The sequence below is a fragment of the Nicotiana tomentosiformis genome, chromosome 3, assembly GCF_000390325.3.
Source record: "Nicotiana tomentosiformis chromosome 3, ASM39032v3, whole genome shotgun sequence".
Lineage (NCBI taxonomy): Eukaryota > Viridiplantae > Streptophyta > Magnoliopsida > Solanales > Solanaceae > Nicotiana > Nicotiana tomentosiformis.
The window spans coordinates 27,885,113-27,957,201 of NC_090814.1; the positions used below are offsets into that span (position 1 = coordinate 27,885,113).

The 72,089-nt window shown below is 39.4% G+C and overlaps 3 protein-coding genes across 7 annotated transcripts in view; 2 read left to right on the plus strand and 1 right to left on the minus strand.

Annotated features, from left to right (window-relative positions):
• Positions 1 to 28,615: 28,615 nt before the first annotated feature.
• Positions 28,616 to 32,401, plus strand: LOC104118640 (endo-1,4-beta-xylanase 5-like). Of its 5 annotated transcripts, none has more exons than XM_009629928.4 (9): positions 28,616 to 28,736; positions 28,844 to 28,934; positions 29,065 to 29,099; positions 29,891 to 30,047; positions 30,182 to 30,351; positions 30,475 to 30,576; positions 30,660 to 30,806; positions 30,957 to 31,592; positions 31,866 to 32,401. In XM_009629928.4, exons 2-9 carry the CDS (start codon positions 28,844 to 28,846, stop codon positions 32,199 to 32,201), a joined length of 1,674 nt encoding a protein of 557 aa, XP_009628223.1. In that variant the 5' UTR covers positions 28,616 to 28,736; the 3' UTR covers positions 32,202 to 32,401. The 5 variants fall into 5 exon arrangements, with proteins under 5 accessions (XP_009628223.1, XP_009628226.1, XP_009628225.1 ...); XM_009629931.4 differs by having other exon boundaries at positions 28,622 to 28,732; XM_009629930.4 differs by lacking the exon at positions 28,616 to 28,736 and having other exon boundaries at positions 28,745 to 28,934.
• Positions 32,402 to 36,711: 4,310 nt separating this feature from the next.
• Positions 36,712 to 37,251, plus strand: LOC138907529 (uncharacterized). The gene has a single exon (XM_070198128.1). The coding sequence runs from the start codon at positions 36,712 to 36,714 to the stop codon at positions 37,249 to 37,251; it is 540 nt and encodes a 179-aa protein (XP_070054229.1).
• Positions 37,252 to 70,347: 33,096 nt separating this feature from the next.
• Positions 70,348 to 72,089, minus strand: part of LOC104118641 (protein CELLULOSE SYNTHASE INTERACTIVE 1-like) — a 2,552-nt gene continuing 810 nt past the window's right edge. The window contains exon 1 of the mRNA XM_009629935.4: positions 70,348 to 72,089. This exon is cut by the window's right edge and continues 810 nt beyond it. Coding sequence (XP_009628230.1) covers positions 70,610 to 72,089 — 1,480 coding nt within the window. The 3' untranslated portion in view covers positions 70,348 to 70,609.

Sequence of the window (72,089 nt, forward strand, 5' to 3'; positions counted from 1 at the left end):
TGGTAAAATTTGAAGTCATTTTGGATTGATTTGCTATGTTTCGGCACGAGTTATTTATTTGAAAGTTCAAAGTTCATATATTTCAATTTGAGGTGTGATTCGTCGTTTCGATGTTGTTATGTGCTATTTGAGGCCTCAATTAGGTCCGTGTTATGTTATTGTACTTCTTGGTATATTCGGGCGGGGTCCCGAGGGGCTCGGGCGTATTTCAGATTGATTTCAGATCATTTCTTCAATGTTTATATTGTTGGTTCTGGTGTGACCGCACCTGCGGCTGGTTTGCACAGGTGCGAGGGTCGCGGAAGCGACGAAGGGGTCGCAGGACCGGAAATTTTACTGGGAGCAGGGTTCTGCAGAAGAGGAGAATGCTTCGCATCAGCGAAGGCGCAGATGCGATGAGTTGAGCGCATAAGCAGATTGGAAGCGCAGAAGCGACAAGTGGGCGCGCACATGTGAGTGTGCAGATGCGGGTATTTTACCGCAGGTGTAAGGAAGACCTCCAGTGCTTCTCTGCAGAACCGTGTTTTTGGTCGCAAATGCGATGCCGTAGAAGCGACTAATGTGCCGCACGTGCGAAAGTGCTGGGCAAAATGATAAATACAAGGGTTCGCGATTTTGGCTTCATCTTAACATTTCCAAGCTCGGATTGAGGCGATTCTTGGAGCAATTTTCATCTTGTGGACTGGGGTAAGTGTTCTCTACTCATTTTTGATCTTATATCACGAATCTACCTTCGTTTTTGGTAATTGGATTTTGAATTTTATAGAGGAAATTGGAGGTTTTGGCCTAATGTTTCATAATATGAATTGTTGAGTTTTGAACATCGAATTGGAGTCGGATTTGAGTGAAACTAGTATGATTAGACTTGTAACTGAATAGGTTGTTGTATTTTGTAAATTTTTTCAGGTTTCGAGGTATGGGCTTGGGTTGGGCTTTTGGCCAATTTTGGGCTTTTGATTCAAGATTTGGTCTTTTGCGATCGTGATTGGTTCCTTTAGCATTGTTTGATTTACATGAGTTGTTTTTTGGTTAGTTTCGAGCCGTTCGGAGGTCGCTACGCGCGTGATGGCATATTTGGAGCATCGCTTGGCTTGCTCGGCATTGGTATTGGCTTGTTCGAGGTAAGTAACTCTTCTAAACTTAGTGCTGAGGGTATGAAACCCCGCATTACGTGTTATGTGATTGGTATTGAGGTGACGCACATGCTAGGTAAAGGGCGTGTGGGCGTGCACCCTGTGAATTGGAACTCTGTTTTTCCCATGGCACTGTATAGTGGCCCTAATTTTGTTGATATTTGTGTTTTCACCATGTGATATAGTAATTGCATTGTCAATCATGTTAGATATCATGTTTAGACTTATGTTGATACTGTTGAGACCCATAGTAGTTGTTTCTTGCTGTCATTTCACTGCTTTCATTGATATTTTGTACTCAGTCATGTTCATGCATTCATATCATATCTCAGTCTTAGTTGTTACTTATTGATACATCATATTCTTGTTGTCGGGCTAGTTTCATGACATTGTGAGCCCGTGAGTGAGACTGGAGAGATTGATGACTGAGTGAGGCTGGGGGGATGGTTATGAGGATATTGATACAATAGCACGTGAGTTGTCCGTGCAGCACGTGGGTTGTCCGTGCGGATCTAGGTAATTATATCATAGCACGTGAATTGTGCCTGCAGCACGTGAGTTGTCCGCGCGGATTATAGCGCTTGGGATGTAGAAGCCCCTCAGGAGTCTGAACACCCCCCAGTGAGCGCAGGTACCTATTGAGCGTGTGTATTGAGCGCTGAGAGTTAAGTGTCGAGTTATTGAGGGTTTGAGTGACAGTGTCTGTGAGGTTTCATATATTTCACTTTGTTGCTGCATTTAGCTGATAATTGTCTGGCTGGAATTGGAAATTATGCAACTGATCTTTTACTCATGTTTACTCTTAACTGTGAAAATTATCAACTGAATTGTTCTGTATAGCTCGTCACTACTTCTCAATTCCTTATTTGCATACACACACGACATACAAGCATAGAGATGTGGGTACAGATAGGTGTGTTGCACTTGTTAATTGGGAAGAAAATGAAACTTCTTACTTATTGTTGAAAGGATTTTGGTGAAAAGCACAGTTTTCAAACTTACCTGTATTTTGGGCATTTTCGGCAAAAGATTTGAGTTTTCACTAAGATATTTGATAAGGCATGCCTATTTTTTGGAACTATGAACGAGTTGAGCATTTTATTTCTGAGGTAACCCTTTTATTACTTATATTATGCTGTTATGAACTGTCATAGAATACCGGTATTGGACGCGACCTAGTGATAGATCGTCACTGCTTTCAACCTAAGGTTAGGTTTGTTACTTACTCATCACATGAGGTCGATTCTACTAATACTACACTTCTGCACATTGCGTGCAGATGTTGGTTGTTGTTGTTGTTATGCTCGATGGTTGCCGGATTTGAAGATGTACTTGTGTTCCTGTTGTGGCTACCTCTTGTTCATGGTAGCCTTAGATTTATAAAAACTTTGTTTATGTACTATTCAAATAGACTATGTATTTATTTCATTTCCGCTTTATAAACTCTATTCTTAGAAGCTCATGATTTGTACTACTACTTCTTGGGGAATGTATAAGATTAAGATATTTCATTACTTAATTGCTTTAAATTGTTATTGGAATTGGTTAGTGGTTAATTGGCTTACCTAGCAGGTTGGGTTAGGTGCCATCACGACTAATCGGATTTTGGGTCGTGACAAGGTGGTATCAGAGCTCTAGGTTCATAGGTTCTACAAGTCATGAGCAAGTGTCTAGTAGAGTCTTGCGGATCGATATGATGACGTCCATACCTATCTTTGAGAGGCTACAAGACATTTAGGATATACTTCCTATCTTTCTTTCTTTATCATGCGGCATTGATTCACCTTAAAGCGTAACTCTTTGAATTCCTTTCACGCATTCGTATGCGCATGTGAGCGCTCGGTATCGGCTGTGTGTCGACGGCTTGTGATTCCATGGTTGAGGTACGAGATATGATTTTGGCACGGTGATGATGGTCCAGTCTGGAGGACTTGAGGCCGGGTTTTGACGGTGACTTGAGCACTCAGGTTTCGGTTGTGTGAGCACGTGTTTTTGGGACTTATATGTCCGATGGTGTCCCTATTAGAGGAATTTGTGATTGGATGACTATGGGGTGAGTATGATGAGACTGTAAAATGTATTCAGATTGTTTGAATATGACGAGAAGAGTTTACTTGAGATGTAGCAAGGACTATGGGGTGTTTGATTTCTGTCTTGATTTGGCGTATGGTCTCGAGTTATGGGTGTGTTGAGTGATCTCTCATGTTGTTTAGTTATGGAGTGAAGTAGATTCTCATGTCTTGTTGATGAGTTCAAAATCAAGAAGATTAAGTGATAGCGTAGTAGTCGTGACTGTGGAAGGGTATACAGAGATGTCAGTTTGAGGCAAAGCAGGTTGGTTATCTCCTACGGGGTGTCCTAAGGTTTGTGTGATCCCTATGTTGTTTTGTAGCGAGTTCTATTTTACCAGTGAATTATATGTGTTGCAATTTGGGTTTGGATCACTTATGAAAGTTGGCTTGACTGTTACAAGGGTGAATGCGAGATTTGCAGATGATATGAGATGTTAGATGGTTTGTGTTACATTAGCTTATAAAGGATTTGGTTGAATTTCAGTGCGGGATTTTGGGTAGCAACAGAGTATGGGTATTATAAATTATCAAATGCTTTATTCCTTGGCTTTGAGCCAAGTGGGGGAGTCTGTTATCGACGGGTTGATTACGCAGTTATGTGTTGTATTGGATTCGGTTTGAGGTATACTTGTGAACTAGTTATGACTTACAGAGGTTGAGATTGAAGAAGACTCGAGTAAAGGAATTTCTTGATACGGGTTGTATCATGTTTGGTAGGTATATGGGAAACATTAAATGATTGAGTTGTTATTCGTAAAGGATGTAGTGCGCACGAAGTAGGGATTCACTCGGTTGCTTAGGAGTGTGGATTACGTCCTTGGTTGTTGTTGTGCTAATGGGGCACAGGTTGTTCGGTCCGCTTGGTCAGTTTAGTTGAAATTTGAGCAGAGTGGAAGACTCCTGAGAATGGTCCTAATGGATTCAAGATTTAATATAGCAATTGGAAATTTTCAAGATTTGTATATGGCTAGGATCTGAGATTTTTCATTGGATAGTGTCGAGACTCGCAATATTTCTATATCATTATGGATTCTACATTCAGTATCAGGAAGGTAAAATAAACAACTTTAAATTCACAGAAGGTCTCTTCAGAGTGGGTATCTCGGTTGTGGTACTTTTGGGGTACTTAAGAGAGCATTCATCGGCTTATGAGCCTTAGGGTGGTGTGGTTTTATGCTAGGGTCTCATGTGGTGAGTTTTGGTTGAGGGTTTTGGTATTATGGCGAGGAGAAGAATCAATTTGAAGGTAATTTAGAAGGAACTTGGAGAAATAGGACAGCTTGGTAATAGGTTGGATCGGCATGGTAATGGGTAAGATCGGTTCTTTGGGTGCTTATGATGTGGTGAGTTTCTACAGGTGTTTCGTGGCAATGCTCTTGGGTTTTGGCAACCTGCGTGGCTGGGTTGAGTTAGAGAGATTCGGTCCAGGTAGCTTGGTTGTGTGCGAATGGGTTTCGAAGAGTTCTCAATGGGTTTACCATGGTTCGAGGGGTATATTTTCTACCGGCGTGAGGAATATGTTGCGTATTGAAATTTTCTCAGGGACGAGATCAATCGAAGATTTCTGACTGATCGGGTATGTATTCTTCTTGTGACTCAGAGTTGATTATGAGATTCGTGTACTCTTCGCATGATGACATGGTATATGTGGTTTGTTGTATGGAATTGAGATTTGCCTGAGCGAGGTCGGAGTTCAGTTTTGAAGGGAAGGTCATAATATTCTTAGGCAGCATGGACGATTTCAGACGACTAGGTAAATGATATTACTATTTGGTATGTCTTGATGAGAGTGTACATTTCAGAAGGGGCAACGTGTTTTGATTTATGGGTACTTCACTGGTATTGCGGCACTCTCCCGGTTGATCGACTGTTGATATTCAACTTTTGCCAGGTGGCACCGAAGAATGTTAAAAGTATTTCTCGTGGGATGATCGTGTATGAGAGAGGTGTTAAGCATTCGGGCGGTGGAGATGGAATCAAATATGATTATTCGCGTGTTCTATGGGTTTGGAGATTGGGAGTTCTCAGGAGAAGATTGTTTCATGGTTGTGGACTATGAAGTTATGGCCGGAGCTAGCCAGATGATAGAATGTGTTATGATAGAGGTTATTTATCTATCTGTGGGTGACTAGAGCTTATTTGGAAGTCCATTGGTAGGCTCAATTAGGATGTGTATTCTACATCGAGCCGGATTGGTTGGCTCCATACTGCTATTGTTGATGGACATGCCATTCAGTTGGTGTGGAGCTTATTTTCTGAAATGATCGGTGAGTTACTATTCTATGCTACGAGGAGTTGTAATTCATTGGTTACATGCACATATGGTGCTGTTCTATTGTGGCCTTATAGTGGAATTTGAGCGAGAAGAGTATTGGGTATTTCTTGGCTGATGGCGTATTGGTTATGTTCTTCGGGTTTTCTGTAACATGGTGTCATTTGCTTCTCCGTGGTTATGGTAATGCACTTTGAGTACTTGATGTCGAATTGCGCATGGTTATTGATTTTAGCAGGGTGGCTTGAGGTGTTTCATATGGACCAGTATTTGAATAGGGTCGCGTATTGCAGCAGAGTTATGTGGAAATATGATCCTTTGTGTTAGATTCGTGTGTTATGATTCTGCGGTGTGTGATGGGTTCTTAGCATTGCGTCGGGGTGGTACCCAACGAGCTTGCGGGACGGTTCTCATGTTTGAGTCATTTTCACGATTGAGTACATTTGGAATGTTGTTATTTGGTGCACAGATTGCACGGGTTGTGGGTATAGATTGTATTGATGTGTCATGTTACTAGAGTGGTCGTGTTGGATGAGACGAGGTCATTAGACCTAGAATGGATGCTATCGGATTTGATTGTGGTATATTTGGGAGGATAATATTGGAAATCGGCTTAGAAATTGGCTATAGTTGTTGTAGAAGGAGCGGGAGCTCCATGACCTGTTGGTCTAATGAACGGTTATGAATTCAGCATGTTTCTTTCATCATCGGCAGTGTACGAAGGTTTTAGAACAAGGTTTTATTTGATATGAGGTTTATTACCGGCATTGGGTTGATTTGAGCCGCTACTGTGATTAGAAATCATTGCTTTTAGCTTTCGAGCTATGTGGTATTTGAATTTGAGTATTTGAGTTATGGTTACGGCTTTAGGTACAGCTTGTTCAGAATTATACAATATGCAGATGCGAAATTTTGATCTTATAAGAAATTTTGGATGTTGGAAATTTGATTCGAAGGCTTGTGGGCTAGGTTCAATTGAGAAATTTCAATTATGTTGTGTTATCGGACCTGTATGGGATAGGTTTGTCACGGCCCAAACTGATGGGCCGCGACGGGCACCCGGTACCTTACTCAACCGAGTACCAACATAACATAACTTTTCGTATCATACTATCATAAAAAATTGAGACGGAAAAGCTGTCGTGAGATAACTAGAATAAAACATGTAATACCAACTTATACATAAGACATACGGCCTATAAGACCAAAATGACCACTCATACACTGAACATAGGCTGACAAGGCTGTACAATCTTTCACGTACACGACATATGTCTATAAGCCTCTAAAGATACATAAATGTCATAAAGGTTGGGACAGAGCCCCACCATACCAATCAACACATGTCCTAATCATACTGGCCAATAGCAACTCCGGAGCAAATGGAGCGCACCAACATCTTCCGCTGAGCTGATAGGCTACTTAGAGGACTCTCGACCTGTCTATCGGGACCTGCGGGCATGAAACGCAGCGTCCCCCGGCAAAGGGATGTCAGTACAAATAATATATCGAGTATGTAAGGAATGAAAATCAGTAAACAATAGACATGAGAGAAACATGGTGTAAACGACTCGACATGTATGTGTGAATAACTTTGTGAATCATTAATATTTACAATGTCATGCATATGCGTATAAATATCATACGATGCATAGGTATATGCATAAATAACATCATCAAGCCTCTGAGGGCATTCCATCATATCATTTCAGCCATTGTGGGCAATTCATCAACGTATACCAGCTGATCAGGTGGTGGTGCGTATATAATGCCATAACCTTTTCCCGTATCCAATATACATATAATATACGCGTATATAACGCTATCTGGTCATGGGTCAATGTACATGTATAAATGATTGAAATGCATAAAAAATACGTTATAAAGATTTCTCAGAATGTCATAAAAATCAATATGCCTTTCGGATAAACTTTATCCAATACATATTTTCTGAGACCCATGAACAGATGATAGAAGAATAAGACACATGGGGAATCAAGAATATAGACACCCCTAGTATTTCTACTAATAGAGTCATTTATAAAAGTTGTGTAATTCGCTCGTTTCATTTGTATTATTTGGATCATGCCAAAAAGAAAGAGGGGATAGCCTTAACATACGTGAGTCGGTTCTCTTAACAATCTTTCTAACACACGACAATAGCGACAAAACACATGACGGCAAGATCAGGTTAGGGAAAAATCCGTATGATATTCTTGAGAAAGATTGTACCGTACTCCCTTAGAATCGCAATTCTCACGTTGCTAAGCATTGTAAGGGATCATATAAATCCTTGAATTCCATCCGTTACTTTGTAGTCTTTTATGAATTTGATGAAGTAACTCACATTACTATTGAAAAATATGATCTTTGCTTGAAGCCTTTCCTCCATTACTTAGCACCATAATCTCTCATTTTAATGTTGTAGGGAGATGTATCATTTTTGAGAAATAAAAGAGATTTTGAAGCCTTGGTGGTGTGAGCCCCACTTTGTAAGATGACTAAGCCACCAATCTCTCTTTATGTGACATCTTACTACATGGAGTAAGAGTCACAATTTGATTTTTGAGCCTTTATCACTTGCTGCCACGTGGGGCTCTTTAAACTTATCCAAAGATCTTGATTAATTAGTTAATCTCCCACTAAAAATTAATAATTAATCAATTACCCACATAATTAAGAATTATCTCAAATTACTTAAAATATGACCCACTTTTAACACACCTTATACCCCTTACTATCACTGACATATGGTATCTCGTATGGTACTAGTCCATAAATACTGGTTATTTTAGCTCGGACTGTATTTTATCCCAAAATATCAAACTTCGACGAAATTTATTTTCTTCGAGTTGCTTACCCTCTCACCTTCACGAATTTACTCGTCACTTGTTTGAAATAGCATAATGCTTATAATCTCAAAATAATCTCATTCCCGAACTTACGTCGATTAACTTACGATGAAACTTTAACGTACAAAAATGCGGGATGTAATATCTCATTTCTGAGCTTTCATCAATTTACTTATGGCGTACTTTTACGTATGAAAATATGGGGTGTAACATCATTCCCCCCTTTGGAATATTCGTCCTCGAATGTTGATTGATGCACTTGTCATTCTCGTAACCCATAGCTCTTGCGAATACTTTAATACTCTTCTTTCCATTTAAGCAACTGTTCTTTGAATAAATCCAAAGGCAAGGCATTCCCCCCTTTAGGCCTCTTTCTCACACCATGGTCTGTGGTCGGAATTTTTCCAATCTCATAACTCTTGCTACCTTCTGTCATGCAGCCTGTATGACTTTTTCCTTGTATATGCGCCTATGCGACTCTTCTCTCCTTTTTCCTCCAGTTTTTAGTCAATCTCTAGGCCTCACTTTGTAATCATATATAGAGCTTGATAAGATATCCCTCTGGTCATCTATAGGTATACTGAAGTTCTTTGCTCGGTACTTTGTTGAACTTACGAATATTACTATATCTTGTTTCATAGACCCGGTTATGTATCCGCATGATTTTACTGCATCTAGGTAGGTCATGCTATACCATAACTCTTACTTCGATTTATCGTTACTGAGGTCTGCTACCAAACTCCAGGTTACTTTCATTGCTTATCCCATATATATACATCTAAGTCCTTTAATGCTTCATCATTACTGTTCATCTTAAGAATGACGGCCTAATCTCATCTCATACTTTGTGACTTTTGTCCATCCATTGTTGATTCACCTCAATATTGATCTACAATATACCACTGATAACTTGAAACTTCTTACGCAATACCTTACCACTATGGCTTACGTTGCATCGTGGAATATTTGAAGTGATTTTTCTGATCCACCTGGGTCGATACAATACTATACTTCCATAATCATATTTCATAGTATCCCAACGTGATTCATCTTATGGGGGGTATTCTAATCCCGTGTCATTCGTAAAATCTTTCCCTTTTTTTTCAAGTCATTACTCAATCGAAGGCCCAAACATCATCCTTTATCTGTCACAATACACCCTCATTCTATTACCAGGGCAACATTCCATCTCTTTTAAATGCTACTAGTCTTAGACTCCTTTGAGGTCATTCAGGCTATACTGAGCTTTCTATAATTTAGAGAAACCATCAGCTCTCTCGATTTCGTGGGCTTAATCCCGAGGACTTATTCATTCTCGTCACCTTCTCACTCATCATTTCTTATCCTTACTCCTGTCTTCCCAAAACCTTATCGCTCTACCATACTTTATCTTGCAATTTACACATATTCATTTATACTACTCGCAACCTTCCTTCAACTTGCTTGCACCATAGATTTACTTATGTTATTCTGGAACATCAAAAGGGACATAACATCGTCCCAAACTCTTCTTTACTCGCTTAACTAGACCTCTTGATACCTAGAAATTATAGGCTGGAAGACATACCACTGGTGACGCCGCTATCATTCCAGGGTACTGAATCCCCGCACTTCTAGCCATTTATCTAAAGTATGGATCATTCACAACCTTCTGTATTTGAGTTTCTCATACGTTGTCCACCTTTACCTTACTTACCTTAAAGTATCGCATCATATATTCTATCCCTTTCATGACTTCCCTTCCACATAGGTATAATTCCCATCCATAATTGGAAGCTCTATTATAATACTTGCACCTCTAGTGCATACACAATCCGGTAGGAGCTTCATACTGACCTCTTATAAGGCTGGTACTGTTCTAACTGGCTTTATTGTAGAGTCTTGATAGAATATGGTTGTTGTACTATCTCTCTTGTACCTATGATATTTAAGAGCGATCCTGCAATGGTCTCAATCACGAAGTCTATAATTTTCTGGGTCCAGTAATCAGACTCCTGATTTACTTAGTTGGTGTAACTCTTTAGTTTCCTCTTCCCTCTGATCAACCTTTATGTAGGCTTAAGCTATCTTTCGATCTGCGCCTCCTGGTATTAGTTATTACTTTAGTCTTTCATAGCCGCTATGGAATATCTGTAATACCATCATCTAACAATTCAATGCCTTGTCTATGACCTGGACTCAATTCTTTCTTTTAACTTATACCAAAGTCTTCTACAGCTATATGATTGTCAACATATATGCTACATGGATAATATTCTGAAATCTAAAGTGCATTCATAACGTAACTCACTCTGGATCACTGATCGAATAATTCTTTTCGTTCCTTCTCAGCTTTCTTAAAATGTAAGCTATTACTTTTCCTGGTCTTTCTGCCTCCTTGTTGCATGCCGGAGTTTTCGTGCAACTCATATGATCTCGAATATTACTTTGGTTTTTACTCCCCGCTCATTAGCCACGATAGGTGTCACTTTCTTATAGAGTGCTTACAATGTTGTTGTGAAACTGTTGTTACAAGACCATTTTCTCTTTCGGTCACTATGCTTAGGTTGAAGCCTTCTTCCTTATTTCCTCAGCTAGTCTTTCATTGTAGTACTTAGGGAGGATCCTCTAATTCTTGTAAAGCTGTGTGCTTATCACATCGTATACCCAATGAAATTTTTGATGTCCTTCCTCGCCTATAATTATCCGTAGTTACTTACCTCCATGCCCTTGTGCTTGTAGGGTTGCTTCTGAACTGATATTTTGACTGTCTTCCCAGTGGGACTCTCTTTTATTTCTGTAACACTCATACAGTACCTTTACTATCCCAACTCCTATCTGAATTTTTTTTTTCAACAATTGGGATCTCGTATCTGCGTGACTGAATTCCTTATGCTGGGGTTCAATACATTTATCTTGCACGGTCTGTTGATTTATTTGTATCCTCTTGTCTAGCCATAACTAGACTCTTCCTGAATCAACTGCTAATTACTCGTTGGTCCATTCTCATATCTATATTCCACGTAATCTTCTTGTGTTATCTCCTTTATCTTAACTTACGACTTGCACATGCCCCTTATCTATCAATAACATCTCGGGAAGGAACCCTTACATCCTCTCCTTGACGTCGTGTTTGCATAATGTTCTGGAATCGTAGCACAACTGTAGGCTTTGGATAATTGCAATCTCATCCCTTTTTCATTTTTTATCGCATTCTTCCTTTACCATTCCATGATTACTAGAACCACTAAATTTTGACTTCATGCCACATCATTCCATATTCCCCCCTTTAGGGGAGTACTAAGAGTTGGAGCTATGATGATCTACCCATAGATGTTTTACCTCTTCATCTTTGGCGTCTTCCCACATCATCGATGACCCTTACTCGCCTTGCGGTAATCCTTCTGTGCCAAGGATAACAGAATTCCTTACTCACGAGGGTGACACTTAGTGTAACTGGCACATATAGTCCCTTAAGTTTAACTTTGCTCACATTGCTTGCTTTAGGGAAGCGTCTTCCTGAATGACCATTCTCTGAATTTCTCATGAATCTTCTTTTATTGTCCATTCTATTATCACCGGAACGAAATCTGAAATTCTCATAATGTCGACCATTATCAAATCATTCAGTCCCTAATTCATGTTTAGTTTATCTTGTTCACCAGCCTACACTGATTTCTATTACTCAAGGGTATAATATTTCCTTCTGGTAATCACGTTAGAGTCATGAACTTATTTCTCAAAATGAAGATATGACTTTATGGCCTATACTTTTTTGTTGTCTCAAGGCATGTCACCTCTCATCTTTTCCTTTCCTTGTCTATAGACTCTGTAATACTGTCATTTTTGTTTATCTACCGTTGCCATCCATGTATCACATCTTACTCATAATGCTTTATTAACTCTCTTCTTATTTCCCGCTAACATTTATGTCTATCACTTTATTCTGAAAACTTCAACAAGACATTCTCTTGCTTTTAGCTCCCCTTACTCCATCCACTAGCTCTTCAAGTTGCCTATCTTTATAAAAACATTTAACACTCTAGTATTCATATCTAGCTATACTGTTCTAGAGTGCACAATCTGGGTGTCTCACAAAGGGATCTATTAGCACATTTGCAATATCCTTCAGAAATGTCAACTAACACAAACAATCCATTCACCATTTTGGGTTACTCTAACCCAAGCCGGATCCTGATATCCCGTCCTTCTCTTAAACTACACCTGTTAGCCCCATAGGGCATAACTAAGATGGATTGTGCCAATTATACATACCTCTGTTACCGTTAAAGGTAACTCAAAATGCTTATATTTTTCTGCCTGAATTGTAAATACCGATAATCTTAATTAACTTGGTACCTCGTACCCTTCTCACCTTACTCCTTTTACTTGTTGAAGCTTGTATCTACCTTCTAAATCTCTCGTTGCTTTTACCATATGGGTGGATAGATATTCATGCCTTAGGGCTCCCTTTCCAGAAGCTCACACGTCTTAGTGTGTATATGATCTACTGGAGACCTTGCATTTACTTATCATAAGCATGATGCAAAATCGAGTTCCTCTGACTCAACTCTTCCACAGCCGCATTCAATCCCTTACAAGCTGTCTTTCTAGATATAGGCATCGTCGTATTATGAATAAGATAGAGTTTAGGAACTTGAGTTCTTACAACTGAGATCTAGCACACGATCTAGAGTAAGAAGAAAGAGTGACAGTCCTAAATGCCCTGTAGCCTCCTTCTTATAAGTGTGGTGCATAACACACCCATAAACAAGACTCTACTAGACACGGCTTGTAGACTCCCTAGGACAGAACTGCTCTGATACAACTTTTGTCACGACCCAAACCGATGGGCCGCGACGGGCACCCGGTACCTTACTCAACCGAGTACCAACATAACATAACTTTTCAAATCATACTATCATATAAAAATGAGATGGAAAGGCTGGCGTGAGATAACTAGAATAAAACATGTAATACCAACTTATACATAAGACATACGGCCTATAAGACCAAAATGATCACTCATACACTGAACATAGGCCGACAAGGCTGTACAATCTTTCACGTACACGACATATGTCTACAAGCCTCTAAGGATACATAAAGGTCATAAATGTTGGGACAGAGCCCCGCCATACCAATCAACACATGTCCTAATCATATTGACCAATAGCAACTCTGGAGCAAATAGAGCGAACCAACATCTTCTGCTGAGCTGATAGCCTACTTGGAGGACTCTCGACCTATCTATCGGGACCTGCGGGCATGAAACGCAGTATCCCCTGGCAAAGGGACATCATTACAAATAATGTACCGAGTATGTAAGGAATGAAAATCAGTGAACAATAGACATGAGAGAAACATGGAGTAAAAGACTCGACATGTATGTCTGAATAACTTTGTAAATCATTAATATTTATAATGTCATGCATATGCGTATAAATATCATACCATGCATAGGTATATGCATACATAACATCATTAAGCCTCTGAGGGCATCACATCATATCATTTCAGCCACTGTGGGCAATTCATCAACGTATACCAGCTGATCAGGTGGTGGTGCATATATAATGCCATAACTTTTTCCCGTATCCCATATACATATAATATACGTGTATATAACGCCATATGGTCATGGGTCAATGTACATGTATAAATGCATGAAATTCATAAGAAATACGTTATAAAGATTTCTTAGAATGTCATAAAAATCAATATGCCTTTCGGATAAACTTTATCCAATACATATTTTCTGAGACCCATGAACAGATGATAGAATAATAAGACACATGGGAAATCAAGAAAATAGACACCCCTAGTATTTCTACGAATAGAGTCATTTATAAAAGTTGCGTATTTCGCTCGTTTTATTTGTATCATTTGGATCATGCCAAAAAGAAAGAAGGGATAGTCTTAACATACCTGAGTCGGTTCTCTTGACAATCTCTCTAACACACGACAGTCGCGACAAAATACGTGACGGCAAGATCGGGGTAGGGAAATATCCGTATAATATTCTTGAGAAAGATTGCACCGTACTCCCTTAGAATCGCAATTCTCACGTTGCTAAGCATTGTAAGGGATCATATAAATCCTTGAATTCCATCCGTTACTTTGTAGTCTTGTATGAATTTGATGAAGTAACTCACGTTACTATTGAAAAATATGATCTTTGCTTGAAGCCTTTCCTCCATTACTTAGCACCATAATCTCTCATTTTAATGATGTGGGGAGATGTATCATTTTTGTGAATTAAAAGAGATTTTTAAGCCTTGGTGGTGTGGGCCTCACTTTGTAAGATGACTAAGCCACCAATCTCTCTTAATGTGCCATCTTATTACATGGAGTAAGAGTCCCAATTTGATTATTGAGCCTTTATCACTTGCTGTCATGTGGGGCTCTTTAAACTTATCCAAAGATCTTGATTAATTAGTTAATCTCCCACTAAAAATTAATAATTAACCATTTACCCACATAATTAAGAATTATCTCAAATTACTAAAAATACTATCCACTTTTAACACACCTTATACCACTTACTATCATGGACATGTGGTACCTTGTATGGTACTAGTCCATAAATACTGGGTATTTTAGCTCGGGTCGTATTTTATCCTAAAATGTCAAACTTCAACGAAATTAATTTTCTTTGATTTGCTTACCCTCTCACCTTCACGAACTTACTCGTCACTTGTTTGAAATAGCATAATGCTTATAATCTCAAAATAATCTCATTCCAGAAATTACGTCGATTAACTTACGACGAAACTTTAACGTACGAAAATACGGGATGTAATATCTCATTTCCGAGCTTTCATCAATTTACTTATGGCGTACTTTTACGTACAAAAATATGGGGTGTAACAAGGGTGACGTGGGATCACCCCCGGGTATGTGCATGGTAAGGCTATACGACGGTTTAATGGCTTTGAGAACAACTCTGGACACGTTCGAGGATGAACGTATATTTAAGTGGAGGAGGATGTAACGACCCGACCGGTCGTTTTGAGCATTTACGCTTTGGTCAGTTGTTTGAGAGCATGAGTAGCTCCGTATGATGTAATATGACTTATGTGAATCGTCGGTTATGATTTTCAGGTTATTCATAATTGATTAGAAAGAATGATTCTCACCTAGAAGCTTTAAATTTGAAAGAGTCAACGAAGTTTGACTTTCTTGTGAATTTAAACTCGGAACGGTATTCTGATTGTTGCATTAGCTCCGTATTGTGATTCCGGGAATTGGAATAGCTTCGTTATATTATGTGGGACTTGTACGCAAAATTTGAAGTCATTCCGGATTGATTTGCTATGTTTCGACACGAGTTATTGAATTTGAAAGTTCAAAGTTCATAGTTTTTGATTTGAGGTGCGATTCATTGCTTCAATGTTGTTATGCGTAATTTGAGGCCTCAAGTAGGTCCGTTTTATGTTATTGGACTTTTTGGTATATTCGGGCGGGGTCCCGAGTGGCTCGGGCATGTTTCGGAATGATTTCGGATCATTTTCTTCAATATTGATATTGTTGGTTCTGGTGTGACCGCACCTGCAGCTGGTTTGCGCAGTTGCGAGGGCCGCAGAAGCGACGAAGGGGTCGCAAGAGCGGAAATTTTGCTGGGAGCAGGGTTCCGCAGAAGCGGAGATTGCTTCGCATCTACGAAGGCGCAGATGCGGTGAGTTAAGCGTAGAAGCGGTGAGTTGAGCGCAGAAGCAGATTAGAAGCGCAAAAGCGACAAGTGGGCGCGCACCTGCGAGTGCGCAGCTGCGGGTATTTTACCACAGGTGTGAAGGCAGACCTCCAGTGCTTCTTCACATAAGCATGTTTTTGGTCGCAAATGTGACGCCGCAGAAGCGGCTAATGTGCCGCAGGTGCGAAAGTGCTGGGCAGAATGATAAATAGAAGGGTTCGCAATTTTGGCTTCATTTTAACATTTCCAAGCTCGGATTGAGGCGATTCTTGGAGCAATTTTTATCTTATGGACTGGGGTAAGTGTTCTCTACTAAATTTTTGATCTTATATCATGAATCTACCTTCGTTTTTGGTAATTGGATTGTTGAAATTTATAGAGGAAATTGGAGGTTTTGTCCTAAAGTTTCATAATATGAATGTTTGAGTTTTGAACATCTAATTGGAGTCGGATTTGAGTGAAACTAGTATGGTTGGACTCATAACTGAATGGGTTGTTGTATTTTGTAAATTTTGTCGGGTTCCGAGGTGCGGGCCCGGGTTGGGCTTTTGGCCGGTTTTTGGCTTTTGATTCAAGATTTGGTCTTTTTCGATCGGGATTGGTTCCTTTAGCATTGTTTGATATACTTGAGTTATTTTTGTTTAGTTTTGAGCCGTTCGGAGGTCGGTAAGAGCACGATGGAATCTTTGGAGCATCGCTTGGCTTGCTCGGCATTGGTATTGGCTTGTTCGAGGTAAGTAACTCTTATAAACTTAGTGCTGAGGGTATGAAACCCCGCATTACGTGTTATGAGATTGGTATTGAGGTGATGCACATGCTAGGTGACGGGCGTGTGGGAGTGCACCCTGTGAATTGGGACTCTATTTTTTCCATGGCACTATATAGTGGCCCTAGTTTTGTTGATATCTGTGTTTTCACCATGTGATATAGTAATTGAGCTGTCAATCATGCTAGATATCATGTTTAGACTTATGCCGATACTATTGAGACCCATAGTGGTCGTTTCTTGATGTCATTTCACTGATTTTATTGATATTTTGTACTCAGTCATGTTCATGCATCCATATCATATCTCAGTCTCAGTTGTTACTTATGGATACATCATATTCTTGTTGTCGGGCTAGTTTCATGACATTGTGAGCCCGTGAGTGAGACTAGAGAGATTGATGACTGAGTGAGGCCGGGGGCCTAGTTTTGAGGATATTGATACCACAGCACGTGAGTTGTCCGTGCAGATCCAAGTATTGATATCATAGCACGTGAGTTGTCCGTGCAGCACGTGAATTATCCGTGCGGATCCAGATATTATTATAGCTCGTGAGTTGTCCGTGCGGATTATAGCGCTTGGGTTGTAGGAGCCCCTCAGGAGTCTGAATACCCCCCCAGTGAGCGCAGATACCTATTGAGCGTATGTATTGAGGGCTGAGAGTTGAGTGTCGAGGTATTGAGGGTTTGAGTGACAGTGTCTGTGAGGTTTCATCTATTTCACTTTGTTGCTGCATTTAGCTGATAATTGTATGGCTGGAATTGGTAATTATGCAACTGTTCATTTACTCATATTTACTCTTAACTGTGAAAATTATCAATTGAATTGTTCTGTATAGCTCATCACTACTTCTTAATTCCTTATTTACATACACACAGGCATAGAGATGCATTTTTTCTCATGCTATATAGTATCACGTCATTAATGACTTTTACATATATTAACATAAGGGTACAGATAGGTGTTTTGCACCTGTTAATTGGGAAGAAAGTGAAACTTCTTACTTATTGTTGAAAGGATTTTGGGAAAAATCACATTTTTTAAACTTACCTGTATTTTGGGCATTTTCGGCAAAAGATTTGAGTTTTCACTAAGATATTTGAAAAGGCATGCCTATCTTCTAGAACTGTGAACGAGTTGAGCATTTTATTTCTGAGGTACCCCTTTTATTACTTGTATTATGCTGTCATGAACTGTCGTAGAAAACCGGTATTAGACCCGACCTTGTGATTGCTCGTCACTACTTTCAACCTAAGGTTAGGTTTGTTACTTACTTAGTATATGGGGTCAGTTGTAATAATACTACACTTATGCACATTGCGTGCAGATGTTGGCTGCTGTTGTTGCTGTGCTCGATGGTTGCCGGATTGGAAGATGTACCTACGTTCCTGTTGTAGCTGCCTCCTGTTCATGGTAGCCTTAGATTTATAAAAACTCTGTTTATGTACTATTCAAACAGATTATGTATTTATTTCATTTCCGCTTTGTAAACTCTATTCTTAGAAACTCATGATTTGTACTACTACTTCTTGGGGAATGTATAAGATTAAGATATTTCATTACTTAATTGCTTTAAATTGTTATTGGAATTGGTTAATGGTTAATTGGCTTACCTAGTGGGTTGGGTTAGGTGCCATCACGACTAGTCGGATTTTGGGTCGTGACAAGAGGTCACCCTCATGTATCTTAGAATATAACCTCTTAAAATACCCTTCTCGGCACGTTGATGTTTTCTTGAATAATTCCAGCCCAATCTCGAACCTCGTTGTTCCTATTTATAGTAACCTATGGGGGTTGAAGGTTCAAACATTTCAAAGAAGAAGTATCATCCCGTGATCAAATATATGGTATAGGAAGTTTTATGGTCATATTCAAGCTAGCACACCTTAGAGTAATTGTTGGAAGTCGCCAAAGGTTTAGTTTGGGTGTTCGGCGTAGGGATTTATAGTTGAATAAAGTGAACGGGTTATTCTCAAGATTTTCTCTATGAATATATTGGGTGAATTGTTAAGGAAGGTAAAGTATGTGTAGTCACATTAGGCCTTATGAAATCTGGAAGGAGATATGCCGAACTATGAGTATGATAATTTCCCATTATTGTTCTCCGTGTACCCGGTGTTTCATGTGTCTATGTCTAAGGAAGTAATTGAAAATCCTTTGTATATCATTCCGGTGGAAGTTATTTAAGGTGAAGTTAATGGATAGTTAGCTTATGAGAGGTACCTAATTGTCATCCTTGTTAGATAAGTCCAAAAGTTGGGATTGCCTACGTTAATGTGTTATGGCGAAGTCAGTAAGTCGAGAAGGTCACCTTGAAGGTCGAAAGTGTTGTGGAAAGAAAATAATTTTACTTGATTGTATAGCAATTGGTTTTGATTTGAAAGGTACTTTCTAGGTCTTATGATTTAAAAATGTACAGCTCATGTCTAGATATCACTCTTCATAATATAATGCCTGTAATGTTGACATTAGTGTTGTTGATATACATTGTGATTCTTTATGGAGTTGTGGATGTGTTGATAGGATGATTTTGGTGATTCTCTGGAAGGTGGATAGGCCCAGTTACAGGGGAAACTCTGTCGAAATTTTTAAAAATTTGTAAAGATAGCCGAATTTTAAGGGCCATAAGTAAGTTTAGATTTTAGAAAGGAAGTATGAGACCGAAGTAGTCATAAGTACCTATGTATAATGGTTGGAGGTAAAATGATGGAAAATCTATCCTTAGAAGTGACTTGTAAAACATTCGAGGACGAATGTTCTTAAGTGGGGGAGAATGTAACACCCCAAAAAATTTCGAAGTACTTGAGCGCTAGTAAGAAAGTTGATGTGCGCTCATTATATTATTTTGTGTGCAGACAAGGACTACTAATATAATGGATATCAATTGGATATGATAATAAATCTACGGGGCATATTATAAGTGATGTGGGGTCTAAGGAGATCCCTAAGTCCAAGTCAAGTTGGAAATTTCATGATAGACTAAAGTTTCGAATGGGTACGCAGAAGACCAAACTTTGGACGATCATATCCACATACATGTAAGGGGTTATATGATGGATGACCTATAAAATTAAATATCTTCGATTCTAGTTTCTAACGCTTCAAACCGTTCATCATTTGGACACTCCTACAAGATGTTATGACTAAATTACCAAAGGCTGGCAGAAGGTGATTCTGCGGCCAATTCTGCGATTGCAAAAGTGATTATGCGATCGTAAAGTGGTTATGCGACCGCAAAACTGGTTGCAGAATGGACCAGTGCAGCCCAGTTTTGGGCACCAGTTTCGCGGTCAATTGTGCGACCCGCATACCCATTCTGCGGTTCATTATGCGACCGCAGACCTGATTTCGGAGGGTTAATTTTTCTATTTTCATAACCCGATCCCATTTTGATAAATAGGCTTTGGGGCTTATTTTGGGGCAATTATCTAAGGATTTTTTAGAGAGAAGTGAGAGTGTTCAAGAGAGAGAAAGTAGATTAAGTGTTTTGTTCATCAAGATCTTGCCCAAGCTTTGAAATTCAACAAGGAAATCTCACAAGATCGTCATCTAAGAGGTAAGATTCAAACCCCTAGTCTTCAATTCCAAGTTTGGGGTAAAAGATTGGTGATTGGGAGTATGATTCTTGGGTGTAAGAGTATTATGTATATATACTTGTACCAATAAGGTTTGTGGGAAGATTGTTGAGCTCAAATAAGTAAAGATTGGGTTGTAGAATGAAGGAAATCTTGTAGAAGAACCTTATAGCCAAAATTGCACACCTAGTGTTTGATAAAATGTCAAATGAGCTGAAACCATGAATACCTTCCTAATTTGTGTTCAATTTTGTTATGTCTCAAAATAGATTGGGATTGCTAGAATTTCCGGAATGTTGTAGTAATTTAAAGAAAGCTCAAAGCGAGGTATGTTGGCTAAACTACTCTCTTAGAACTGAATTCAATGATGTTCTCATAAGTTTCAAGTATGGTTGTCTCAAGTTCCTTATTCTATATTCCGAGTTGTTCCCAATAAATTCGATTGTCCCGGATAAGCAAAGTGTCGAGAATTATGTATTCAAAACGTGTTCCGAATGTTCCTATCATATTATGTTATCTTTTGGGAATGTGTTCAAGAATAATATGTGTATTAAAATGCTATATCTTTGAGTTGTATTTCAAATAAAGGTTATGATGCCAAATTGTGTGAGAAAACTCAATATGCTTAAGACTCTTAATTTCTCATATATGTACCTAAAGTTTTGATTGGAAATGTCTTATTGTTGATAACCTATAAAGATGGTTGGAAGTGACATAAGTGAATTGGGGATATAAAGTGTGGCCAACGTGCCAAGAGTGAAAGTTATACTTGTGGCCAATGGTGCCAATGAAATGAAATGATGTGAGAAATATTATAAAATGAGCATTGATTCAACTATTCCAAAATTGACTTCGATAATAGAATTTCCTAAAAGCTTATGAACTAAAGTGATGCCCTTATGTGGTTGTTTTAGCTAATGCTGTGCTTTGTGAGTATTTTCAATGTGTTTTACGTTCTTACATATTCGTGAGTGGAAATTGTGTATTATCCTTTTTAGGGAAAAGTATTTAAAGAATGAATGATGTGTTGCTTGTGTATGATTTTAACTTGTGCTTCGATTGCCAATCATTTTACTCCATTTCTTGGAAAGAAATCCATTGTGTTTAAAGCCTCCATTACTAATGAACTTAAAGTTGTGATTTTTAGAATATTCTATTTGTTAATAATTATGATTATGATCTATGAAAGGGAAGAAATGAAAGTGTGGAATATGAAATACGGCCATTGCACCATGAATAAAGAATCATATGTATGGCCAAGACAGCCAATGAAATAATGATGTTGAAAGTTGTTGAAAGTGCCAATGAGGCTATATACGGTATGAAAGGTTATGCGGTAAATGCATTTGTATTGTTGTTTCCTTTGTAAACAAATTAAAATATTTTTGGGAGTATCGATAGTCACCGAGGAAGGGTAGGTTGAGATAACCTAACCTTAAAACTACACGTGCCGGTGTAGGAGTGGATTGCAACTATTTCCCTTATTTGGGATGAGATTGATGTGATACAATTATTCCCCTTATTTGGGATGAGATTGATGTGATAAAATTATTTCCCTTATTTCGGATGAGATTGATGTGATAAATTGTTCTCCTTATTTGGGATGAGATTGATGATAGAAAAGGATGATGTCTTACGTGAGACGGCCTAGCCGATCGGGTCATGATCGGACGCCATGCCGCACACATGGTAGTGATTGTGCTGGAAATTATAATTGAAATTGTGATTTTTGTTGATGTCTTCAAATAAGACGGCCCAGCCGATCGGGTCGTGATCGAACTCCGTACTAGATTCACGGTGGTATATTTGCACAAAGATTGTAATTGTGCTTGAGATTGTGATTATGGTTGATGTCTTCAAATAAGATGGCCTAGCCGATCGGGTCGTGATCGGACTCCGTGCTAAAAGTATGATGGTATTGGTATTGAGAGTGATTGTAGTTGATGTCTCTAATGAGATGGCCTAGCCGATCGGGTCGTGATCGACTCCGTGCTAAAAGTACGGTGGTATTGGTATTGTGAATATTGGTACTGTGAACAGTGGTATTAGTACTGTGAATAGTGGTATACTGGTGCTAAAGATCTCTCAACCAAAAATAATATTATTTTCGTATTTTGGAAATTATTATGTTTTAACTTGGCATTTGGATATTATTGATTGTTGATTGTTGTTTCCATGGTTTTCTCTTTCTTACATTGGCATTCTATTTTGAAAGAGCACAGTTAACTTTACATACTAGTACTATTCCATATGTACTAACATCCCTTTTGCCGGGGGCGCTGCATCTTTAATGGATGCAGGTGGTTCATCAGCGGGCAGCTTTGGTCCTCGTTAGCAGTCGCTCTCTATTCAGTAGGTTTTAGTGATCCCTACTCTATTCCGGGCCTGATGTCATTTGAGTTGTACATAGTGTTTTGAGGTATAGTCGGGGCCTTGTTGCCGGCGCTTCCATATTACTCTTGTGTTGTACTTAGAGGCTCAATAGACAGGTTGTGGGTGGTGTTTGATGTTGGGAATTGAAGTAGTAATATTGGTATTTGGAAATCACGTTTTTCATTAATTCTTTAAACTCGTAGTATATTGGAAATTATTAATGAAGCTGCTAATAGGAATGAAATAAAAGTTATTAATGAAATCTTTTCAGTGTTGGATTAATAGAGTACATCTCCTCTTTATTCATGGATGAGTTTGGGTAGAAGAAAATCTAACAGGTTTGCTCGGCCGAGTTCTCTCGGTTGAGTGCCGTCATGCTCCTCGAGTTTGGGCGTGACAAGAAACTCCTTAGTAGGCCAAAGGCCGAAGCACTAGCAGCTCATGGGGTACTCAGACTTCTCTCAGGTTTTTTCTTTTGTGAGGGCACCCCACACTTAGTTCTAACCATCTGGCTTGTTGTTGCATCATTTCAATAGATATATTTCCCATGCTCCTAAAAAATCAAAAATGACACTACAAAAATAATACAATAAGAAAATAATTTAAAAAACTAAAATTAAAAGAAAGCAGTAAGGTTGGGTTGCCTCCCACAAGCGCCTGATTTAACGTCGCGGCACGACGTGAACCACTTTCTGCCTCCACAAACCCCCAATTTGGCTTCAAGTTTTCGGTTATGCTCCAGGAGTGGTGGAACAAATCTAATTGGCCCAAGCAACCATTGTACTATTCTACACTTCTTGGATTTTAGATGAGGTATGTAGTCCTGTCTTTCTAGCAAGAAAAAATCCAAAATGTAGGCACGTTGTTCCTCATTCCTTGACTCCTCAATTGGCCCGGACGACTCTATTTCCATATCATCATCTAAGCACAATGTGGAAAAATATTTAGAGTGAGGACCCATGCGCTCAAGTACATGAACTTCAGGACTTTCAACATCCTCAACATCAATGATACTTTTGGAGTGAGGACCAATGCGATCAGACACATGAACTTCAGGACTTTCAACATCCTCAACATCAATGATACTAGAGTCAACAAAATTTATATCGTCAATGTCCTTGGCTGACTCTAGTCTCACTTCTTCAACATCGACATCCTCAAATTATAGTTGGCTAGGTTGTTGATGTTCTACTCTGACTTCCTCAATTAGCACCTCAAATTCACGCTCTTCTTGGCTACTATCCCCAAAATTGGCTTGCTGAGCATTAAAAGCTTCAACCACTTGATTCACTTGAGCCTCCAAATTGCGAATAGTTGCCTCTTGCCTTTCTATCTGTAGTTGTTTCTCATTATTTTGTTCCAGAAGGCAATTTAACATATCCTTGATCTCCTTCAGGTTCGCATCCCCAGGTTCCTTGTTCCTATTAACTTCACAAGAAAATGTAGAACCATCATAGTAAGGGGTTGGGGGAGGATAAGAAATATAAGCGCAACCATGAAAGTGACCATTTTTACCACCACACACATTCCACAAATAAGATTGAGTTGGTGCACAAAACTCGCTCTCGGGAATATTTTGATAATTTTGACATGGGTGGTTTCCTTCACAATATGTATGAGGGTCAAGAGTAGAAGTATCTACACCTAAATTTCCATAATTCCAAGATGTCATGTTTCTCAACTCAACAGTTAGAATAAAATAAAAGAAATAAAAAATATAAAATAAAATAAAAGTTCAAACTTGAAACCTAGCCATATATACAGCTACAACTACACTGTTAGTCCCCGACAACGGCGCCAAAATTTGATCACGCCCAACTATACCTTAATAAAAGAACTAAGCGGTCGCTGCAAAAATAATCTTGTTCAACAGTCCAGAATTGAATCCCACAGGGAACTAACCTATTTGCTACAACTTTTCAGTTCACTAATGATAAGCTCAGACAACTTTCAGAGTTCAAGAATTGATTTGTGAATTAATAAAATTACTTAACTAAGGAAAAATGACAATAAAAACTATCAATTAGCAAGAACGAGGTTGAATCAAGGATAAAAGTATCTAGGGTTTATGATTTTCCCAATTGTCGGATTACTTCCTGTCTCGTTAGCTATAATCTTGCCATAACACTCTCTAAAGATGATGAGTTCTTGTTTACCGTAATTATCTCTCGATTAATTACGATAATTTACTAGAAGTATTCTCTCGAACTACTCTAGTTGAATATTTGTACAACTCATAAATATCGCCCAAAGCTTCGTTATCTCTAATCCCGCTTTTAAATTCAAGTAATTAATCTCTTAATTACTCGAGAGTGGCGTTGTTCAACAACAATCTAATCAGGCATTCTTTCTCAAGCTACACAAGATAACTAGACACAATTAATCAAGGGCCCTTCAATTAATCACAAGAAATACATAGTTGAACAATTAAAGAGTAAGAATGGCTCAATTATATCAAAACGAAATCAAGACTTCATCCAATAATTTGTTCCATCAACCCTAGATGACATGTTTAGCTACTCATAACTGTATAAATAATCATAGTAATATCTAAAAGCATTAAAACGGCAAATTAAAGGAAAGCGGAGAGAAAAACTCGAGTGATTCGTGCTTCCGAAGTATTCTGTAGCCTCTTGCCTCTCTAATGATGTCTCTCCCTAAAAAAAACTAACTTTAAGGGGTATTTATAGGGTAGGGGCCGAATTCTACATGTCCAAAACTAATGAGGAATTAAAATTTGCTCGGATGGCATCGTCGGCGCGAGGCACTGTCTATGGCGCTGTTGTTTCGATGCAAGGCACTATCAGGGGTGCCAATGACAGTGCCCTGGACAATGCCTTGCACTGTCTATGGCACTGTTGTTTCTGCGCAAGGCACTGTCTGGGACGCCAATGACAGTGCCCTGGACAATGTCTTGCACTGTCTATGGAACTGTTGTTTCGTTGCCTTGCACTTCTTCTTTTATTGCTCCATTTTTTAGCTCTGAGGTACCATTCCATGCAATATTTCTCCAATTCATGTCCAAGCCTTCCAACACGTGAAATAAGCTGTATTAAGCGCAATTGTCGCACAAATTAGCATCCAAACAACAAGCAAGTAGGGTAAATAACGTCAAAATATATGGAATTATAGCACGACATCAATTTACAATGGGGTAAAACCCTTCTATTCATAGGGGAAATGACTTAGCCACAAAGTAACAAATTGTTTAAAAGATAGACATTTACTCAAAGTACAATTATATTCATAACAGTTGTCTATAAGAAAATTAGAGGCCATTCATGTAAAGCTATGTCAAACAGCTAGGCCAGCTAGGTAAACGGTAAATTCATTCAAAAGGGTCACATTCACATTACTGTCACTTCCCTCTAAAATCTAATTAATATTTTCGGAATTGGTCATAAAACTCTTCTATATTGATATATCCACTAAGTGGTCACAAGAATGTGCAGACCAACCCCATTACGTCGGAGTATATATTCATTGCATTATCCTCTCACAAGTGGAATGTGAAAGTGAAACAACAAATTTGCAAGATTTAGCTGCGAGACAGCATCGCATGGAATTTAACATTTGGGGAAATGCGCATTCTTATGCTAAATGCCCACGCTCTTCAAACTAATATGGAAAATGGATGTAATAATATTTTAGTGAAAATGGAGTATGGTGTCAAATTGATAGGTAATGAATGGACCTTTCTCTCTGCACATCACGTGCACTGAGATACTAGAAACCGACGCATTATCATGAGTTCCTAAGCATGACGCCAAAATGGAATCAGCATGCCCGATCAAGAAAAGGTATATCACACTTATATGGAACTTATCTATTTCAAACGTGAGGACATTCTTTCGATTCACTAGAATGACAATCTCTTTTTTAAAAGTATACTAGGGCTAATTTAATGAGAAATAATAAAAATAGGATAATAATTGACTCTTATTCGAAAGATAGTCTTGTAGCAACGGTAAAATTATTTTCGTGAGACTTATAGATCACGAGTTCGAATATTGCAAGCAGCCACTAATACTTGCATTAAAGTAAACTGTTTACATCACACTCCTTGAGGTGCGGCTCTCTCCCTGACCCTGGTGAATGCGGAAAACCTTGTACAACAGGCTGACTTTAAATAATTGACTCTTATTCATACTTGCGCCATCTCAACTTTCATTGAAAATCTCGTCGATAAAATAAGGTTTGTAGACAAACTTATGTTACAACTCTTCTATATGCACTAATTTGATATAGGTGTGTGTAGACGTGCAATTTTTGCTTCTTTTGTGTTCTTTGAAAAATTCTTACAAAGTATCCACACTCGTGACGTGGCTAATTGTACTTCTAAGAAAAATGAAGATCCATCTATACTTTCTCCGTTTTAATTTATGTGAACATATTTCCTTTTTAATCCGTGTCAAAAAGAATGACCTCTTTCCTTATTTGGAAACAATTTACCTTTATGCAATGATTTATAGCCACACAAAATATATGTGTCTCATTTTACACAATAAGTTTAAAAGTCTTTTCTTTATTTTTAAATTCCGTGTCCAGTCAAATGGGTTTATATAAATTGAAACAGTGGGAGTATAACATTATAACTTAAGAGGCAACACCATCGGAATTAGAGGAAAACTGTTAAAAGTATCAAATTAATTAATGTTGTAACTTTTAGTTTCATTTCATCATCATTATGTAAAGCTTAACTAGTACTTATATTTATGAAAAAAGTTCCAAAAATGACTTTGTGGTATTTGAAATGGATCAATTATAACCCTCGTTTTAAACTTGAGTCCAAAAATAATCCCGCCGTTATAGAATGGGTCTAATAATACCCTTGTGTTATTCGAAATGGATCAATTATAACTCTCGTTTAAATTTGAGCCCACTAATGACCATGCCGTTAAAGAATGAGTCTAATACTACTATTTTCCTCAGTTAGTAATGATTAGGGGTGTAAATGGATATTTAAAAGCCGACAGAACCGTACCGTGCCGAACCGATTGTTAGGTTTCTTTTAATAAAACTGTAGGTTTTTATATAAACTTATAATTGTACCGATAATTAGGGTAGGTTTTTTATTTTATAAAAATAAACCGAAAAAATATTGAAGCATACTGAATAAATTTACATGTGAATATATGTTTCACATGTAAATATATTCTAATCGTACCGAATAAATTTACATGTGAATATATGTTTCACATGTAAATATATCGGACCTATTATTAGACCTAGTATAAATATATGTTTCACGTGTAAATTTATTCGGTACGGTTCGATATTTATATATTATGTTTAAAAATAATAATGGGTCTAATATTTATAAAGAATGGGTCGAATAAGTTTAAAATTTGAGCCCACTAATGACCATGCCGTTAAAGAATAAGTCTAATATTTATATTTGTAAATAATAATGTATTAATATAAATATTGTACAAATTTTAATACATTGTTATTTTTAAACTTAATATATAAATATATGTTTCACATGTAAATTTATTCGGTACGGTTCTATATTTTTTCGATTTATTTTTATAAAATAAAAAACCTACCCTAATTATCGGTACAATTATAGATTTATATAAAAATCTACGGTTTTATTAAAAGAAACCTAAAAATTGGTTCAGTACTGTACAGTTCTGTCGGTTTAGTCGGTTTTTAAATATCCATTTACACCCCTAATCATTACTAACTGAGGAAAATAATAGTATTAGACCTATTCTTTAACGACAAGATCATTAGTGAGCTCAAATTTAAACGAGGGTTATAATTGATCCATTTCGAATAACACAAGGGCATTATTAGACTTATTCTATCACGATAGGGTCATTTTTGGACTCAAGTTTAAACGGGTTATAATTGATCCATTACGAATACCGACCGTCATTTTTGGGCAAATTTCCTATATTTATTATTACTAGCTTCTTGCTTTTGCATAGCATGTGAACAGAGCACGGACTTGCGAGTTGGGAAGAAACAAAGCTATATTCATACTATTCCTCTTGTGATTCTGCTTCCTTGTTGGTATCCATTAATATTACTCCAATTTGCATTTGCTAGATACTGCTCTTCCTCTTACATCCACTTCTTTTTGTATATTTTGGAATATTGAGCTGTTTTGATCTAAACAGATGAAGAGAATGAGGGGTCATTCCATCTTTTGCCTCTCTTTTTTCTATTGGGTCCTCTCTGTTTCTGTGCCTCCCCTCGTTTCACCTTATGGTACTCTCTCTGTTCCTCTTATGATTTCTATATTTGAATAAACAGTAGTTGTAGTTATAGAAGTGCAATGGGTTCTTGTTGCTACTACTCGAAGACTAGTGACAGTTTTGACTGTTGTACTTTATTGCAGATGGGCCACTCTATGATTCTTCAGCTTTCACCGAGGTAACAATCCTTCATTTTGGCTGTTTTTTTCAGAATATTTTTGAAAATAACCTTTTGTTCATGGAATATGATGTATTTGAACACTCACAAAATTTCTTAACTTTTTTTCAAATAAAATGCATATTCAAATTCAACTCCATTTCCAAAAATTATTGTTCAACACGAACTTAATTTTTTTTTTTTCAAGTTTCAACCAAATCTATATCCAAACACTATCTACATCAACGTTTTTTGTAGTCTCGTAAAATAACTGTGCTACGCAGAGGTCAATGCAAGAATTGTAGTCAGTGGGATCGAAGTGGTACGAATTGTTATATAGGAGTACATTATCTTTTTTGTGTAAAGTTTTCCACCTATTTATATGGCCTAAGCTTAAGCCAGTATTTGCAACTACACACTGGGGAAGTAATTTCCCATCCTTAACGAAATAGTTCCTCCGGAATCAAATGAACAATGACGATTACTTAGGATGCTGTGACACAGTAGAATCATTGCCAATAGGCAATAGCATGCTATGTGCCTAAGTGTGAGAAGATCGTGCAAGTTATGTTATGCTCAAGTCTAATAAGATGTACTTTCAAATGGATCACAAAACCACCAACAAATAGCCTAGATCTTCCTATGGTGTTACACTTGGTGTATATTCAATGTAGATTAATTCCAGTGCATTTCACATATTTGAGTGTTTGATTATTATTCATTATGAGGCTAACAGTTTACACTGAGGTATTGCCGATATCTGCAAGGCAATGACTCACTCTTGTTCTCTTCATGTATGACTTGCTCTGCAGTGCAAACTTTACCCAGAGAAGCCACTCTATGGCGGCGGAATTTTAAAGGATAAGTTTCCGGAGTTTCAGGGGTTTACGGTAGCGGATGGAAAGAATGTCCATTTACCTGTTTTCAGATTGCAAGATCTCACCCCTGGCACCATTTATTCTTTTTCCAGTTGAGTTACTTCTTACTACTACTATTAATTAAATGTTTTTATCCAGCTTTTATTCCATGATAAAAAGACTGATGCAAGATGCAAGGTGTTTACAGAAATCAGAAAGTAATTTTACATATTTTTGTTTTGGCAGCTTGGATTAAGATAAAAAATGCAGATTCTTCTCTCATAACAGCAAGCGTAGGTGACAAAGATTCTGAAGAACTATGTGTTGGCACTGTAGATGCTAAGCCTGGATGCTGGTCCTTCCTCAAGGGTGGTTTTGTAGCTTCTAAACTTAATTTATCTTCCATTTATTTAAAGGTATATCTATTGGTTGCCTTGTCAATATTGACTCATACATCTAGTAATCTTAATCTGGTACTTCTGATGAATACTTGGAAAGTCTACAGAACTACATTTCAAGTTGTTTCCTTTCTTTTGCAGAATTCAGATCAAGAAGCTTTGGAAATAGAGATTGCTAGTGCTTCATTGCAGCCTTTTACTGAGGAACAATGGATCTTAAATCAACAGACAAAAATTAACATGGTAAATATATTGAGTAGTGCTTTCTTGTTTCATTGGATTGAAAGTTCGATACCAAATGAATTCTGAAACAAACTTTGATTCAGGCAAGGAAGCGCGCTGTTACTATTCACGTCTCAAATAAACAAGGAGTTAGACTTGAAGGTGCAATACTAACAATAGAACAAGTTTCCAAAGATTTCCTCCTTGGATCTGCTATTGCATATACCTTTATTGGTAATACCCCCTATCAGGTCTGTCAAAAAAATCCATCACATTGCTTTAGATACCATTGTTTTTAAATCTTAAATTCACCTCACAATGAAAATGTAGTGTCATTCTGTGGACTCTAAACAATTGATAATGCCTTTAGTATCAGAAGCTGATTTTTATTCATGTTTCAGAACTGGTTTCTTGAGCGATTCAATGCTGCAGTTTTTGAAGATGAAATCAAGTGGTACACCACAGAGCCTAAACGCGGTCAACTTAACTATACCTTAGCAGACCAGTTGCTGGAATTTGTTCGAAGAAACCAGATCACTGTCAGAGGTCACAATATTTTCTGGGAGGACCCAAAATATACACCAGGTTGGGTTCAAAATCTTACAGATTCTGAGCTGAAATCAGCTGTTAACTCCAGGATACAGAGTCTTATGAGTAAATACAAAGATGAATTTGTTCACTGGGATGTTAACAATGAACTGCTTCACTTTGATTTTTATGAGCAAAGGCTGGGACCAAATGCCACACTAGAATTTTACAGGACAGTTCACCAACAAGACCCTTTGGCAACCTTGTTCCTCAATGAATTCAATGTGGTAGAAAATTGTGATTCTAAGTCCACTGTAGACAAGTATATTTCAAAGATCAGGGAGCTCAAAGAAGATGGCATGTCAATGGATGGAATTGGACTTGAGGGTCATTTTGGAGTCCCCAATCGGCCTCGAATAAGAGCTACTTTAGATAAATTAGCAACATTGGGGCTTCCCATTTGGCTCACAGAAGTTGATATCAGTGATACATTTAGCAAGGAAACACAGGTGAGACAGCTCTAATATTGCTCAATATGTTCCCTCAAAGTCAATTGAAATGGCATGCAACTTTTCTTTTCTTTGTTTTCTCCAATTTATAAAACTGAGCTAAAGCACGAAAACATACATTGCCAGTTCACTAATAAGGCTGCATTATTCTTATAGTTTTCTAGAAATATATATTTTTACCATGTTCGCACCCATGATCACAACAAAATAGTGAGTATGGAGATATTTTAAAATTCTAGATCTGTCTTTGATTAATCCATTTTTAATGGACAGGCTATTTACTTAGAACAAGTATTGAGGGAGGCCTTCTCACATCCGGCTGTGGATGGGATAATGCTGTGGAGTGCCATAAGGAGAAACAAATGTTACAGAATGTGCCTTACAGATCCAGACTTAAATAACCTACCAACTGGTAATGTAGTGGACAAGCTTCTGAAGGAGTGGGAAACTGGGGTTCTGAAGGGCCAAACAGTTGCACGTGGTTCTTACAGCTTCTATGGCTTCCTTGGTGATTACAAAGTTACTGTTAGTTATGGAGGTCAAGTTGTGGATGCAGCATTCTCACTTAGCCGCAGTGAAGAGACTAAGCATTTTAGCATTCAGCTGTGACTAGCAGTAATACTCATCCAATGTGTAACTGTAACTTAAAAGCATAGAGGATTCAAATTAGCATAAGATGCATTTTCTTTTTCTTCTCAAGCTCAGAGAAGCAAAGAATGTACAAGATGTATTAATTACGCCAAATGGCGAGCCTAACTAAGCAAATCTTGTTAACGGTTAATGACTATCATAAATCTTTCAAAATCAAACTTATCCTCTATGTTGAAGCCACAAGCTAGTCCCCTTTCGGGTAAACAATGCAGACTCAGCACTTTCTCATCATTACAATTTTAGTGGTCAGAAAATTAGGTTCGGCCAGGTTCAACAACAATCCGACATCGCACCTACACTAGCTCAGCCGAACAAGTAGGCACGACACAATTCACCAGCAAACCAGTATGAATGACCACAGTACTGTATAATACGATGTCAAGCCTCAACGAATTTGATGCGCCACTATCTCAACAAACTCGTAAGATCTAGAATGTAGTTCCATGTACTATTCAACCACTTTCACCCTTTAGCTGGGTGTAGTTGGGCACGTCCAAAAACTATAAATGGAGGTCAAGATCATCTTCAAAGGCAATCTGGGATGGAGTACCTTCAAAGACAATCTGCATATCATCTCATTATTACATGTTATTGGGTGTAACGACCCGACCGGTCGTTTTAAGTATTATAACCTTGTTCCCCCATTTACTGCTCAAGTTATGCTTTACAATTGTTTTATGACTTACCAGGTTAGTTGGTTCGGGTCCGGAAGGATTTCGGAGTGAAATGAGACACTTAGTCTCATAATTGAAAACTTAAGTTGAAAAAGTTGACCGAATGTTGACTTATGTGTAAACGATCTCGGATTTGAATTCTGATGATTCCAATAGCTCTGTATGGTGATTTTATTCTTAGGAGGGCGTCCGAAAACTTTTTTGGAAGTCCGTAGTGGAATTAAGCTTGAAATGGCGAAAGTCAAATTTTTGAGAAATTTGACCGGGGGTTGACTTTTTGATATCGGGGTAGGAATCCGATTCTGGAAATTTGAATAGGTCTGTTATGTCATTTATGACTTGTGTGCAAAATTTGAGGTCAATCGGACGTGATTTGATAGGTTCCGACGTCGTTTGTAGAAACTCGAAGTTCAAAGTTCATTAGGCTTGAATTGGGGTATGAATCGTGATTTTAGCGTTGTTTGATGTCATTTGAAGGCTCGATTAAGTTCGTATGGTGTTTTAGAACTTTTTGATATATTTGATTGAGGTCCCGGGGGCCTCAAGTGAGTTTTGGATGGTTAACGGATCGAATTCGTACTTAAAAGAAAATCTGAAAGTTTCTGCCATGTGATGTAATCGCACCTGCGAAAATTCTATCGCAGGTGCGAGCTCGCAGAAGCGAGCCTTCCATCGTAGTTGCGTCCAGGCGTGGCTGGGGCTTCGATCGCAGAAGCGGCAGGTAGCCACAGAAGCGGCCCCGCACCTGCGGGCATTTGATCGCAGAAGCGCAAGGGCGCTTGGTGAGGCAGCTTCGCAGAAGCGGGCAGCTCCTTGCAGAAGTGTGTCCGCAGATGCGGACAAAGCTCCACAGAAGAGAAATTAGCCGCAGAACCGGGAACCGCAGAAGTGGTTTATGAGCCGCATGTGCGAAAGCACTAGGCAATGTATAAAACAGAAGGGTCCGAGAAATATTTTCATATTTGACATTTCCAAAAGCGAGTGAGGCGATTTTTGAGTGAGAAATCACGAGAAATCTTGAGGTAAGTCACTTGTGATCATTTCTACTCCATAATATTGAATTATCATCGAATAATCCGACTAGATTACATGTTTTTGAGGTGTAAATCTATGATTTGAACTTAGGGATTTGAAAATAAGATTTAAAGATTTGGAGGTTGATTGAGATCGGATTTTGGTAAAATTGGTATGGTTAGACTCGTGGTTGAATGGGCTTTCGGATTTTATAACTTTTGTCGGGTTTCGAGACGTGGGCCCCACGGGTAATGTTTGAGCTAAAATTCGGATTTTGTTGGGAAATTAGTATTTTTTTATGGAATTAATTTCAATAAATTTTATTGACTAAATTGAATTATTTGTGGCTAGATTCGAGGCGTTTGGAGGCCAATTCACGAGGCAAAGGCATAGCGTAATAAATAATTAGACGGTTTGAGGTAAGTAACAGTTCTAAATTTGGTCCTGAGGGTATGAAACCCCAGATTATGTGTTATGTCATTGGTTTTGAGGCGACGCACATGCTAGGTGAGGGGCGTGCACCGTAGAAATTTTGACCAATGGAACTGTGTAGTTGAATAATTTGTTGATATATGTACATTTTTCCCCGTATTAGAGAAATTGATCTATGAATCATGTTTAAATCATATGTTTACACTGTTGGGACCCACAAAGTTCGTGTACTTGTGGAATTATCTGCTAAATTATTATTTTGCACTCAGTCACTCTTCTATTTGCACATTATTACCTCAGTCTCTCTTATTCATTATTGATGCATCATATCATTGTTGTTGGGCTGCTTATCATGATTTCTGAGAGCCCGAGAGACTGGAGAGGTTGGTGACTGAGTGAGGCCGAGGGCCTAATTGTGAGGATATTTATGGGATCGGGCTGAACACTGCAGCATCTTTCATTGTTATATGCCATGATTGGCTTGATATAGTGTTTGGGCTGAAGGAGCTCCTCCGGAGTCTATACATACCCCCAGTGAGCGCAAGTACCTACTGAGTGTGAGTGCGAGTGCCGAATGCCGAGTGCTAAGTGATTGGGAGGAATGAGTGACTGTGAGGAAAGAGTGAATGTGAGGTTGGAGTGAATGGGAGGAATGAGTGACTGTTACACTGAGAGGATGCATTGAATTCATTATTGCTGCATTTCAGCTGTCATATATCACTATTTTTGGAAATTTCGGAAAAATATTATTTTCTTTTTCAGTCAAATTTGATATAAAATTACTGTGGAGTTTTAAATGTTGAACTTGAAAGAAAATTACTGTGGAGTTTTAAATGTTGAACTTGAAAGCATGCCTACCATTTTATGTTGGAAAGTACTGTATTTGGACTTAGCTGAGAAGCTCCTCACTACTTTCAGTTCTTTATTTATTATTGTTACTTACTGAGTTGGTTGTACTCATACTGCACCCTGCACTTCATGTGCAGGTCCAGGTGATCCCGGACACAGTGGGTGTTGATTTTTTCACACAGTCGATTTTTCGGAGATTCAGAGGTAGCTACCATATTTCGCAGATCTTATCTCTCCTTCCCTATCCTTTTGTTTATTGTATTTGGTCTCAGATTATTATAGACCGTATTTTTCAGACTTGTAATGTATAGATGCTCATGTACTCAGTGACACCAGGTTTTGGGAGTGTTTGTATCGGTATTTGCGAGATTTGTGGATTATGTTTAAATATTATATTTTCAAACTTAAAAGAAATTATGATTTATTGAGGTTGTCGGCTTGCCTAGTATCGAGATAGGCGCCATCATGACAGGTTAGGATTTTGGTTCGTGACAAGTTAGTATCAGAGCCTAGGTTACATAGGTCTCATGAGTCATGAGCATGTTTTGTAGAGTCTTGCGGATAGATACGGAGACGTCTGTACTTATCTTCGAGAAGCTGCCAAACCCTTAGGAAAATTTCACCTCCTTATGTTCTGTCGTGAGAATTTGTAGATTCCGGAAACTAAATCTCTGTTATTCTATTCTCTCACAGATGGCGATGACACGTACTACCGGATCAGACAGTCAACCACCAGTGATGCCAGTTAGGGCCGTGAGAGGCCAGGGCCGTGGTAGAGGCCGGGGCCGAGGTAGAGGTCTAGGTGTAGCTCGTACAACAGTTGGAGCAACACCTCTAGCACCACCAGTTGCTCCAGCTCAGGAGCAGATTCAGATATAGCTGAGCTGACAGGACCAGCTCAGGCACCAGCTATGCCCATTGTGATTCCAGGCCTTCAGGAGGATTTGGCTCAGATATTGGCAGTTTGTACTGGACTTGCTCAGGTGGTTTCAGCTCAGGCCGCACCTGCCACTTCTCAGGCCGGGGGAGGTACTCATACCCCTGTTGCCCATACTCCAGATCAGGTAATACAGGGACTTCATATACCGGGGATACTACCAGCCCAGCCGACTGTAGCTGCTCAGGCCCCGGTAGTTCCTGTTATGGCAGATGATGAGCAGAGGAGACTTGAGAGATTTGGGAGGCTTCGACCTTCATCATTTAGCGGTGTTGAGTCAAAGGATGCTCAGGGTTTTCTGGATAAGTGCCAGTGAATGCTTCAGACAGCAGGCATTCTGGAGACCAGTGGGGTCTCGTTCACTACTTTTTAGTTTTCTGGGGCTGCCTTCAGTTGGTGGGAGGCTTATGAGAAACGCAGGACGGTCGGTGCAGTACCACTTACATGACAGGAGTTCTCCATTCTCTTTTTGGAGAAGTTTGTGCCGCAGTCTCGTAGAGAGGAGCTGCGGAGACAGTTTGAGCAGTTAGGTCAGGATGGCATGTCTGTGACGCAGTAAGAGATGAGATTTTCTGAGTTGGCTCATCACGCCGTTTGGTTGGTACCCACTGACACGGAAAGGATTAGGAGGTTCATTGATGGCCTCACATATCAGCTACAGTTACTTATGACTCGGGAGAGAGTATCTAGTGCTACTTTTGATGAGGTTGTTGACATTGCTCGGCAGATAGAGATGGTACGTAGTAAGGACCATGGAGAGAGGGAGGCCAAAAGGCCTCGTGGTCCAGGTGATTTTAGAGGTGTTCCTTCAGGGGGTCCGTTTTGCCGTGGTAGGGGTCGTTCTTACAGACACGCTCAGACGAGTCGTCCCGTTTACCGTGGTGTGTTATCCGGCCATGGTTCATATAGTTTTCATCAGGGCCAGTCATCTCTCAGTGCCCTTGCAGCCCAGAGTTCGTCCCGTGCCCCTTCAGCTCAGGGTTCATTTGCACCGGGTGCTTCTAGTAGTTATTCTAGTTCTCGGGGCCCGATTCAGTCCGTACCACCACCAGTACCGGGGAGCTGCTTTGAGTGCGGGGAATTTGGTTATATGTGGAGATAGTGTCCTCGTCGTTTGGTAGGTCCAGTGCAACAGAGGAGTCAGACTAGGACTTCAGCACCAGTTACTTTGCCACCCGCCCATCTAGCTCGGGGTGGGGGTTAGTCAGCTAGGGGTCGCCTAAGAGGGGGAGGCCGATCAGGTAGAGGTCAGGCCTGATTCTATGCTTTTCCTGCCAGGCCAGATGTTGTTGCTTCAGATGCAGTGATCACAGGTATTGTTTCAGTGTGCCACAGGCTGGCTTCTATACTATTTGACCCTGGTTCCACTTATTCATATGTATCATCGTATTTTGCTCATTATTTAGATATGCCCCGTGAGTCCTTAGTTTCACCTGTTCGTGTATCTATGCCGGTGGGCGATATTATTACTGTGGACCGTGTGTGTGTTAACTATTGGGGAACTAGAGACTAGAGTTGATCTTTTATTACTCGGTATGGTTGATTTCGATGTAATTCTGGGTATGTATTGGTTGTCTCCATGTCATGCTATTCTGGATTGTCACGCAAAAACCGTGACGTTAACGATGCCGGGGTTGCCAAAGGTTGAATGGAGAGGTTCTCTTGATTTTGTTCCTAGCAGGATAATTTCTTATTTGAAGGCGAGGTTCTCTTGGTTGAAAAGGGATGTTTGTCATATTTAGCCTTTGCGAGAGATGTTGATGTAGGTACTCCTCCCATTGATTCAGTACCGGTAGTGCGAGACTTTTCGGATGTATTTCCTGCAGACCTGTCGGGTCTGCCACCCGACAGAGATATTAATTTCGGTATTGACTTGGTGCCGGGCACTCAACCCATTTCTATTCCTCCGTATTGTATGGCACCAGCTGAGTTAAAAGAATTGAAAGAGCAACTTCAGGAACTCCTTGATAAGGGGTTTATTAGGCGTAGTATATCACTTTGGGGTGCACAAGTTTTGTTTGTGAAAAAGAAAGATGGTACTATGCGGATATGCATTGATTACAGACAACTGAACAAAGTTACAATCAAGAACAAATATCCTTTGCCGCGTATTGATGATTTATTTGACCAACTTCAAGGAGCGAGGGTATTCTCCAAAATTGACTTGAGATCAGGGTATCACCAGTTAAAAATTCAGGATTCGGATATTCTAAAGATGGCATTCGGGACTCGTTATGGCCACTATGAATTTCTTGTGATGTCTTTTGGGTTAACCAATGCCCCGGCAACATTTATGCACTTGATGAATAGTATATTTCAGTCATATCTTGATTTATTTGTCGTGGTATTTATCGATGATATCTTGGTGTACTCACGTAGCCGGGAGGAGCATGCATAACACTTGGGTATTGTATTACAGAGACTGAGAGAGGAGAGGCTTTATGCCAAATTCTCTAAGTGTGAATTCTGGCTTAGTTCGGTGGCATTCTTGGGACACATAGTGTCCAGTGAAGGGATTAAGGTGGATCCAAAAAAGATAGAGGCAGTTCAGAGTTAGCCCAGGCCATCTTCAGCTACTGAGATTCGGAGTTTTCTTGGCTTGGCCGGTTATTATCGTCGCTTTATGGAGGGTTTCTCGTCTATTGCATCGCCTTTGACTAAATTGACCCAGAAAGGTGCTCCGTTCAGGTGGTCAGATGAGTGTGAAGAAAGCTTTCAGAAGCTCAAGACAACTTTGACTACAGCCCCAGTATTGGTGTTGCCTACAGATTCAGAGTCTTATACTGTGTATTGTGATGCGTCATTTATTGGTCTCGGCGTAGTGCTGATGCAAGATGGTAGGATGATTGCCTATGCGTCCATACAGTTAAAGATACATTAGAAGAATTATCCGGTCCACGACCTTGAGTTAGTAGCTATTGTTCATGCCTTGAAGATTTGGCGGCATTATTTGTACGGTGTCCATTGTGAGGTTTATACCGATCACCGGAGTCTACAACATCTGTTTAAATAGAAGGATCTTAATTTGCGACAGCGAAGGTGGTTGGAGTTGCTTAAGGATTATGACATCACCATTCTCTATCATCCCGGAAAGGCCAATGTGGTGGCCGATGCCTTGAGTCGTAAGGTGGAGAGGTTGGGCATCTTAGCATACTTACCGGTAGCAGAGAGGCCTTTAGCCTTGGAGGTTCAGGCCTTGGCTAACCAGTTTGTCAGATTGGATGTATCGGCGCCGAATCGAGTTTTGGCTTGTGTAGTTTCTCAGTCTTCTCTTTATGATCGTATTAGGGAACGTCAGTATGATGACCCCTATTTGCTTGTCCTTAAGGACACGGTTCATCATGGTGATGCCAAGGAAGTCACTATTGGGGATGACAGTGTATTACGGATACAGGACAGGCTATGTGTGCCTAATGTAGATGGTTTGCATGAGTTGATTCTCCAGGAAGCTCACAGTTCGCGGTACTCCATTCATCCAGGTGTCGCGAAGATGTATCAGGATTTGAGGCAGCATTATTGGTGGAGGCGAATGAAGTAAGATATAGTTGGATTTGTAGCTCGGTGTTTAAATTGTCAACAGGTAAAGTACGAGCATCAGAGACCGGGAGGATTACTTCACAGACTTGAAATTCCAGAGTGGAAATGGGAGCGTATTACCATGGATTTCGTAGTTGGGCTCCCATGGACCTTGAGAAAGTTTGATGCTATTTGGGTGATTGTGGATCGGTTGACCAAATCCGCATATTTTATTCCAGTTGGTACTAATTATTCTTCGGAGCGGTTGACTGAGTTTTATATCCGCGAGATTGTTTGCCTACACGGTGTGCCAGTGTCCATCATTTCAGATCGGGGCACGCATTTTACATCATAGTTTTGGAGAGCAGTGTAGCGAGAATGGGGCACACAAGTTCAGTTGAGTGCAACACTTCACCCTCAGACGGACGGACAGTCGGAGCGCACTATTCAGATATTGGAAGATATGCTACGCACTTGTGTTATAGATTTTGGGGGGTTCTTGCGATCATTTTCTGCCACTCGCGGAGTTTGCTTACAATAACAGCTACCAGACGAGCATTCAGATGGCTCCGTATGAGGCTTTGTATGGGAGATGGTGCCGGTCTCCTGTGGGTTAGTTTGCGCCAGGTGAGGCTAGGCTATTGGGTACTGACTTGGTTCAGGATGCTTTAGAGAAGGTTAAATTGATTCAGGAGCGGCTTCGCATGGTGCAATCTAGACAAAAGAGTTATGCCGACAGGAAGGTCCGTGATGTTGCTTACATGTTTGGAGAGAAGGTTCTACTCAAGATTTCACCCATGAAGGGTGTGTTGAGGTTCGGGAAGAAGGGCAAGTTGATCCCTCAGTATATTGGGCCTTTTGAAATACTTAAGAAGATTGGAGGGGTGGCTTATGAACTTGCTTTGCCACCTAGTCTATCAGGTGTTCATCCAGTGTTCCATGTATCCATGCTCCGAAAGTATGTCGGGGATCCGTCTCATATTTTGGATTTCAGTACAGTGCAGCTGGATGGTAATTTGACTTATGATGTGGAGCCGGTGGTTATTTTAGACCGGCAAGTTCGAAAGCTGAGGTCAAAGAACATAGCATCAGTGAAGGTTCAGTGGAGAGGCTAGCCAATCGGAGAAGCTACTTGGGAGATTGAGCAGGAGATGTGGAGCAAATACCCACACCTATTTGAGACTCTAGGTATGATTCTAAAGCCATTCGAGGATGAACGTTTGTTTAAGAGGGGGAGAATGTAACGACCCGGCCGGTCGTTTTGAGTATTATAACCCCGTCCCCCCATTTACTTCTCAAGTTATGCTTTACAGTTGTTTTATGACTTACCGAGTTAGTTGGTTCGGGTCCGGAAGGATTTCGGAGTGAAATGAGACACTTAGTCTCATAATTAAAAACTTAAGTTGGAAAAAGTTGACCGGATGTTGACTTATGCGTAAATGACCTCGAATTTGAATTCTGATGATTCCAATAGCTCTGTATGGTGCTTTTGGGCTTAGGAGCGTGTCCGGAAAATTCTTTGGAAGTCCGTAGTGGAATTAGGCTTGAAAAGGCAAAAGTCGATTTTTGGAAAGTTTGACCGGGGGTTAACTTTTTGATATCGGGGTTGAAATCTGATTCTCAAAATTTGAATAGGTCCGCTATGTCATTTATGACTTGAATGCAAAATTTTAGGTCAATTGGACATGATTTGATAGGTTCCGGCGTCGTTTGTAGAAACTGGAAGTTCAAAGTTCATTAGGCTAGAATTGGGGTATAATTCGTGGTTTTAGCGTTGTTTGATATGATTTGAAGGTCCGACTAAGTTCGTATGGTGTTTTAGGACATGTTGGTATACTTGGTTGAGGTCCCGAGGGCCTCGGGTGAGTTTCGGATGGTTAACGGATCGAATTCGGACTTAGAAGAAAATATGAATGTTTCTGCCATCAGATGTAATAGCACCTGCTGAAATTCCATCGCAGAAGCGAGCCTTCCATCGCAGATGCGTCCAGGAGTGGTTGGGGCTTCGATTACAGAAACGGCTCCACAGAAGCGCAATTAGCCGCAGAAGCGACAACTTGGGCGCAGAAGCGGGAACCGCAGAAGCGGCTTAATGAGCCGCAGGTGCGAAAGCACTAGGCAGTGTACAAAACAGAAGGATCCGAGAAATTTTGTCATTTTTGACATTTCCAAAAGCGAGTGAGGCGATTTTTGAGTGAGAAATCACGAAAAATCTTGAGGTAAGTCACTTTTGATCATTTCTACTCCATAATATTGAATTATCATCGAATAATCCGACTAGATTACATGTTTTTGAGGTGTAAATCGGGGATTTGAGCTTAGGAATTTGAAAATAAGATTTGAAAATTTGGAGGTCGAGTTGAGGTCGGATTTTGGTAATATTGGTCTGGTTAGACTCGTGGTTGAATGAGGTTTCGGATTTTGTAACTTTTGTTGGGTTCCGAGACGTGGCCCAACGGGCGATATTTGAGCTAAAATTTGGATTTTGTTGGAAAATTAATATTTTCTTATGGAATTAATTCCAATAAATTTTATTGACTAAAGTGAATTATTTGTGGCTAGATTCGAAGTGTTTGGAGGCTAATTCACGAGGAAAAGGCATAGCGGAATAAAGAATTACACGATTTGAGGTAAGTAACAGTTCTAAATTTGGTCCTGAGGGTACGAAACCCCGGATTATGTGTTATGTCATTGGTTTTGAGGTCACGCACATGCTAGGTGATGGGCTTGTGGGCGTGCACCGTAGGAATTGTGACTTGGTCAAATTTTATGGAACTGTATAGTTGAATAATTTGTTGATATCTGTATATTTTTCCCCGTATTAGAGTAATTGATCCATGAATCATGTTTAAATCATATGTTTACACTATTGGGACCCACATAGGTCGTTTACTTGTGGAATTATCTGCAAAATTATTGTGTTGCACTTAGTCAAAGTTCTATTTGCACATTATTACCCTAGTCTATCTTATTCATTATTGATGCACCATATCATTGTTGTTGGGTTGCTTATCATGATTTCTGAGAGCCCGAGAGACTGGAGAGGTTGATGACTGAGTGATGCCGAGGGCCTAATTGTGAGGATATTTATGGGATAGGGCTGAACGCCGCAACATGTTTCATTGTTATATGTCATGATTGGCTTGATATAGTGCTTGGGTTGAAGGAGTTATTTCGGAGTCTGTACACACCCCCAGTGAGCGCAGGTACCTACTGAGTGCGAGTGCCGAGTGATTGGGAGGAATGAGTGACTGTGAGGAAAGAGTGACTATGAGGTTGGAGTGAATGGGAGGACTGAGTGACTGTTACACTGAGAGGATGCATTGAATTCATTATTGCTGTTGTAATGACCCGACTTGTCGTTTTAAGAATTAACGCCTCGTTCAGTGACTTAAGGTCTCGAGCAGCGTCGTAATATATATTATGACCCGCGGGTGTGGTCGAGTTTGATTTTCGGAAGATTCAAAATTTAATTAAAAGAACAATTCTCATAATTTAAATCTTAATTTGGAAAAGTTGACCAGATATTGATTTATGTGTAAACGACCTCGGATTTGAATTCTGATAATTCCAATAGCTCAGTATGGTGATTTTGGACTTAGGAGCGTGTCCGAAAAATTAATTGGAGGTCCGTAGTGGAATTAGAGTTGAAATGGCGAAAGTCAAATTTTTGGGATGTTTGACCGGGGGTTGACTTTTTGATATCGGGGTCGAAATCCGATTCTAAAAATCTTAATAGGTCCATAATGGCATTTATGACTTATGTGCAGAATTTGACGTCATTCCGGGTTAATTTTAAAAGGTTTCGGCACGAGTTTTAGAAGTTGGGAGATTTGGAAGTTCATAAGTTTGATTCATGGCACGATTTGCATTTTCGGTGTTGTTTGATTGAATTTGAGATCTCGAGCGAGTCGGTGTTAGGTTATGGAACTTGTTGGTGTGTTTAGACGGGGTCTTGGTGGCCTCGTGTGTGTTTCGGATGGGCTACGAGTCAATTCCTTCTATTTTTGAACTGCTGAATTTGTCATCTAGTTTTCTCCTTTGCGTTCGCGGGAGTTCCTTCGTGAACCGTGAAGAGTAATTTTTGAGGCAGGAACATTTGTTCTTCGCGTTCGCATGCCTCATCTCGCGAACGCGACAACTTGTCCCTTCCCTTCATCGCGTTCGCGTTCGCGAAGCATGCGTTTCCCTCATTCGCATCCGCGTACAGTACCCCGCATTCGCGTAGGCTAGTCGAAAGCCATCAGACCTTTCTTCTACGTGTTCGCGAAGTACTTCTGGGAAGCCTCATTTGTCTTCTTCGCGAACACGATCCTTCCTCTGCGTTCGCGATGCATAATCATCTGGGCAGAATATAAGATCTTCAAATCGAGGGTTATGCCATTTTTATCATATCTTGACTTGTAGAGCTCGGTTTTAGGCGATTATGGAGGGATTTTTCACAATATTGGTTGGGGCAAATGTTCTATAACCTAAAGTGTTTATATTTCATGAATCTATGATTATATTCATTGTTTAATTCGGTTTTTAATGGAAGAAATCAAGATTTTGGCAAAATCTTCCAAAAACGGAAATTTAAGATTTGGAGGTCGAGTTGCTATCGAAATTTGATAAAATTGGTATGGTTGAACTCGTATCGGAATGTGTGTTCGGATTTCATGAAACTTATGTCGGGTTCTGAGAGGCGAGCTCTGCGTTGACTTTTGTTGACTTTTTGGAATAAATTTTTAAGTCGACATATTATTATCCAAAATTATTTCCGATGATTTTTAATAAAGTTATACAATTAATTTGGATAGATTTGAGCTGTCCGGAGGTCATTTCAAGCAAGAAGGCTATTTTGGAATATCGGCCTAACTTCAAAAAGGTAAGTATCTTGCCTAATCTCGAGTGGGGGAATTACCCCTTAGGCATCGAGTCTTATGTGCCATTTGTGAAATATGAAAAGCCGTGTACACGAGGTGACGAGTACGTACTCGGGATTATATGTGGAAAATATATTGGGTTAAGGTCTTAGGCATATTGTGTAGTAAATTGGATAATTATTAGCATTTATTAAACCATCTATTTTGCCATGCCTCAATTCGTGTTTGTTGAATTTATTTTTATATGACAATTTGATGTGATTATTACTTGTATATTTATGTGGATTCTGTAAATTGATGATTTGATATTTCGTGGAAATTAATTTCAGTATGAATTTTCCATCTGCAAATAATTTATTTAAATAAGCTTAAGAATAGGTGTTTATATAAATATTAAGAATTTGGATTGATGAAGGCGTCGCCTTATACTGAGTATTTTCCATCTCTGTTGATTGTTTTGAGGTTTTATATACGTTGTGTGGAGCCTTCGATTATTTGTTGAGAAATGTATTGACTCTGCTACATATTTAAAATTTGGTTGTGGTCAGTGGCAAATTGTGATATGAATTGTTGTATTGTGTTGTGGTTTAAACACTCTCCTTGATGTTATTTATGATTCCTACCTTGCTTGTTAATGATATACATGTGCTTGGTAAGGAAGAGAGTAAAGTACGAAGGGTGATGCCGTGCCATTTGAGAGTGTAAAGTACGAGATGTCGTGCTATTTGAATTATATTATCATGTGAGGGAGAGTGTAAAGCACGGAGGGTGATGCCTTGCCATTTGAGAGTGTAAAGCATGAAGGGTGATGTCTTGCCATTGAGAGTGTAAAGCATGAAGGGTGATGCGATGCTATTTCATTTATATTATCAGGTGAGGATGAGAGTACAAGCACGAAGGGTGATGCCGTGCAATTATTTTTATATTATCATATATTCATTGCACAAAGGGTGTTTCCGTACAGGCGAGGACGAGAGACATACATTATATTATGATATCGTTTTGTTATGTATACATTCATGCCTTTATCTTGAGATGTTATTGTGCACCTATGTTTTTCTATGTGATTTATAGTCGTTGTTGCATCCTGTGTGCCTCCACTTTATTTCTTTTATTGTTATTGGCATTTCTCCCACCTAGTGGGTACAGTTATATGTATGCACGGTGAGAAAGGTATAAATGCACGAAGGGTGTTACCGTGCCAAACGATTTGATCTACATATATATATATATATATATATATATATATATATATATATATATATTGGGTGAGAATGAGACAAGTGCACGAAGGTATTGCCGTGCCATTTGATATGATATGTTGAATATATTTCTCACACCAGGAAAGTTAAATGAGGTGTCACATGGTGACTTTTATTTGAAAGAATTATATTAGAAAGATATTTATTTGAAAGAATTATATTAGAAAGATATTTACTTGAAAGAAGTATATTTGAAAGATATTTACTTGAAAGAATTATATTTGAAAGATATTTACTTGAAAAAATTATATTCGGAAGATATTTATTTGAAAGAATTATATTCGAAAGATATTTATTTGAAAGAATTATAATGGAAAGATATTTATTTGAAGGAAGTATATTCGACATATATTTATTGAAAAGGATTATATTCTAGAGACTTTTATTGAAAAACGTATTGATAAAAGATATATATTTTGAAGGACTTAATTAATTGGTTGTACCTGTGTTTATTATTCATTTGAGTAATATTTATGGTATTCCTGTTATCTTGCTGTTTAAATCACTAGTTGATTGGTGTTGCTATCACTGCTATTTATTTTCTATTATTTCTTTGTATGCTATATTGCACAAATTATTTGACTAGTGAGTGTCTTGACTGTACTTCGTTACTACTCCACTGAGGTTAGTCTTGATACTTACTGGGTACCGACCGTGGTGCAATCATACTACACTTCTGCCTATTTTTGTTCAGATCCAGATATTAAAGATATCGGATTCGGACAAAGATTAGAGTATGATCGCAAGCATTCAAGGTAGAACTGCCTGGTCATCGCAGTCCCTTGGAGTCTTTCCATTTTATTGTATTATTAATTTCTTATTCGATCAGTACTGTATATTTGATCCTCAAGATAATTTCATGTATTCAAGTAGAGTTCGTGACTCAGTATTATCAGTCTTGGGAGGTTGTATTAAATTATATGTTTTAAAAAAATGACTTGAATTATGATTATAATCGGCTTACTTAGTCTTAGAGACTAAGTGCCATCCCGACGCCTGCGGTGGGAGTTTTGGGTCGTGACAAGTTGGTATCAGAGCTCTAGGTTCATAGGTTCTATGAGTCATGAACGTGTTTAGTAGAGTCTTGCAGATCGGTACAGAGACGTCTGTACTTATCTTCGAGAGGCTACCGAGCTAGTAGGAAAATTTCCTCTTATTTCATTCTTTATCATGCGATATTTATTCAGCTTGAAGCATATATCTTATGTTCTTTTGCATCCACTCGTGTATAAAATTGCGTATTCGATATCAACTATTCGCCAATGGTTCGTGATACTATAGAGGGGGTATAAGGGAGCCAGGGTTGCTCAACCATTGTTACCACGTGTCGTCTAGATAGAGGATGTGGAAGTATTGAGAGATCATTCAATTGTGCACATTGGGGTGCAGCAGGTTCTGACATCTGGTTGATAAGTACGATCTTAAGAAGGTTTAATTAGTTGCCTAATCGTCACAGTCGTGGTAGGGTCACGAGGTGGATGTAGATCTGAAGATAGTTGGTGGCATTAGAGATTATGTAGTGCGTATGGGATTTCCATTTAGTGAAAGGTACATACTAGCAGTCAAGGCACTCGAGGAAGCCATTTTGTCTGTCACGAGGATGACATGCGCCTAATAAATGGTTTGATATGTCTTATGACTGGTGAGGTACGAGTGGTGAAGGTTAGTATTGTGGATCATCGGACTGTGTCCTATGGCTTCGTGCCAAGTGAGGGGAGTCCACTATCAACGATCAGATTGCGAGGTCATGTGTTATATCAGTTTTGGCCTGAGATGTATTTATGTGGTATTGAAAGGTTCTCCGAAACTTGTATATGATTAAGAGGTGAGATTTGTATGGGATGATGCTGGGGCTTGTGGTATTCCCGTGTCCTTAATAATTCTACATTTCAGTATCAGCGGGGTCACAATATTCGGGGTGCTAAAGTAAGTTCTTTTAATGCACCACCGACACAGGGTTCCTATAATGGTTATTTTAGTTATCTGGCACAGACTCAGTATGATCATCCAAACCTGCAAAGAGGTTGTTATCAGTATGGTGATACTAAGCACATCATGAGAGATTGTCCCAGACTTGGGAGAGGCAGATTTCATCAGAATACTCCAGCTACAAGCTTTATTCCAGTTAATACTCCACGTGCATAGCCAGTTAGGGGTGGAGGACAGGCGGGTAGAGGGCGCCTAAGAGGTGGAGGCCCAACCCGTTGATATAATTGCTATGAATTGGCTGAGGCCGATACACCAGATGGTGTAGTTACAGGTATGATCCTTATCTGTTATAAAATGATATATTCCTTAATTTGATTCGGTTCTGAATTTTGAGGCGAGTCCTCTTATTATGCTCCGCTTATGGATGAGCTTCGTAACTTCGTGACCCACTTATATGTTATCCTTGTTGGAAGATTTGATGATGTTAGCCCGTGTCTATTATATTTTATTTATTTTGTGCACCATTGAGGGCTATAAGTCCAAAAGTAATTTTATTATTCACTACAGTGGGTTTTGATGTGATTTCGGAATAATCAATTTCAATTTAATGAAGTATATGCCCTATGGGAAGGGGGTTCATTATTTGTTGTGAAAACTGTTTATGAAATATATTGAAAAGAAGAAAGAAAGGAAATTGAAAATTTCAGTTGGCATAATGTGCAAAATACTTGTGATTCGGAGCTGAGGACGAGATCCTCGTATTTTTATATGGTGTGAAATAATTCAACTGGGCTATAAGCCGCGATGGAAATTATATAAGGACGAGGTCCTTGTGGTGAAAAACTTATGAGCTTAAATTCTCCTTTTGTGAAATTAAAATTTGTACTATAGTATTGATAAGGAGTCATGTCTGTTAGGCTTATTTGATAATTCTTTTATGTGTTTCTGTGCATATTTATCCATAATTGTGAGGAAAATATTGAGTTTTCGCCCACGAGGTGAGTGCCCAGGCGGCGTTAAATGTGGCTTGTTAAGTCGGGTAAATAGTTATGAGGTCTTCATGCCTCACGTTTTGCTGTCAGTGTTGTAAAAAATTCAAAACGAGGTTTGGGTTAATATGAGGTTAATTGGCGATGTTGTAATCGATTATGAACAACTATTAAGACTAGAAATGTGGTGATGGGCATACATATGATGTGTTTCATGTCCTGAGATCATTATGAAAATGCAGTGCTTGTAATGCTGAGATTAGTATTATTGATATATACATTGTGGTGCTTCGTTGGGTTATTAGGAGTTGTTTTGGTGTTACTCTGGCATGTGAATAGGCCCCATTTACAAGGAAGACTCTGCCGAAATTTCTGAAAAATTTGGAAGTTAGTAAAATTTCGGGGATTGAGACGTGCGAAAGAAGAGATAAGTTATGTGATATGTTTGAGGGCAGACTCTACTTCTCATTCAAGGGCGAATGATCCTAAGTGGGGGAGAATGTAACATCCCGAAATTTTTTGAAGTACTTCAACATTATCAAGAAAGTTGATATGTGCGTAGGCACAAGTTGCTATAGCCAGTTGAGACTAATACCGTGTGTTGATGTAAAAATCAGGCCATTTGAAAATGTTTGAAGTGTAAGAAATTGGTTTTAAAGTTTATAAGTATGGATAAAAGAAATAATCTCAACTGAGATGGTGTTGTCGAACCCATGTTAAATTGTGGAACATAGAATCACCCACGAGTATGTGTGTAAGAATACACTCAGTAATTTAATGTCCTCAGAAAGAATCCAGGCACGTTCGAGGACGAACGTATGTTTAAGAGGTGGAGAATGTAATGACCTGACTTGTCGTTTTAAGAATTAACGCCCCGTTCAGTGACTTAAGGTATCGAGCATCTTCGTAATATATATTATGAGCCGCGGGTGTGGTCGAGTTTGATTTTCGGAAGATTCAGAATTTAATTAAAAGAACAATTCTCATGATTTAAATCTTAAGTTGGAAAAGTTGACCTGATATTGACTTATGTATAAACAACCTCGGATTCGAATTCTGATAATTCCAATAGCTCCGTATGGTGATTTTGGACTTAGGAGCGGGTTCGGAAAATTATTTGTAGGTCCGTAGTAGAATTAAGCTTGAAATGACGAAAGTCGAATTTTTGGGAAATTTGACTAGGGGGTTGACTTTTTGATATCGGTGTTGAAATCTGATTCTGAAAATCTTAATAAGTCCGTTATGTCATTTATGACTTGTGTGCAAAATTTGATGTCATTCCGGGTTAGTTTGTTAGGTTGCGACACGAGTTTTAGAAGTTAGTAGATTTGGAAGTTTATAAGTTCGATTCATGGCGCGATTTGCATTTTCGGTGTTGTTTGATTGAATTTGAGACCTCGAGTGAGTCCGTGTTAGGTTATGAAACTTGTTGGTATGTTTAGATGGGGTCCCGGGAGCCTCGGGTGTGTTTCGAATGGGCAACGAGTCATTTCCTTCTATTTTTGAACTGCTGAATCTGTCATCTGGTTTTCTCCTTCGCATTTGCGGGAGTTCCTTCGCGTTCGCGAAGAGTAATTTTGGAGGCAGGAACATTTGTTCTTCGCGTTCGCATGCTTCGTCTCGCGAACGCGACAGCCTGTCCCTTCCTTTCATCGCGTTCGCGAAGCATGCATTTCCCTCCTTCGCGTTCGCGTACAGTACCCCGCGTTCGTGTAGGCCAGTCGAGAGCCATCAAACCTTTCTTCTCCGTGTTCACGAGCGTGTTTTCGCGTTTGCGAAGAACTTCTGGGCAGCCTCATTTTTCTTCTTCACGAACGCGATCCTTCCTCCGCATTCGCGATGCATAATCATCTGGGCAGAATATAAGATCTTCAAATCGAGGGTTAGGCCATTTTTATCGTATCTTGACTTGTAGAGCTCGGATTTAGGTGATTATGGAGGAAATTTTCACAAGCTTGGTTGGGGTAAGTGTTCTATATCCTAAAGTGGTTATATTTCATGAATCTATGATTATATTCATCGTTTAATTCGGGTTTTAATGGAAGAAATCAATATTTTGGCAAAATCTTCCAAAAACGAATATTTAAGATTTGGAGGTCAAGTTGTTATCGGAATTTGGTAAAATTGGTATGGATGAACGCTTATCGGAATGCGTGTTCGGATTTTATGAAAATTATGTCAGGTTCCGAAAGGCGAGGCACGCGTTGACCTTTGTTGACTTTTTGGAATAAATTTTTATGTCGGCGTATTATTATCCGAAATTATTTTTGATGAATTTTAATAAAGTTATGCAATTAATTTGGATAGCTTTGAGCTGTCCGGAGGTCAATTCAAGCAAAAAGGCTATTTTGGAATTTCAGCCTAACTTCAAAAAGGTAAGTATCTGTTCTAACCTCGAGTGGGGTAATTACCCCTTAGGTATCGAGTCTTATGTGCCATTTGTGAAATATAAAAAATCATGTACGCGAGGTGACGAGTACGTACTCGGGCTTATATGTGCAAAATGTATTGGGTTAAGGTCTTAGGCATATTGTGTAGTAAATTGGATAATTGTTGGTATTTATTAAATCATCTATTTTGCCATGCCTCAATTCTTGTTTGTTGAATTTATTTTTATATGACAATTTGATGTGATTATTACTTGTATATTTATGTGGATTCCGTGAATTGATGATTTGATATTTCTTGGAAATTAATTTCATTATGGATTTTTCATCTGCAAATAATTTATTTAAATAAGCTTAAGAAGAGGTGTTTATATAATTATTAAGAATTTGGATTAATGAAGGCGTTGCACTATACTGAGTATTTTCCATCTTTGTTGATTGTTTTGAGATTTTATATACGTTGTGTGGAGCCTTGGGCTATTTGTTGAGATATTTATTGACTCTGCTACATATTTGAAATTTGGTTGTGGTCAGTGGCAAATTGTGATATGAATTGTTGTATTGTGTTGTGGTTTAAACACTCTCCTTGACGTTATTTATGCTTCCTACCTTGCTTGTTAATGATATACATGTGCTTGGTAAGGAAGAGTGTAAAGCATGAAGGGTGATGCCGTGCTATTTGAATTATATTATCATGTGAGGGAGAGTATAAAGCACGAAGGGTGATGCCGTGCCATTTGAGAGTGTAAAACACGAAGGGTGATGTCGTGCCACTGAGAGTGTAAAGCACGAAGGGTGATGCTGTGCCATTTCATTTATATTATCAGGTGAGGATGAGAGTAAAGCACGAAGGGTGATGCCATGCAATTATTTTTATACTATCATATTCATGGCACGAAGGGTGTTTCCGTGCAGGCGAGGACGAGAGACATACATTATATTGTGATATCGTTTTGTTATGTATACATTCATGCCTTTATCTTGAGATGTTATTGTGCACCTATATTTTCTATGTGATTTGTAGTCGTTGTTGCATCCTGTATGCCTCCACTTTATTTCTTTTATTGTTATTGGCATTTCTCCCACCTAGTGGGTACTGTTATATGTATGCACGGTGAGAAAGATATAAATGCACGAAGGGTGTTACCGTGCCAATTGACTTGATCTACATATATATATATATTGGGTGAGAATGAGACAAGTGTACGAAGGTATTGCCGTGCCATTTGATGTGATATGTTGAATATATTTCTCACACCAGGAAAGTTAATTGAGGTGTAACATGCTGACTTTTATTTGAAAGAATTATATTAGAAAGATATTTATTTGAAAGAATTATATTAGAAAAATATTTACTAGTAAGAAGTATATTTGAAAGATATTTACTTGAAAGAATTATATTTGAAAGATATTTACTTGAAAGAATTATATTCGGAAGATATTTATTTGAAAGAATTATATTCGAAAGATATTTATTTGAAAGAATTATAATGGAAAGATATTTATTTGAAGGAAGTATATTCGAAATATATTTATTGAAAAGGATTATATTATAGAGTTTTTTATTGAAAAACTTATAGATAAAACATATATATTTTGAAGGACTTGATTAATTGGTTGTACCTGTGTTTATTATTCGTTTGAGTAATATTTATCGTGTTCCTGTTGCCTTGTTGTTTAAATCACTAGTTGATTGGTGTTGCTATCTCTGCTATTTATTTTCTATTATTTTTTTGGTATGCTATATTGCACATATTATTTGACTAGTGAGTGTCTTGATTGTACCTTGTCACTACTTCACTGAGGTTAGTCTTGATACTTATTGGGTACCGACCATGGTGTACTCATACTACACTTCTGCACATTTTTGTGCAGAGCCAGATATTGAAGATATCGGATTCGGATAGAGATTAGAATATGATCGCAAGGATTCAAGGTAGAACTGCTTGGTCATCACAGTCCCTTGGAGTCTTTCCATTTTATTGTACTGTTAATTTCTTATTCGATCAGAACTGTATATTCGATCCTCGAGATAATTCCATGTATTCAGTTAGAGTTTGTGACTCAGTATTACCAGTCTTGGGAGGTTGTATTAAATTATATATTTTAAAAAAAGACTTGAATTATGATTATAATCAGCTTACTTAGTCTTAGAGACTAAGTGCCATCACGATGCCTGCGGTGGGATTTTTGGGTCGTGACAGCTGCATTTCGACTGTCATATATCACTATTTTTGGAAATTTCGGAAAAATATTATTTTCTTTTTCAGTCAAATTTGATATAAAATTACTTTGGAGTTTTAAATGTTGAACTTGAAAGCATGCCTACCCTTTTATGTTAGAAAGTACTGTATTTGGACTTAGCTGAGAAGCTCGTCACTACTTTCAGTTCTTTATTTATTATTGTTACTTACTGAGTTGGTTGTACTCATACTACACCCTGCACTTCGTATGCAGATCCAGCTGATCCCGGACACAGTGGGTGTTGATTCTTTCACACAGTCAATTTTTTGGAGATTCAGAGGTAGTTGCCATGTTTCGCAGACCTTGTCTCTCCTTCCCTATCCTTTTGTTTATTGTATTTGGTCTCAGATTTTTATAGACCGTGTTTTCCAGACTTGTAATGTATAGATGCTCATGTACTCACTGACACAAGGTTTTGGGAGTATTTGTATCAGTATTTACGAGATTTGTGGATTGTGTTTAAATATTATATTTTTAAACTTAAAAGAAATTATGGTTTATTGAGGTTGTCGGCTTGCCTAGTATCGAGATAGGCGCCATCACGACATGTTAGGACTTTGGGTCGTGACATTGGTCCTATATGTTACAGACATGAAATATCTCACATTGATCGTATAAGGAGTTCTAAGGAACTACAATAAAATATTTACTTTATACGGATTTTAAAGCAATTTATAATATTCTCTTACTATTTTGCCTGATGTCTTAAGATTTCGTGTTAGATGCTCAAATTCTTTTAAATCAGAAGTTACGGAGCTACAGTTATGAGAAATGTTAGACATCATCATATATCATTTCACAAAATTGTGTAGGGCCTTTTGAGGACGTTGTATGCCCACGACATGTATCCGAGAAGTTTAGTGTGAGACCCATTCCAATTCTTGGTTTACCCGATATTGAGCCATGCTCCAGTTGGCACGCCTGGGTATGCCGGGATATTGAGAGTGTTGAGTCTCACATCAATGGTGGGATGTGAGACTTGGTCTCCTTATATGGACTTGGGAAATCCTCACCTCATGAGCTAGATTTTGTAGTTGAATTAGGTCCAAGGTCCATTTTATCACACTTTCACTCTCTCTATATAGGAAAGAGAAGTCTTTTATTTTGATTTGGTAATTAAGCAAATTATAAAAGAAAACAAATGAAAAAATGATTTTTGAATTGGACAAGTTGTGTTACAACTCATTGTTTAACTCAGACTAATCCAAACTCATCTTTATCAAAGCAAACACTAGATGGGGTTCTTATTTTTCTATATTCGGAAAGAAAATTTTGGAAATTTTAAATAAAGTAAAACCAGAAATGGAGAAGAAAGCACAAATTATTCTGAGCCCACTGAATTTATAGTGTTTTCTTAAGGAACTTAAGCCTCTCCTGGTACCCAAGGTTTAGGATTATTTTCTCCCATGATAGAACGGATTACCCTCACAAGTGTGAGGAAATACAAAAAACCGAAAACCCTAATGATCTCTCTTCTCTCCTCTCTCCCAAGAGACATGGAGTGAACTAGGGCAACCATGGCTGCCAATGCCTCTCCTCAGCTCCAAGCTGAGGGAGAGCCTATTCCAATCCCTAACGAGCAAAACCCTAATATCCATGATCAACAATCCTATGCTACAAGCCTAATCACAAACCAAACTGCCCCAGCGTCTTAAAAATTGACTCTAAAACCAGTGCATATTATCCATGGAGAACCTACAATACAACTTACAATGTAGGAAAGACAAGGATTTGCTATGGAGGAAGGACTTCATCAAGCAGTAGTTGTGAAATTATCTCCACGATCGCCAGGTTTGCATGATTTGCGAGGTTTATTGCCAAAAGTTTCGGGAATTAAAGGCCACTGTTTTGTTGGTCATCTTGCTCCAAGGCAATTGCTAATTAGGTTGGATCAATATGAAGATTTTGTTACTGCCCTAGCAAGACCATTGAACTACTTTCGCACAATGGAGAAGAACATCAATATCGTGTGTTCCCCTAGACAATTGCTTTTAATCCTAAGGAAGAAATGACAAAGGTTGTGGTGTGAATTTCATTGCCAAACTCATCTTCAGAATTGTTTACTAGGAAGTCCTTATTGTCTATTGTATCGGCAACGGGAAAACCAATTGTTATTGACAAAACGACACGAGTAAAATCAATACTTAGCACAGTTAGGGTTAAGGTTATTGTCGACCTAGTTGATAAAATACCTAAACACATTCATTTATAGCATATGGACAATTCATATGGGAAGGTAGTAGAGGTGTTTCAAGAAGTTGTTTATGATAATCTCCCAGGTTATTGTAACTTCTATAAGCATCAAGGTCATGAGGAAGCTGCATATCGACTACACACAAAGAAGAATACAAGTTTGGATCAAGTTAAAGGTGGAGTTGAGAGTTACGAGTAGAATGTTATAGAAAAATTACAGGGAAATACAAGGGATTACTTGAATGCTAAATTTCTATAACAAAAAGAATAAGGGGAAGAAGCTCCAGCTGATCGAGCTTTGGCTAGGGTTTCACAAAACTTACCCTTAGTTTCAGGGACTAATCAGGAGAACGCGCTTAGTTTGAATCCTATATCATATAGGGATGGTGATTCAAGTCTGCAATCAACTGGTCGAGGTGATCAATTTGATGACAAAGTTAAAGAATCAGTTGAGGTTACAGTAGTTAAGGATGGAATTGTTCGTGAAAATTAAAAGATGATGAGAAGGTTCATGATGTAGTTTCATCATCTCCCACCTCTAAGGGGAATCGAATCCAACATCACCTAAAGCAACTGTTGTCATGAGTGGCATAAAAGATAATACTCATGCTCCTATTACACTAACAGGTGAGGTTCAACTTCAATTGAAGGAAGTAGCAGACGTGAATGATAATAATAAGGCTGGCCAACAGGTAATGCATACACCTACACAACAGGCCACTGATTGTGGTATGGATGCCTTGATTTCTGAAGGTGTACATGTCGGGGAAAAGGATGTAACTCTTGAATTTAAACCTACTAGTGTGGATGTTGAAGTCAAGGATGGATGTACAAGCAATAAAGGGGGATAGTTGGAGTGTGATAGCAACTAAATGATTAGCTGGAAAGAAGGTTGCATCGCCTAGGAAGCAAATCACAGATGTTCGACGTAATGCTTCAAAGGCAATCCTCAGTCCAAATTACTTTAATGCACAAGCAGAGAATGAGCGTGTTGATATAAACTCATCAACTTTAAATGACCCTAAATTGGTGCTGCAAATAACCTAAGTACTACTTGTGACAAGCATGATCGAGGCAGTGAGTTTTTATCTAAGGATTTGAGTATTCGATGTAATGTTTCAGAGAACAATTTGATTAGGGTTTTAAAGGGTGATCAAGTACTATGTTCCAGCACTCCTATGTTGTATTTTTCCAGTATAAGTGGAAAAGTTCATCAAGAATACTCGGGTTGCCATGATGTTGAATGCCAACTCTATGATCAAGCAACCATTGGTCACATTAAACTCCTCGGTACATGAAGTTCCTTCCCAATCTTTTCAGTCGTTTGGCGATCATGAAAGTAAAACTGGGAAGGTTGTTTTATCTACTAGGAATGACAAAGAGGTGGTGAAAATTCCAGCTTCAAGGAAGGAGGGAAATGATGAACTTGGACAACATGAACAAGACCTTGATCGTGTAGGCGATAGATTACTATCAAAGTCCAAACCTTGGGCTGACCAAGTTGAGGAAGATGAGGTTAGTGATAGTGAAGACCAAGGAGATGAAGGTGATAGCCTACTTTCATGTAGCTCATCAACGGTACCAAAAAACAACATTGCTTCAAGTTCTCCTAAGAGAAAATTGAGCCCTCTTGCGCCTGTTTTTGTGTCTTCAAGCAAGGCTATGATTTCAGTCCATGATAGGGAACTCTTTGATGCTTTGGAGAGTCCTAAATCATAAAAAGTTGCATATTATGCTGTTTCAAAGACGAATGCACAAGTGCTGCAATATTCAGGTAAGAACATCACCACAAATGGTCAATTTCAAGCCTCCACAGTTAAACCTATTGGCATAGTGGCAAAAAGGCATGAACCAAGTGGCTTAGTTGAGCAAGAACTTGCTAATCAACATCTAGAGGGAAACTTAGGTGTTGACATTTATGAATAAGGAGAGGAAGAAGAATTGCTTTAATATTGCCGAGCAGAGGCTGCTAGAGGTGGAGACTTATCTCTTATGGATAGTAGAAAGAAGAAGGCACACACAAGAAAGAAGAGTCAGGATGGTAATGTGAATGTGTGTGTGTGTGTGGGGAGGGAGGGGGGTTGTCATTAGACAACTCCCTACCATATCCACAAGGTCCAATCGATCCAAGAAGAAATGATGAAGTTTGAAGACATTTTGAAGAGAGTTGAAGAAGAAGTCAAGGAGCGACAAATTGAAGAATTTAGAAGCTTGAAGATAAAGGGGATTGATAATAGTTTCATCCTTGTTTTATTTTATCTTTTTGTTAGTATCATCATTTGTAATATTATCATAGAGTATGTTATAAATTCTATGATGATAGAGTACTAAGTTCTCTCTAGTTCTTATTTTTACATGCTTGCTAGTAGATGGGGTTGTTAATGCCTCAATAGGAATTGTAAGTAAGGTTTAGCTCAGTAGTTGTCGTTGCCTTCCTCTTATGCTTTTGGGAAATAATCTAAGTGTCTATGAAATCATTCGCCCTCGTGAGACTTTTCCATCATGAGGCTTTGGAGGCGCATAGGGTTGATCATCTTGCCAAGGCAAGGGATACCACACTACTGCCTGTTTTTGCCCCTACTTGTACTTCTCCTTATTGTGGTTCCTTTTATTATTAATAAAAACTAGCCCTAGGCACCTTTCCTAGTTGATTAAAAAAAATCCTCACTAGTGTAGCGGTACTTCAAACCCTAGTGACTAACGAACTCAAAGTACGTTAGTAAATCACACTTACTTTTGTTAACTTTGTCTTAGAAAATAATGCAGAAGAACGAAGATAATTCAGAATTTTTGTAAGAAACATTCGAGGGAATGACTAGGTATTTATAGCCAACAGATTGAGTTCAAGCCGAAGAGTTGCAACTTTTCCTTCAAGGCTGCAACTCGAAATTGACTGTTTACGAAATGGCTATTTACGTAAAATCGCCAATTTTAAATTTTAATGGAAAATACAAAACGGAGAAAAATTAAATTACCATTATAACTGGTCAAAAAAGTTAATAAGATATTAATATTAACGAATAAATTTGGTTCACAAAATAATCAATCAATCAGATCATTTGACCAAATCTAAATCCAAAGCCGAGCGATGGCATTGAGTTCAAACCAAAGAGTTGCAACTCTTCCTTTAAGGTTGCAACTCAAAAGCAGCTGTTTACGAAATGGCTATTTACGCAAAATCGCTAATTTCGAATTTTAATAGAAAATACAAAATGGAGAAGACGATAACGGCGGCGTGAGGCTCGCCTTCTTCTCAACTATATAAGAACTAGAAGAAACGCAATTGTATATAAACCCATCAAATCTCTTTTTCTTCTCCAATATAGGACAATATTCCTTTGTAAAAGAGAGAAATTCAAAATTTTATTTTCCTCTCTATTTCCTATTCACACCACCTTTGAGTCAAAACCCAAAAGCGGTCACGATTCTTTCATTGATTCAAATTGTTTTAAGTTGTCTTCGATCCAAGCCGCTCATGTAACATCATGTGATACAAGTTTGTGGCCACACCAAATGTAAAAATAAAAATAGTTATAACTTACACCATTATGGCTTGGCAGCCAAACCTAAATCATGACACATACTTTCACATGTTTGATATCAAACAGCCAAGGTAAAAATAAGAAGCAGATTTCATCATCCAAATTAAGGTTTCCCGCATAAAAGAATGATAATTCAAAATTCAGCCATATGTTTGGAGCTGTAAGAATCATGGAATTTGAAAGACTGGCTTCAACTACCCTCTTCATCCTATTATTATAATTATTTATGATTTTAAGTAGGCGTTTGGACATAAAAATTATAATTTTTGAAAAAGTAGTATTTGGAGTTAGTTGAAAAATGATATTTGCAATTTGAAATTATGTTTGTGCTTGCATTTCACTTGAAAAAGAAAAGTTGCAGTTTTGTGAGTGGGAAAAATAGTTTCTGAAATTTTTTAAAAAGTACATGAAAAACTCATTTTCGAAAAATTGCCAAAAACTTGTAAAATTTTATGGACAAACACATTTTTAAAAGAAAGAAAAACAATTGTGGACAAACGGGCCTAAGTTAGTATGGAAAACACATAATTCCTTTGTGCAACGGCTTCGAACTAAGCTTTAAAATACATTTGAGAAAAAATGTTTAACTTTATGTAGATCAATCGAGAGGAAAGAAGTATGCTTGTATCTGCCAGTGCTCACAAGAAGAGATAAAAAAGAGGACTAAATGCCGATTATCCCACACTAGCAACTCATCATCCAGCACTAAAAGAATGTGTATACGGGCTCTATGCTTGATCGAGGTATCTGGAACAATAGGTCAAGGCTCGGCACCTACGTAAGAGATCGAAGTTACAGATTGTATACGGGTAGAACCGAGCTCTATGCTTGATCGAGGCATCTGGAACAATAGGTCAAGGCTCGGCACCTACGTAAGAGATCGAAGTTACAGATGTAACTTCGATCGATATCGAGGATCGAAGTTCGAACAAGACCATCAGATTTGCCCTCGAGTTTATCGGGGGAACGATTGACCCCGCTTCTAACAACCTCGAAGAAAAGCTTTGCCAACTCACACGACAAGTATCCGTGATTATTGCCATTGACAAATCATTATGGCAGAAATTACGGGATTAAGTCAAAAAGGGAGCCAACGGTCTATATAATTTTCTATAAAATAATGTCTTAAAGGTTTCATCTCCCTGTATATATAAAGGGAATGGAGTAATTCATTGGACACATGATAACATACTTAAGAAAACAAGATACCATTTTTCCAGCTTTGTTCATATTATTTTGTCTTCAATAATATCACATCTAAATTCGAAGGAAATTAATCTTGCGAGGCTTAAGTTGTTCAATAGGCATTGTTTGTATTTATTTTTCTACTTATTCTTCCATATTAAATCTGATTTCTCACTTTGTATCAAATTAGATCACGTATCCTTAAACCCACGTATAAATTCAATTGTTATACGATTTTTGGGGTAAACAGTTTGGTGCCCACCGTGGAGCCAAGGATAATAGTGGTTATTTGATACAAATCTTCATAATACACACTACTTTACACTTGCTCTTTGAAGTATCTTTGATCTCAGGCTGAAAATGAAAAACTCTCAATTGGCACCTCTACATATCGACAACGAGGCTAGTCATCAAGGTGAGAATTACAATATGGCGCCCGCTAATACGGGGCCACCTGCTGATGTTGTTGGGATTCAGACTGCAGATCCAATTGATGCAAATTCGTATGTGGCCATCGACGCGCACCTGCGTACCGACCCTGAAAATAGCGTCTGTGGTAGAGCCCGATCTGTAGCTCGAAACACACAGAACATTGAAGAAGACAGGATTAGCCTACGCATAAACTTCGAAATGCTGCAAGCTCAACAATTGGCGATAGCTCAGTTGCGGAGCCAAACCCAGGTTCCGATCAGGGTTGAACCTGATCTACCCCAAGAAGACACCCACAGAACGAAACCGGTCGTGGTAAGGTCGAATGAACAAGAGTCGGGGACTAACCCCAAAATTATAAAAATGCTCGAGGAGCTGACAAAGCGGATAGAGCCAGGGGAAAAGAAGATCAAAGCAAACGATAAAAAGGTTGAAACCTATAATTCCAGGGTAGATCAAATCCGAGGAGCACCCCCGATATTGAAGGGACTGGATTCCAAGAAGTTGGTGCAAAAACCATTTCCTCCAAGCGCGGCCCCAAATTCTATCCCCAAGAAATTTCGTATGCCCGAAATACCTAAGTACAACGAAACGACCGATCTAAACGAGCATGTAACCTCCTATACATGTGCCATCAAAGGGAACGACTTAGAAGACGACAAAATCGAGTCTGTTTCGTTGAAAAACTTTGGGGAGACCCTGTCGAAGGGAGCCATGATATGGTATCACAACTTACCTCCTAATTCTATTGACTCATTTGCTATGCTTGCATACTCTTTCGTAAAAGCACATGTCGGAGCCATCAAGGTCGAAACCAGGAAATCAGACATTTTTAAGTCAAATAGAAGGAGAACGAGATGCTCAGAGAGTTCGGGTCCCGTTTTCATGAAGATACCGAACCTCAACACGTCATAAATATGATCATCGGTGTAGTCGACATCCCACAAGGGCCAATGTTGAAACGCACCAGAATCTTCGTCACCAGGGAAAAACGAACCCGATACTACATACCTGAAGGAGACTTATCCTTCAACGACGAGGACGCAAAAGGGATCATACAACCTCACAATGATGCACTGGTAATATCTGTACTCGTAAATAAAACTAGAAGCAAACATGTGTTAATTGATCCAGGTAGCTCGGCCAATATTATTCGATCGAAGGTCGTAGAACAGCTCGGTCTACAAGACAGGATCGTGCCAGCAGTCCGAGTCCTAAACGAGTTCAAAATGGCATGTGAAACAACCAAAGGGGAGATAACATTACCGGTCAACACCGCCGGAATCGTACGCGAGGCTAAATTTTATGTAATCGAAGGGGATATGAGGTACAACGCCCTTCTCGGAAGGCCATGGATCCACCACATGAGAGCAGTACCCTCAACTCTTCATCAAGTGTTAAATTTCCCAGTCCCAGGGGGGATCAAGACAATCTACGGGAACAACCAGCCGCAAAAGAGATGTTTGCCATCAAAGAAGTGGTTCCGATATCAACGCTCACAACACCGAAGGAACCGAATTCTGGCGCCGATCCAAAAGCCAAATAGCAATTACCGATTCCGATAACAATCCAATCAGATAAGCAAAAGACTTACGAAGATGATGATTACGGGGTTCCCCGATCTTTTATAATCCCTGATAATTCCGACGCAACCAAATCGGCGGTCGAAGAGCTGGGGCAGGTTGTATTAATCGAGCATTTGCCCGATCGGAAGGTATACCTGGGAACGAGATTAACTCCCGAGGTCAGGAAAATTTTTGTTCAATTCCTTATAGTTAACATAGAATGTTTTTCTTGGTCCCATCTTGATATGACATGGATCCCACCAGAAATAACCGCTCACAAACTATGCATGGACCAAAAAATTAATCCGGTCAAGTAGAAGAGGAGGCCCCAGTCCGAGGTCAAACATGCTTTCATCAAGGATGAGGTATTTAAACTCCTAAAAATAGGGTCCATTCGAGAGGTTAAATACCCGGATTGGTTTAGCAAACATAGTGGTAGTCCCTAAAAAGGGGAATAAACAAAGAGTGTGTGTAGATTACAAAGATTTGAATAAGGCATGCCCAAAAGACTCTTTTCCTTTGCCCAACATCGATCGTATGATCAATGCCACGGCTGGCCATGAGATCCTGAGTTTTCTCGATGCCTATTCCGGGTACTACCAAATACGGATGGACCCGGGTGATCAGGAAAAAACCTCCTTCATCACTAAAAATGACACATACTATTATAATGTAATGTCGTTTGGATTAAACAATGTCGATGCCACATACCAACGGCTAGTAAATCGGATGTTCGAAGAATAAATAGGAAAATCGATGGAAGTTTACATTGACGATATGTTGGTTAAATCCCTGAAAAATAGATGAAAGTTTACAACGAGGACGATATATTAGCCAAAAGCTTAGGAGGAGAGGTGATCAAAGCCAATTGCGACTCCCTCCTTGTTGTAAGCCAAGTTAACAGAACATTCGAGGTCAGGGAAGAACGAATGCAGAGATACTTAGACAAATTACATGTGACATTACATCGGTTCAAAGAATGGACTTTACAACATGTACCTCAGGATCAAAACAGAGAAGCCAATGCCCTCGCTAACCTCGGGTCATCGGTCGAAGATAACGAGTTCAATTCAGGAGGAGTCATACAGCTTATGAGATCGGTGGTGGAACAAGGTCACGCCGAGATCAATTCAATGAGCCTAACTTGGGACTGGAGGAATAAGTACGTAGAATATATCAAGACGAGAAAACTACCGTCGGACCCAAAAGAATAGAGGGCCCTACGTACCAAGGCTAACCAATTTAGCTTATCCGAGGATGGAACGTTAGTCAGAAGAATGTTCGATGGCCCGATGGCGATATGTTTGGGACCAGGGGATACCGAATATATTTTGAGGGAAGTTCATGAAGGTATTTGTGGAAATCACTCGTGCGTCGAATCATTGGTTCAAAAAATAATTAGAGTTGGTTACTACTGGATCGACATGGGAAAAGACGCGAAGGGGTTCGTTCGAAAATGCGATGGATGCCAAAGGCATGCTCCGATGATTCATCGAGCAGGAGAGCCATTACATTCGGTCTTGTCACCATGGACGTTCATGAAATAGGGGATGGACATCGTCGGCCCCCTTCCACGGGCGCTCGGTAAGGCCCAACTTATTTTATTTATGACTGACTATTTTTCTAAATGGGTGGAAGCACAAGCATATGAAAAGGTCAGAGAAAAAGAAGTCATTGATTTTATCTGGGATCACATTATATGTCGATTCGGAATACTGGCCGAGATTGTGTGCGACAATGGAAAATAGTTTATTGGCAGCAAAGTGAGCAAGTTTCTTGAAGACCATAAGATCAAAAGGATCTTATCCACTCCTTACCACCATAGTGGGAACAGACAAGCAGAATCCACCAACAAAACCATAATCCAAAACCTTAGAAAGAGATTGATCGACGCCAAAGGAAAATGGAAAGAAGTGCTACTTGAGGTCCTATGGGCATACCGTACAACCTCGAAGTCCAGTATTGGATCCACACCATTTTCTTTGGTTTACGACACCAAAGCTTTAATACCAGTCAAGGTCAGAGAACCAAGCATCAACTTCCGACATGCAACAAGGGAATCAAATAACGAGGCTATGAGTACGAGCCTGGAACTATTAGATGAAAGGCGCGAAGACGCCCTTGTCCGTTTGGCCGCCCAAAAATAGCGGATCGAGAGATATTATAATCGAAGGGCCAACCTTTGATATTTCAATATTGGGGACTTAGTATTAAGAAAAGTCACACTGAACACCCAAAACCCGAATGAAGGGAAATTGGGGCCGAACTGGGAAGGACCGTACCAAATTATCGGGATCACCGGAAAAGGATCCTACAAACTCGGAACAATGGACGGCGTGCAATTACCAAACAACTGGAATATATCTCACTTTAAACGATATTATTGCTAAGGTACAACCACGATTCTTTCATCTATTTTTCTTTTTTACATTTCAAATTGACACTTGCAGGCAACTTATAAAGGATGATACAAGATCCTAGGTCTGAAAGCACGTGTTGCACTCTTTTTTTCTTGAACTGGTTTTGTCCTAAATCAGTTTTACGGAAAGGTTATTAACGAGGCAACAAGTAAATCGTGTTAACTTAGAATGGTCACGACAGCATTCTAGGCCTCTCATCGGTCAACCTCAAACACTGGGGGCAATATCCTTGGGTATCAGATATTTTACAAGGCATTTTGACTTCGTGATTGAAGGGCTTAGATCAACGGGATTTATTGTAAGGGCCAAACGATAAAATGAACCGTGCCCGCTCAAATAACTCGAGCCCTGGCACAAAACATGTATACATGTACAAATATTATGCATAGGAATAAAAAAGGAGACTCTTCTTTGCAAATAAACATCTCGTCTTCAAAAATGTCACTTGCATTTTCAAAGACTTTTCTACACATGATCCCATAAAGATATCGAGCCCAAGGGCCACCTTAATCCTAGTTCGAACATTCACTACACTCGAGGACTGTGGACATTGCCCGAACTCAACGGCTAAGGCAATTCCGAGTTAATAAAACTCGAGGGCATAAAGCTTATTTGGCATTGCCCGAATTAAAAGGCTAAGACCGTTCTGAGTTAATAAAACTCGAGGGCATAAAGCTTATTTGGCATGCCCGAACTCAATGACTAAGGCCATTCCGAGTTAATAAAACTCGAGGGCATAAAGCTTATTTGGCATGCCCGAACTCAACGGCTAAGGCCGTCCCGAGTTAATAAAACTCGAAGGCATGCAACTTATTTGGCATTGCCCGAATTAAAAGGCTAAGGCCGTTCCGAGTTAATAACACTCGAGGGCATAAAGCTTATTTGGCATTCCCGAACTCAACGGCTAAGGCCATTCCGAGTTAATAAAACTCAAGGGCATAAAGCTTATTTGGCATGCCCGAACTCAACGGCTAAGGCCATTCCGAGTTAATAAAACTCGAGGGCATAAAGCATATTTGGAATGCCCGAACTCAACGGCTAAGTCCATTCCGAGTTAATGAAACTCGAGGGCATAAAGCTTATTTGTCATGCCCGAACTCAACGGCTAAGGCCATTCTGAGTTAATAAAACTCGAGGCCATAGAGCTTATTTGGCATGCCCGAACTCAACAGCTAAGGTTGTTCTGAGTTAATAAACCCGAGGGCATAAAGCTTATTTGGCATTGTCCAAATTAAAAGGCTAAGGCCGGTCCGAGTTAATAAAACTCGAGGGCATGAAGCTTATTTGGCATCGCCCAAATCAAAAGGTTAAGGCCATTCTGAGATAATTATTTTATTTTATGCTAAGGCATTTCGACCGTTGCTAAGATAAATAAAAAAGTAAGGGAAGGATTTGAGAAATGATGAAAAGAAAAAGTCTTATACATATATATATCAAAATGTATTTACAAGGGCTGGATAGCCCCGATTCATGTTTTTACAAAGGCCGAACGACCTCAACAAAAAAGTTAGTAGAAAAGACAAAAAATGGCCTAATCCTCATTGAGGGCTACGTCGTCGCCAACGGGCTCTTCTTCACTATCGGACTCACCCGACTCTTCAGACGCCTCGGAATCCTCCTCGGGAAAAGCTAGCCTCCAAGCATTGGTTTCACATGTCTTGGCATTCTCAATTTCGGTCAATATGTCAAAAATTTGAGCATCGACTCCCTCGAGGGTCTCCCTTCGCGATTCCCACCTCGCATGCTTCACCATGTTTTTTGCCTGCTCCTAGATAGCCTCGACATCAACTTTGAGTTGGGCCACTTTTTTATTAGCTTCGTTCCGGAACGTAATAACCTCTGACTTGGCAGCCTCGATCTCCTTGACCAGATTCTCGTGACCAGAAACAACCGAGCTCAGTTAAGATTGGAGTCCCTCGATCATTTTGGCCTGCGCCAAGTTCTTTTCCTTTGTAGCCCAAAGCTGAACCTCAACAGAAACCAATTGTGTCCGGGCAATCTCTTTTCCAAGGCTAAGCGATCCATATTTTTCTTCCATTCCTCAGTCTCGGCTTTGACCGCATCCATCTCACCTCAGAGTTGCTCGATCACGTCAAGTTTATTATGAACCTGCGAGTTCAGATTATTAGCTACTGTGTATGACTCATCATCACTAACTCCAAAAACTCTCCTTACTGCTCAACCAGTTCGGTATGTTCCCTACGAGCCGCTTCCAGCTCAGCTTGGGATTTTTCATTAAGGAGCTTATAAGCATCCCTCTTTTCGGCAAGCTCCCGGGCCTCGACCTCAAAATGTTTTGACTTCTCCCGGTATCGAAGAAAAGCCTCATGATGAAGCACCGAGGCCTACAAACACAAAGGAAAAATATTATGATTATTCATGATTAAAGCTAAGTACATAATAAAGGGATATTCTTAATTACCCGATTCAGCGCCTGTTAAGCTTTGTTGAACAGGCAGGGCGCCTCTACCTTGTTCATTTTTGTTTGATCCTCTTCGGTCACCAAGCACCGAAGGTAACTGGCAATGCCCACCGGGGAAGAAAGAACACGGGCGTCCTCCAGGATGAACATGTAAATTTCCCGCCTCCGAGTAGGATCAACACTCGGAGCTAGGAAATGGTTCACTAATTGAGTGCTTGAATAAGGCCCGCCGGCTTCTGGGGATGGTGTCTTTTCTGGTACCGGTAGGTCACCCAACCCGGTGACATCCTATAAGGCGGTAGAATCCAGGCCATCGACGAAATGGTGAAGAGAATCTACCACTCCTTGGGTCCCCTCACCGAGGTTACCTTTCAGTATTTGGGACTCGTTTATCATCGAATTAGTAAACGAAGGCAACCCAGAGAGGTCGATCACCCCAAGCGCCTCCTTAGGCATATTTCCTTCTGACCGCAAAGTACCGGCCAAATTCCCTTCGTCAGCTTCCCCATCTCGGAGCGAAATGGTCTCGACTCTCCCTAGTTCGGAGGCTTTGACCGCTACTTCTTCTACGGCCTCCCTGACTTGAGGCAGTTCAGAACCACTTCTCACACGGGCCACCAAATTGGAATCTTCTTCTTCTTCTTTGGACTAATCAATCAACTGATTGAGTGAGTCCGATGAGAGCTCTCGAGCACTGGCATCTTTGGTTTTACGCACCGGCCACTTCCTCGGTTTTCTCTTTTTTGGGTCCGAGGGACTCGAAGCTTTTCTTTTCTTCTTATATTTGTCCTGTTTTGAAGCAGGGGGATCGACGTATATATTATCGTCAGCTGATGGAGGCTTCATTTCGACGTCCTTTGGTAAACCTGCAAAATGAAAATATAACGGATCAGAAATCGATGATGAGAACATAAGATCAGATATATTATTAAGGAAAAACTCTTACCATAATTACGGGCCTCCCATCGGCCCTTTGAGAGCTCACGCCATAAGCGCTCGGTGTAAGGTCTCTGTGTCACGATGCCCTCGACCCACTCTTTAAGTTCAGGAACAGGGTTTGACATTCGGGCGACAACTGTATCATATAACATCGATGAGAAACTAACGAAATGAAAAGCAATAAAAGAAATATCGAAGGCAAAGCTAAAACTTACGTTTCATGTTCCATTTCTCAGGAAATGGCATGTCCGCAGCCGGGATCAAGTCTGAGGTCCTCACTCGAACAAATCAACCAAATCATCCCCGGTCTCGATCCTCGTCGATACGCGAGAATAAGGTTTCGGTGGCTCGACGGGCATGTTTAATTAACCTTCCTCGGTAAAGTCGAGGGTTGTACAGGCGCATGAGATGGTCGATGGTGAATGGACATCCCTCGACCTTGCTCACAAAGAATCAAAGCAGAATAACGATCCTCCAAAATAAAAGATGTATCTGCCCGAGCATCACATCATACTTTTTACAAAAGGCTATGATAACCGGATCTATAGGACCCACGTGAAAGGGTAAGTGTAAACACTTAAGAAACCCTTTACGTGGGTGGTAATTGATTCTTCAGGGGTAGGAACCACTACGTGTTTTCTTACCCAGTTGCAATCCTCTTTAACCTTATCGAGGATGCTATCCGTGATCGTACATATATACCTCGAGACCGGTTCGCATCGATCTGGTACCATAGGCGTATTCTCAACCTTTAAATCAGCCACAGTAGGGATGTATAATCTCAGAGGGGGTTCCTCAGTAGCAGCATGATGAGCGTTTTCAGAAGGTTTTGAAGAAGAAGGTGTTTCTTTTTGAGGAACAGAATTTGAAATTTTTGCCATTTTTATAAAAAATGAAGGAAAGAGGTTGTGGATTAGGGGAAGCTTTGAGGTTGGCAATGAGAAAACAGAAGATGAAGAAGATAAAGTTCTTAGAACGCAAAAAGGATGTGAGCGTAAAAGTTCTAACAAACAGATTAAAGGATATTTATAGGTTCTTCAAGCGGCGGTTCATCTCCCGAGGTAGCCGACCATCAACTGACATACATTTAATGCCTCGAAGACCGGGTTGACGGGACGTTTCTACTATTCTTATCACCTACGTCATGTACCCGTCGTCATGATTTATCGAAGTAAGGACCGAGGGTTCAAATCATTTTTAATCGCTTACTCTTCAAAAAACGAGGGGACTATCTGTATACGGGTAGAACCGAGCTCTATGCTTGATCGAGGCATCTGGAATAATAGGTCAAGGCTCGGCACCTACGTAAGAGATCGAAGTTACCGATTATATACGGGTAGAACCGAGCTCTATGCTTGATCGAGGCATCTGGAACAATAGGTCAAGGCTCGGCACCTACGTAAGAGATTGAAGTTACAGATGTAACTTCGATCGATATCGAGGATCGAAGTTCGAACAAGACCATCAGATTTGCCCTCGAGTTTATCGGGGGCACGACCGACCCTGCTTTTAACAACCTCGAAGAAAAGCTTTGCCAACTCACACTACAAGTATCCGTGATTCTCGTCATTGACCAATCATTATGGCGGAAATTACGGGATTAAGTCAAAAAGGGAGCCAACGGTCTATATAATTTTCTATAAAATAATGTCTTAAAGGTTTCATCTCCCTGTATATATAAAGGGAATTGAGTAATTCATTTGACACATGGTAACATACTTAAGAGAAAAAGATACCATTTTTTCCAGCTTTGTTCATATTATTCTGGCTTCAATAATATCATATCTAAATTCGAAGGAAATTAACCTTGCAAGGCTTAAGTTGTTCAATCTGCATTGTTTGTATTTATTTTTCTACTTATTCTTCCATATTAAATTCAATTTCTCATTTTGTATCAAATTAGATCACATATCCTTAAAACCATGTATAAATTCAATTGTAATCTGATTATTGGGGCAAACAGAATGACAATTCAAAGTTTCGGGCATACGTTTGGGAGTTGTAAGAACCTTGGAATTTGAAAAGCTGTCTTCAACTACCTTCTTTTCTCTAAGTATTATTTATAATTACAAGTACAAGTGGATTTAGGTTTTTAGGTCCGTAGAATACCATTGAACACACAATTCCCTAGTGCAACTGTTTCGAACTTAGTTTTTAAATACAATTAAAAGAAATGTTCAAGTTTATATATATATAAATCGAGAAGTTTGCTCGCATCCTTCATTACTAACAAGACTGGAAAGAAAAAAAAAGAAGAGAAAATGCAGATTATCCCACACGAAAAACTCATCTTTGCCATCACCTAAACGAGTTTGCAAAGTTTGCTTTTTCAGCATTAGAAACAGGGTAAGAAGTAATTCTAATACACTCATGAGTGCCAAAGCAGAACTTAGAACAGTAGCCTGAATGTTCTGTCGTCGAATAGACAAGGCTAATGATTCAAAGGTGCTTGTTATAATATACAGAAGACGCTAATCTATGTACACTGCACGACAAGTGAACAAACTAATATCAAGCTAAAGTACCAAAATTTTGACATACCGAGTAAGAATTACTACAAAATTTTGATAAGATCAATGCCTGGATTGATAAAGTTCCATACTTTCTCTGCCTCTGTTAACTAGATCTTCAACAATGGGATCTTGCATTAGGTGCCCCTGCTTAGACGCCCACTCCAATACTCGGTATACATTGTCCTCACCTAATGCCTCACTGTCAGGAACATGCATTGCTATGTAACTCAAGAGAATCAGAGAAGGAGTCTGAACCATTTGTTCCCCAAAGTAAACCAGTGGAACTAGGTGCTTGGTGCCTCCTGCCTCTATTATAGCCTTGCAGTGATTGACTCTAAGAAAATTTTCTGTGCAAGCATATTTGTTAAGTGCAATTGCAGCTTCACGTGTTACATCCGGTTCCCTATCATCTAGTAGTTTCACCAATGGACCAATGATTCTTGTCTCAGTTGCTCGGAATGTCCTAGCGAGGTGCCCTATCGATTGGATGCTGGGAACGAGCAGTTCCGAGTCTTCCTTTTCAATGATTCTCAAGAACTGGTCTACGACAGCTTTGGCAGCAGGTGCAGTGGGCTTGAAAGCAGAATGTCGCAAATCTGAGTTTGTCTCAGCTACTGCTGTGATCTCCATTAGTGCCATGGCCGAATGATATTGTACTTCATCAGGTCCCTTCTCCAGCAAAACTGCTAAGCATAAAAGTGCTCTGGATTCTGTAATACTACTGCAGATGGCAGCATTTCCCGCGCAAAGGTGCGCAAGTGCTCTGGCAGCCATTGCTTTCATTTCGGCCTTTGTAGCAGGATCTTCGCTCTCCCTCTTCCCCTTAATGCTAGTCCCGGACAAGGCGACTTGGTGCTGCTTCTGCTCATGATGAGGATGTTGTACTGGGCTGTGTTGTTGGTTAGGCTTTGGTATATTATTGTTCATCGTAGCATTGTCTTTCGATTTCATGGCCATCATATTCGCTACCAAATTATGCATTTGGGTGGTTTTGTGATCACCCATTGGGTGTGAAATTTGACTACCATCTACATCATTGTCTTTGACAGTACTAGTAGAATTGGCATTGGCCATCACAATATTGTTAATGGACATGGTCTGTTTGCTAGCAATGGCATACTTACTGTGTTCTTGAATGGTTTCAAAGGCAAGATGACTAACCAGTAATCTAATAGTATTAGTCTGAGCAAAATGATCTTGACATTTGGGATGATGTGCAGCCAATTCTGAGATAGCCCAGGCCACCACAACCTGAACCTTCATGTTCCCATCTTTGAGGATTTTTGCAAACACAGAGCACACACCAGCATTCACAATGTGTTCGACGCTTTCCGGATCACGGCCAAGTAGGCCAATGGCCCTTGACGCACTCTCCTGACCCTCCATTCTTCCTTCTTTGGCCAATTTCAATAATGGTCCAACCCCACCTTCCTCTATAATCAACTTTCCATAGCGATCGTTGTCACGAGCCAACGAGACAAGAGAAGCTGCTGCATCCGAACGTTCCTCTATCGAGCCCGAACACAAGATAGCTATCTGT

Excerpts from the sequence above, each read along its gene's own strand:
- LOC138907529 (XM_070198128.1), top strand. The coding sequence starts at position 36,712 with ATGAGATTTTCTGAGTTGGCTCATCACGCCGTTTGGTTGGTACCCACT.
- LOC104118640 (XM_009629928.4), top strand. The coding sequence starts at position 28,844 with ATGAAGAGAATGAGGGGTCATTCCATCTTTTGCCTCTCTTTTTTCTAT. Across the intron at positions 28,935-29,064 it reads TCCCCTCGTTTCACCTTATG|ATGGGCCACTCTATGATTCT; the intron begins GTACTCTCTCTG and ends ACTTTATTGCAG. Across the intron at positions 30,352-30,474 it reads TATCTTCCATTTATTTAAAG|AATTCAGATCAAGAAGCTTT; the intron begins GTATATCTATTG and ends TTTCTTTTGCAG.